The following is a 72,089-nucleotide window of genomic DNA, read 5'->3' as shown; positions in this document are numbered from 1 at the left end:
GGAAATAAAATATGCGAAGAAAAAAATCTAAACCCGTGATCTACACTAATTTTATTACTAATTTCACTCAGAAAAGTATCACTGTACAAATGAACGAATCATAGGTTATAGCTCAAGCAGCTTAATAAAGAAGGGGAACTGGCTTCGGAAAGCAAGTCACCACAAACAGCATGTACCGAAGCCACATATTAATAGCACTAATCCAGTGGCTACTCACTCACATAGGCACATTATAACCAATGGTTGGACCACCAGCTCCACAGATAATTGATGAGGTGAATCACCTCATGCTCCCCGTGGGTCGTGACACACTGTGCAGCAGCCTAAGCACACTGCAGAGGCCTCTGAGGTGGTCTCTGCAGCAACATGGTTTGGCACAGCTCCTGCCAAGCGCACTTGGCAACAGCCACCTTCTCCCTGTGTGAGGATGGCAATCTGTTGCATGCCAACCCTTTGGGAGACACCTGGTATACTTCATCTGCATGCCAGGTGTCTATATAGAAAGAGCTTAGAGTGGCGTTCCACTTTCTTAATCCCTGCCAAAAGGCATGAAGTAATTTCAATTTGATATGAATTATGTTGGGTTGAGGGTAAAAGGAAAAGGACAAAATTACAAACTCAGTGGTAACAAAAAGAATGCTTCTGAATTTGTAAGAATTTCATTTAATTGTTTGGGGGGGGGGAAGCAAAAACTTCTAAACAAAATATTTCACTTCAAAATTTTTTAAATGAAAAAGTTGTATTCAAGTTGTCATTTCATCTCAAGAGCACCTTCAATTTTATCTTCAAGGAAAATTGCTTGAAATGAAAGCTAATAAATTTTGTTTCACATGAGATCACTTGGTGGGGCTTTTGAGAAATCTATTTCAAGGTGTTATTTTCCCAATTAAAAATTATAAAATATTCAAGGTCTAACCAAGATGATTTTCTCAGCAAATTTTTCAGGACCCTTATTGAACCTCACCTTGTATTTCTAGTTCCCTTTCCCAGTTTTCCTGTTGCTAATTATAATATTAAAAACAAATAGACCTTCCCTGAGAAAAAGTTTCATGGAGCAGTTGGTCAGAAAGTACACAAGAACAGAAACAATTCTTCACTTGTTCCTGAGCCATAACCTGGTTCAAATTGTTCCTACAAGAACATTAACACCCATAGCAGCGCGGCCTGTACAAGCAGAACATCCATTACAGTAGTGCTTTAATTACAGGGTATGAAAATGTTAAGAGAAAATTAAAGTCAGAAGGTAGAATAGAAATTCTTGTATATGATTTTAAGACTACAGGAATATTGAAATACATCATGCCAATGGGACAGAAAATGCACATCTATTAAAAAAGACTTAAGGGAGACCAAACAGATTGGAATGGCTAACGAGTTGCAAGGATATTAGAAATATAGACTTTCTATGAGAAGATAAAGGTGGGTACAAAGCAAGAAAACTAAAGCAAGACAAAGGTAAAAGTATATTAATGCAGGTCTAAAAGACTTTAAAGAACAAAGTATTACTGGCATAACGACTAAAATCACTCCTTCTTCAAATGCAACAAGAGCAGAAAGCCTGCAGGAGACCAAACTGTGATGAAAGTGTGAAAGTCTTACTGAAAGAGCTTTACAACATGGTAGAAAGACTAAATGAATTCTTATAACAGCATTCACGGTACAAAGGATGTTAGTGTGATACAACCTTCCTTATATCATGAAGGATATACCTACTTGCTAGTATAAGTTTCAGAATGAATCAATAAAACAATAGAATAGTGGAAAGCATGAGACAAGTATGAGCTCTAACCAAAGTCAAGTGGAAGCTGCAATGGTTAACTTACAAGAATTGGAAGCTGGTAAAGATGTTACCCAGGTTAAGGGATTCTGGAGGGCAAAGGAAGATTCAAACTGCAAACCTGTAAACCAAACATGGATACCATCAGAAATAATACTAAAGAATACTAAAGAATGGAACTAGGAGACATGTGGGCAATGAGAAGTAGAGAAAAAGATTTCCCCTCTGACAAAGGATTATATCTCCAAAATCTGTTTTCAGAAGTCAGTAAACACAGATGTAAGCAATCCTACTCAGATACCCTACTTGCATCTCCAAAGAGCTCATGACGACTTTTTCTCTCCCTGAGCTTTAAGTTAGTGAGGGATAAAAAAGCAGTAGGTCAAGAAATAGTAGCTCTGCACGTTCATAAATAACTTCTTAAAAAACAGAGGAGGAGTCCTTTTCCACAGGAAACTCTGGAGTTCCACAAGAACCTGCACTGGAGCTTGTGGTGTCTAATATATGTGTGACATAGAAAAGCAAGTAGAAAGTGAAAAGAAGTTTCCTAATGATATGTGTTTCAGTATAGTAAAAACTAAAGGCAGCCATAGAGAATTACATGACAATATTATAATCTGTCATGAAATGGCATATGAAGTTCAAGGTTTTGTCAGTGTGCTGTGGTGGACAGAGTAAAAATAGTCCTAATTTCATACACGCAATGATGGACTCTAGCTATTATATGCAATAGACTTATGTCTCTAAAAATGTCTCTGGGGTGGAAGTGGCCCAAAGGTTGGGTGTAACACTGCACCTTCATCTCTAGAGTACAGCCTAACCAGTCTTCTCCCAGGAACATACTAAAACTTGGAGGGGTGAAGACACTCTGAAATGTGGTGACATCTACCTAAGTCTGGCACATACCATCACAACCAGCTCCAGTCATAGCTCTGCATGCCTTGGCCCAATGGAAGAAACATTCATGCTGTCCCTTCACAAAGTGCTGTGTAGGGCTGTGGACTTCCTGCAAGGCGGTGAACTTAGTCACTGCTCTTCCTCTGCTTGCAACACCCTCTGTCTTGTAAATCATCTGTCAGCAAAAGCATCCTGTATGAATGTGAGGGACAAGGGAATATCTAAGGGTCATGGTCTACACAGACTGTAATCTTCCGCTGGCTTAGGAGGAAGAAAAGGACTCCTCCTCACACAGCTTGGGCCTTTTCCAGATCCATGTCTCAGAGCAAACCATAAACTCACATTAGCTTTTCTGAAAGGGTAAGCAGCCTCAGATGGAAAAGATAGTGAGCAGAGCACTACAGGCAACATTTTCACTGATGTCAACCATTTCCTCTCCTCCACACATGCCAAACTGATACATTCAGTCTAAATAGACAGGGCCAGCAAACATCTGGTTGACACGAGAATCAGAAGGTCCCAGCCCGCAGTGTTTTGTGCTTTTACTTCTGTTACATGCTTTTAAGTACACCAAAGATAGTGCAACAAATGATCTTAATCCATTGCCCCTAACCTTGTTTCTCTCCATCAAAATAATTCATTATATAGATACAGAAGGTGCTGAATTTATCAGATGTGTGACTGCATACTCTGTCCTGGTATCCTGTGAGGTGATTTCAACTTCATATTTTATTAGCCATTTCTAGCACTCAAAGAGGACAGAAGAGCCAGCATCTTCAAGGTCCTTTGGAGTTTGGTTATTAGCTGCATGTCAAAGGAGCATAAAAACTCCACGTACTTAAATGAGCCAGTTGATACTTACTGACAGAATGCCTCCACTGAAGCAGTGATACAAATTTAATGCTCCTTTAATATTGTTGAATATTCACACCTAAAATAGCAGCAAGAAGCGAGTGAATTCTGAGAAACTAAGTAAAATTGCAGGCTACATTTTTTCCTAATAATTACTTTTAATTTAAAATTGTATTTACTAAAAGTAAGGACAAAATTTAGTGCATCCTTCATGTTGTTTATTTCTTATGCATCTTGCTTCAAATGTGATGCTTGAAGTGCAGAATAGTTACTCTCTTGAAGCACAAAATTTCAAATCTGAGCATTTGCTCTATCACCTTTTATATTTTACACTTTCACAATCTTTTTATATTCAACAATGTAATCTAGTGCCTTTGAAACAGTGTGTGTGGATTTGCATGTATCAGCCCTGAACCTGTTTATTTCTGTATTGCCCATTTATCTAGCTTAGTTTTGTGTGTTAGAGATGGTTCTGTTGTATTTCCTGATTTGACATGTTTTATCATGCAGCCAACCTCCAAATGTCATTTTTGACTAAAACGTAACTTAATGAATACAGATTTAGTGACTACTTGTGTTACCATGTATACAGAACCAAATTACCTTCCAGATTAAGTCAAGGACACTACTGTTAACTATGTACACATTTTCAGGAAGAAGTAGAATAAGTGTGGATAATTATTCTTATAATTACTGATGCATATTCATTTTACTGACAGAGTGCTAAACCAGAAATTCATGTCAATTTAGGGATTCCAGGAAGTTAATCCAAAATCTACACTATTAACTATATACTTAAGATACCTTAAGTTCTGTATGAAGTTTTCCTGAACACCCTTCTGAAGTCACCAATCTTCCAAGAATTATCATAGCTGTATTTGTTATAATACTGTAATCCCATCATCACCCTATGTTGCTTAATTTATGTATTATGCATAAATTCATAGTCATGCCCATGAACCAGTTTTGGCTGGTATACAACAACAAACTACAGCAAATATGTTGCATAGCATGCTGATTTGTAGTGGAACTAATTGAGTATTCTAATGGAGTTCTTTGAGTACAATTAGGTTAATGTCACAATTCACAGCTTTCCCTCCCTTTCCCCCAAGACTTTTGCATTTGTAGCGATTTAAACTCAAATACAGGTATTTTTAATGGAATATATTTTATCTTGTGTTCATTCTGTAAAATAGATCAAAAAAAACATATTAGCATCTACGATACCCTTTTTCACTGACAGATCATGAAGTACCTGACACCCAGTGTAGTCCAGGTAACCCTGCTATGTAAAGAATTTGATTTCCTATAGAAGCATAAAGCAATGTCAACACAATTTAGTGGGAAAAAACTGTGTATCAATCTTTGGGGAGTCTTAGTTTTAGGAATTATGAGTCTAAGTGAAACCTATGCTGAAAGTATCTCATCTGTAAATTGCAAGCAATTATTTCCTTTCTCTTGAGTGGTTACTCAATGCCTCGTTTAATGTCCATGAAGCTAATAGTCCATTTGAGGTAGATTATAGGCAGTTAGAAATAAGAACATGGTACAGGACCTTCTGATCCTCAACCATACACCTGTTAATGACTCAGACGCTGAAGGAAAAAAAGCATCATTCAGCTTCCCAGATAATCCCCTCTCTGCACTCAAGAGAGTGGACTGATTATTCTGGCATGAGTATGGATGACACCCTCCCAGTACTCTTATGATTCTGTGTTAATTACCTCACAAAGCATAAACTGCGTATAAAGTGTGCTTTGTATAGTGACTGTCACAATCTGCAACTGCCAAACCAACCTTGTTCTCAAAAGCCAACAGCAGAGACTTACTGTTGAGGTTTTTTGGTTGATTTAAATAGATGTGAGAGGTAGGAGGAGGAAAAGGTTTCTCTCCCTTTAAGATCTCATTTGAGTCCAGGTGGTTGGACTGAAGTCTCTAGCACAGCTGTACTCCCAAAGCGAGATGGATTTTCTGTGTTCCAGAGTGACCTGAATCTCTAGTTTCAGGCAAATGCTGAGTTTTTTTCTTGCATCACTCCAGTGAGATGAAAGCAGCACACTGATAATGCTCTTGTCTGTTTGGATGTAGGACTGACAATATGAAATACTTTCAATTCTACTTTGTAGGAATAGTGAATATTGCACTTTTTAAAACATGGTGTCTATGGGGGAAAGCAGTTGTGATAAAAGAAGAAAGCAATACATCTGTGCAGGGACTGGAGCAGGAGGAGACCTGGAGAGTTTAGTTTTAAATACAGATGTGCAATGCAGTCTCCTGCGCAGAGCTGGAGGCTAACAGAGACAGTACTAGAGCTCAGAACTAGGTTCCTTCCTCCACTCTTATTTATTGTCAAATACCAAGAACTGCCAAAAGGCTTCCTCGATTCTTTCCTTTCAGAGAATTTCTGAGATGAGAACTTCTTTCAAGGCAATGACTCTATTAGAGATACCCTGAATGACTTTCTGTCATTTTTTTTAACCTCCATTTCCTGTACAGTATGCAATTACTAGAAGGGTGGAAACTTCTGAACTCCCTCGGAGAGTTTGCTATGTCTCTCATTTCAGCTTAATAAAACATAATCTGAACTGCAGCATCTGTAAGACAGAGTTGTTCCCTGTCCAGCTGTTCTAACTCAGGTTATCCGCAAGATGAGGAAGAAGAGGGATTTGCAAGAGGGATGCTGAATTTATTTGATAAGAATAGTATTGCTAGGTTTTCAGTATTTTAGGATGTTTCCCCTTGTCAAAGTAGTTGGATTAGAAGGAAACGCCACTATTGTGCTGACTCAATGTACCTTTTTTAGATCATCTGCATTTCTATGTGCATTATGGCTTTCCACTGATACATTCTCTGTGTTCATTCTCTCTCCAGGCTACCTCAGGACTTCCATGGCAGTAAATTAATCTCTTGATTTGAACAGCAGCTCCACCAGAATTCACATGATGTGGGTGTTCCTCTGGCCTTTGCACATGAACCTGAGGCAGAGGGAGTTCACCAGAGGTGCTACACTCATTGTTGGCCATGCTGAGGACACAGGCAGGTACAACAGAAGCGATGAACAGAGCAGTGGACCGGACAGGATGACCTGTGTCTGTCAATGAAGGGTGTGGAACAGTGCAAATTCAACATAATCAATTTGGATTGGGCATTAAGTTGTGTCTTATTTTTGCCAAAATTTGGTACTTTTAAAACATTTATCTCAGTTCCTGGAAAAAAGGGCAGCTCTCTGGAACATAAGTGCTACCTGTCAGGGGGTTATGAGAGTTTATTACCAGGCAGCAAAGTGGAAGGTATACTCTTACTCTTGCTTACACTGAACTCTCATTTACCTCTTAAAGAGAGAAGTTTCATAGCGTCAGCAGAAAAATAGTGAAAACAGTTCAGCCAATTAACAGGTTCATTTCACTAGACCCTTCAATGTGCAAGAAAGGTCAAATCCAGGGACATAAAAGTGGGAAAAAATAGAAAAAGTGTGAGCAAAGTGTTTGCTGGGCCCAGCACTTTACTTTTGCTTGTTAAGGGAAGGCTATGTGAAGACCTCATAGCAGCCTTCTGGTGTCTGAAGGGGCACTACAAGGATGCTGGAGAGGGACTCTTCATCAGGGACTGTAGTGATATGACAAGGGGTGATGGGTTTAAACTTAAAACAGGGGAGATTTAGCGAAGCTGCGAATGCTCCATCCCTGGCAGTGTTCAAGGTCAAGTTGGACAGGGCATGGAGCAACCTCGTCTAGTGGAAGGTGTCCCTGCCTATGGTAGGGGGTTAGAACTGGATGAGCTTTAAGGTCCTTTCCAACCCAAACCAGTCTGTGATTCTCCCCTAAATTATTTGCTGTTGATTACTGACATCAAAAAAGCTGATCTAGCCCTGGATAGAGACACTCCAAGATTAGTCCATTGTGAAGAACTGAGATTCAGCTGGAGGATTTTTTTAACGATAAATTACAGCTCCCTATTGGACAGTTTAAACCAGGGTTAAATAGACACTTTTTTCAAAGAATGGAACACTAGAAGTGTCTTCATTTTGGCTAAGAGCTCCAGGGACAGGGAAGTGAAACTTGGTTAATTTCCTCTGCACAGAGAGGCACACAGTCAAATTTCTCTGTTGACTCTCACCCATAAAACAAGACTCCACTAAAAATCCTTAAAAAAACCCAAACTAAGGAACCCAATTGGATTTCCACAAGGATATGTTTGACAGTGTGAGATTTCCATGAGAATTATTCTAATAAATGCATAACCAAGCTTTGAGTAATCAGGAGTACAAATGAGTAATCAAGATTTGCTTCAGCAAAAAGTTCCTTTGGGTCAACATTTGCTTTTTAAGTGCTCATTGGTAAACCCTATAGATTTACATTGCTTACAATAAATAAAACAGAGGTTCATCTGGCACACAATAGGAAAAAATACATGATGGGATAGGAAGGAGTTATGTATTTGTATGTCTGGAATGACATTAAAATCAGTTACTGTGAAATAGCTTCTTCATTGGTGATTGTTCCACTGCTGTCTAATGCAGAATTAAGACTGTAATACACTTATGAAATACATTGGATTTCTATATTTTATGTGTATTTACGTACTTACATTTTTAGCCTTCGCAACTCCCTGAATTTCACTGCTATAAATACAAAGTGTACATTAACTATGCTCTTACAACATGCCACAGTGAGGTCTATTTTCCTGCTATTACGAAATGACACAAGCGCATTAGTCCCAGAGCTGCATTTGCGCTCAAGAAATGTCTCTCAACCACGCAGGGTAAAAGCAAGGTCTTCAGGCAACGCAGAAATGGCTGTGGATTATGAGACAAGGACTCCTTTCTTTTTTTCCTGCTGTACACTTCCTAAAGGTATTTGCTGACAAGGAATTTGCAAATCTTGTCTTGTTACCAACTGTAAAGCTCCTTGGTATTACTCAGATACAATCATCTGTGTACCTGTCCAAATAGAGCTCAGCAACCGCCAGCCCGTGGGGCTGAGAGTTTCCCTTTCCCCCTTGTCACCAGCGATCAAATAACAGAGTTTGCCTGCAGTAACCTTCTCCCCAGTATCCTTGCAGATGTTGGCCACCCCCTCCTCCCAAAGGTTGTCCTGGAGAGAACATCTAGTTCCAGGGTGACTCATACCCACACACTATCCCTTACTCATTCACATAGTTTCATTAAAGGCACTGGACCACAACAGATAATCCTATTTCACTGCAAGCCTGCTTCAGTATGAACACCCTAGGGAAGAGAATAAAGACCAGGAGAGGGGACCTCCATGGATGAAGGACAGAACTCAGCTGGGATACTCCCAAGAGCCTATTTGATCACAGCACCCCCTATTCAAGCATTTACAAGTATTCATTCATTTCCACATTACAGAACTAGGGCAAATATCTACAGCCTCCTCCTCCCCAGCAATGCTCACATGTGCTATTTGGCTTATTTACCGCCTGAATTCTTTAGGAAATAAAATGAAACTGCACATACCTCTCCCAATTCACTCCTTTGGGAAAGAAGCTAAGTGCACAGAGCACTGGGAGCTCTCGAGCAGACTGTATGCAGCCCACAAAGCATAGAAGAGATTTATCACCAAAATGATGCCCTATATTTTAACACACTTTTAGATTATTTTGAAATTAGAGGCTTTACTTTTCTGGTTTTTTTCTGTTACCTGAGAAGTGCAACTCGGAGGATAAACTTCAAAACCAGAGAATGTAAAGGGTATAAAAACAGTTGAGGAAATAGTCAGCAACTCCTGAATCTCCTGTGGACCAAAAGCTGGTTAAGAAATCTTACAGAAGAGAGAAATGACAGGAGCAAAGGAAAAAGAAGAGAACCAGATAGTATGTTGGCAAGCCTGGTAAAACAGAGATCAAGTTGACTACTCAAAAGCTGTTCTGGGCAGAGAACAGCACCATCATGCTGGCAAGAGAGGTACAGTGTCTGAAATGCAATGGATAAAGCTCACAAAGCTAACAGTGAGCTTTCTCAGTGCTGGAACTGTGAAACAGCCCGTTTGAAGCCAACACATCAAGCAGATTCATGTGTGGGTTTGTTTCTTTTTTGTTAGTTCTCTGCAAAAATGAGTTAGAAAAATGCAAGTGCACATTTTAAAAATACACCTGAATTTCCGAGGAGGATCTCTGCATCAGGGATCCTGTAAGAGTCCCAGTGATCTAGTCAGGAGAGGGAAGTACAGATGCCCAGCCCTGCAAGCAGGCAGTTCTTACAATGATAATCTTACCCAAGTCATGAAAGAACAGTTAATATTTGCGGAAGTTATCAGATAACCCCAAACCAAAGCAGAGAAATTAATACATAATGTGATTTGCTGAGAATTTCACTCTTGCCAACATCCAGGGTGCTGCAAAATCCACGGCTACCCACAACAAGTCAGACGTAAAGCTATTCCTTTCTCAAAATAAACCTGCCTTACTGCTGCTGACGCTGCAGGCTCCTGTCCCCCACCTTCGCACTTACAGCCCGAGCTGCAAGGGCTTGTTTTGCTGTTGGTTGCTTTTGAGACAGCAGGACACAGTGTTTGAAGTAATCTCAAAACTAAAATAGCACGGCAATTCTTTCCTAACCCTAGAAGTGTTAATTTCCTAATAAGCCTCTTTGATTAACTAAGAAAACCCAGAGGACATTGCTGGCTTTGTTTCCCTTCCCCCAATTGCATTTTTACAGAACTCCTGTAGAGCCTTAACCAAAACAATGTGCTGATAGGAGAAGCTGTCTGCATTCCTCTTTGCAATTCACCTTACACTCTACACGTTACTTGAAGATAAGCAATTCTAGATGCCAAAAAACTCCAGCAAGAGGTGAAGGCTTCTTTGCAACAGGCAGAGCGCTGCACAGTTTTGTCCAGTTATTCATCACATTCTTGTTTGTGGATCCCCACCCTCAGTGTAATCCCTGCAGTCACTCCTCTTCCAAGTGGCCCCAGCAATACTCAGGGGTGGGAATAACCCTTTTCAAACCTGACTATTAGATAATCAACATTAGGTACTGATTTAACTTCCTTGTTTTCACACTTTATGGAAAGCAGCAGCCCATCAATTTGACACCTGGGACAGGCTGGCTCCTTTCGCCCTACAGGAGGCAATATCCAGGAGGGCTTCATTTATTCCTAAAGATGTACCCTCACTCTGGAATCTTTTGAGTGAGAAAGGGAGCAGGGAGGAAGAACACGTCTGTTTGCACTATTTCAGTGTTGCTCTAGAGATGTGCCCTCCATAAACAACAGATAAGAACATTGTAAGAACAGTAGAACAAAAGCGCTTTCTCCTGCGCTTATTTATATGCACTCATACACAACAAACAGAGTAAAAACTGCAAAAGCAGCACAGATGCACTGAAATTTGCAGCACCAAATAGGTGCTGAGAAGCCACAAATGCTGTAGAAACCTAAGGTATATATAGAGGAGCTGACAACAAAGGAAGTGGTGTTTTCTGACACATTTCAACCTTCCCTGTTAGCAAACACATTTTATGCTTTTTCTCCACAGAGGGTAGGTTCCCATCATCCCGCTGTCTCACAGCTAATGATGCAGCAAAACAGAATTCAGCTTCCAGAAATGGCATCAGCTAGAATCCTTAAACCTGGGACTAGCAAGATAGAAGTAGTCTCGGAAGAAAATCTGAAAAAGCATTAGGAGAAGGAATCACATTTACTCCTAAAGCAACTCTTTGGTAGTTCTAAAAGAACGCTCCTGGAGCCTGTGTGAAAGCAGAAAATACAATATTACTTGGGCCTTTTTGAAATTCCCAGCTCAGGCACTAGTGTAAGCTTTTTCAGGGAAAGGATGACAACATGTACATATAGTGACTGGGACAGTAGGATCCTGAGCCTACTGTGGAACTTATTGCAATGTTATTAATAAATATCACTAGTGGAATTGACTGTTCATTTCTCAAGCGCTCCTCTGACCTGACAAACAGAGGTCTCTGGCTTTATAGGTGGAAATAGCAATTAGCAGAAAAACCAGCTTTGCAGGACATAAAGATGAGGTGAAAGCCTCAGTGGATGAACACATAGTAAAGAATTATATGGATAATCCATATAATATGCAATTCCTATTATATGGCTTATACATACATATTCCGTATGTGGAATCCAAGTCCTTTAAATGTTAATATAGAGTAAAATTCCAATGTTTCTATGTTTTTTCAATGCATGCACATAACTGACAGGTCACACAGATCACACCACTTCCAGAGGAGCCATCTGATTCTGAATAACAAGAAGTGTAGTAGGTTATCTGATAAAGATCAGTCATTAACAAATACTTCAGTTGTACAGTTCTTCAGACACGTAGAAATACAAAAGATTTCCTGGAACTCAATTCAATGAAGTGTTCGTGCTCTAAGCCTGTAATAGTATTTCTTCTACCCACTTTAACCAACATTACTTCATAGGATCAGGGGCATGTAAAGGCTGGAAAGAGCCTTGTCACCAAAACACAACCACTTCTGCAGAAAAATCCACAAGCTGCCAAGGAAACAAAGCAACACCACAAACCATCTTTTTTAAACAATGCTAGTTTTTCAGCTGCCTTTAGTCTGATTATTAAGTAGTTTTCTCTAGGAAAAGATTAACATTTCTCCAAACCACATTAAGATTGGGAAACAACTATAGACAAGTAATTTCTTCTGGGCCAGTCCAAGGGCTGCTTCCGGAGAGCTGGGTGGCAGAGTCTGAAGCTGAATTTGCTCATTTCCTCCTTTATTAACTCATGGAGTCAGCTTAAAAGTATTATAAGTTCTGGATAAGCAGAGTTTAATCTTCTCCCTCCTTTTCGCATGTGTGCAATGTTCTGTAAGTGTATGGAGCTTCTCCTTAATAAATATTTTAAAATATATAGTATAAAAATATATTAAAAACATATATATTGCACAAAATAAGTCTATTTATATTTCTTAAAGTTGTGTTGGATGAGCTAACTTTTCCCCCTGTATTACTTGGGAACATAGAGCTGTTGAAAATACCATAATCAAAGTCACAAGGATAAAAAAGAGCAAACATTTATAAGATAAAGAGACTGAATGTCACACTTTTTTAATGCAAGAAGCAACGTGACATTGCCTATTTAATCTGGACTCTGCTAATTGGTCTATTGCACAAGGAAAAAAATCTTTGGGAGTCCTTGTGGGAATGTCTCACATCATTCCCTATCAGCTGTTGACATACAAATACTCTGGTAATGAAAATATTTTCATTCCTTCATAACAGCATTCCCTGTCCTGTTTAATCTTATTTTCTCTCTTTCTAAAAACAAGCTTCTGTGTGGGGTTTCTGAACTAACGGACCTGATGCCATATATCAAAAATGTCCCGTGCTCCTGTCAAACTTGCTAGGAGTCCACCCAGAAGAGAGCAAAAGGGAAAAAACCCAAGGATTTATAGCAATAACATGGGAATTTAAGCACCATTTGAAATGTATCTCTGGCCTGCATTATTTTAAAGGACTGTGAATGCAACTGGACTACAACTGCGTCGCCTTGCAATCACCATCACCAGCAACAGAGCATCTGGCCCAGGATCCAGCTACGTGTCGGGAAGTGGCAGGTTTGCAAATCGTCACAAACATTGCAAAGCAGGATGTTTTAGCCCATTTTTACAACTCTATCACTGCAATAAAAAAGAACACTGAGGAACAAACAGCTGGAAAGCCAAGGTGCCCTCCTGGCCTCAACCACGCTCTTCTAAAGAGTGGGTTCAGGCTCACCATCCATGAGGACATCAGGGATGTACTGCTGGAGGTGAATAAAGTGGCCTCTCTATGAGCACCCCCATGGCAGACCCCTCTGCAGTCTGCTCTACCCTCTGGTCTAACAGCAAAACCTACTTGGGACAGATTTTATTTGCAACATGCTACTTCTAACCCTTTAGAGCCCCACTTTGGGCTCAGGCAATTAGCTCGGGAGATAAGATCACCTTCTGCTGTACATGAAATCCATACAGCAGAGTCATTAGTCTCAGAGCAATTGCTTTTGGAAATTGAATTATTTCAGAAGTTGCTGCATTCACATCCTGCTGGTAAATACCTCTCTTCCCCCTCCATACCTAAACACTGCTCTTAAGTTGTTTGTGGTTTTCATACGTGTCTTCAATACCACCATTCTTCCAAATTCAAGGTCTGAACCATGATGCACACTCCTGCTCCTCTCTCCACCCCCCTCCCTTGGGCCGTGTTCCTCCACCCCCATCCTGCTGCCCAGGTTGTAAATTCCTTTCTGCACCCTATCACTGTCACACTCCCTCCTGGAAGCAGGTGCAAGAAGATTAAAAACCCCACTCATTCAGCTGGGATTTTCATCTGTTTGCACCTCCCTCTTTGCCACTCCTATATGTCAACAGCCCTTGAGCAGCAGGCGGAGGGAAGGCGCGCTCTGCCAGTTCATGTGGTTTGCTGTTTCCAAGGGGGAAGCAGGAGCTCTCTGAGGTACAGCTTTATCAGGAGCTAGGAGAACACTCAAGATACAAAGGCTTTACTTACATTTGGGTGGATTTCTTTTATCCTTAGAAAGCACATATGTGTTTTATTAAAACTAAGGTTTAATTTGAAATGGCGGCGTTAACAGGTCCCGAGAGGGTTATTTTAATGAACTTATGAAAAATACATGAATTTTATTATATGCTTTTTAATTCCTAGATTGTTTGTGATATGAGGATTGAAATACTGTACCATCTTTCAGTTTAGTCATTAAGTCACTTTATGTCATTGCAACACAAACAGAAGACTCTGGCCTGGAAGAGTGGTAACTGCATTTAACATTGTAAAGTCAAAGCTAGCATAGTGACCAAACCCACCTTCCACAGCAGTGCTGTACCACTGCAACTGGTCTTGGGAAATGCATTTGAAAAACCCCAAAACACTCCTGCAGGCATTCCCCCCCCACCCCCCACCCTGCTTCCTTTTTTGTGCTGGATCAAAGCAGCCTTTATCCCATCATCCTTCTTGAATTGACAAAGTCTCCCACAAAGTCTCTGATTTTGTCGTGATTACTCCAGCACCTGCACTCTTTGGACCTGTGGTCTGTGTAACAGAAGCATCCACCTTTATAGGAACTCTGTTTTCTATACAGAAGGAGCACTCTGGAATTCCCTGACAAGGACAGGCCTCGCAGAATAATGACTTGTCTGTACGAGGATGTTTCCTGGAATGGATGTTCCCCACCATTCCAGAAGATTCCCTGCTGTACTCTATGCAATTAACACCCACAGAAGGACTCCTAGAAAAAGGGCCATTCTGCAACAAGTTTCTAAAAGGGCAGGCAGACCTTTAGATTTGAATTTGTTTAATGCCAAGGTCACATCCCAAAACCAGTGAAAGAGCTTGTGAAAACTGATGGTTTCACTCTCTTTCCTAGCAAAGTGCAGGCTGGAACTGAAGCCTCAGCTTCAGCACCAGCAAAAACCATGGATCTGGGGCATTTTCTCACCTCTGAAACCAGATATCTCTGGCAACAACAGAGAAACGCATCCTGGAGCTGGGACACTTCACCTTTCAGTGTCTGCCACAGGGGGAGTGTGGCACAGAGACAGGCAGGAAACAGAATCTCCAGGGTGAAATGGGTATATGCACTCTTGTATCACATTAGAGGGTTTGTTGGAGGGGGAAGGACTGTGAGCAAGAACACCCACAGACACTGGTCCTCATTTTTCAAAGATAACCTCATTTTTTTTCTAAGGAGGAGCTAATTTCAGATGTGATGCTTTGGCTAAAAACGCAGAGGTGAGCACACAACTGAAAACTGAGTGCAGCCAAATATGCTTTCTAGAGCTTTTTGGTCACACACTCACAAAGGTTTATAATCATTCACACCTCCTTCTTTCAGTGTATTTCTCATGCATTCACAGGGTTCCTATGTGCAGAAAACGCAAATGGCTAATGAGAGACTCACCAACACAAAAGCAAGCAGGATGGATCTGTCCCCAGAACATACCCAGCAGTACCCAAAGCCGGGTTCAATGTCCTATGCTATGTGGTTTCTGGGTAGTCTTAACTAAGATTTTTCCGTGATATGAGGCAAGGAGGGCAGAAGGGGGCATCAGTGAAACAGTTAGTGATGGAAGGAGAGAGGCAGGAGATGACTGCAGCAGAGCAAGAGGGTGAGACATCTCTGTGGGAGCTTGTGCTTTCGCTGGGCCTTCCCAAGGAACTTACAACGTGAAAGCACTAAGAAAATGCCAAACGCAGATATGGCAGTTCCTCTTCGGAACAGGAAAAGGACCTTTACAGTGAGAAAAAACTCCTGACATGCAGCAAAAGAAAACAATATACTTACAATGTTTAGGAAGATTTTGCGTGGCTGTCTGAATGTAGTTCAGGGTTAGGGAAAAAGCAGGGGTTATTTCCCCTGTCTAATCTCATATGCCACAAAAAAAAGAAATTTAAAATTCTATTTAAAAGGAAATCATTATTTAAAGATGTAGCCTTTCAAAAGTAAGCCAAGAAATTTGGCAAGTGTAAAGTATTGTTCCTCACAGACATCAATTCACAAGAGGTTCTGGTTTTGTTACATAGGAAAGAGTGAGTGCCTGGTTTCTAATTGCATGTGCATCTACTAAAATAGCACCATTATAAACAATCCAGTTGTGCTTTCCAATAGATTCCTACAAAGTCTCCAAAGCCATTCGTAACATTTCTTTAAAATAGCAGGGAAGACATTAAGTCAAGGAAAACCTGCAGTACTGCTGCATTCCCAGCTCTTGGTATGGACCATGGTAGTAAGCAAACACTTTAAAATAGATGTGCTTGCAAACATTTGCTCCCATCCTTGCCTCAGGTACTGCTGAGCACCATGACCTGGCCATTAGATGCTGAGTGTGTTTTCCTTGCTCATGCTCTTCCGAGTCGCTTGCAGAATTTCTGCCTTGAAATTTCAGATTCTACCAGATCAGGGCCTAAGGAAATCATCTGCTTTATCACTTGCCCTCTCCTCACCCACACACTTCAGGTGCTTGCTTCAAAATCCCTTTGGCTTCAACGAGAAAATCACGCAAAGCAGCTCTGAGCGGAGCAGCACCAAATTACACGCAGCCTCCTGCTGCCTCCTGGCTGGGTGGCAATGATGCCTCCGAGTGCTGCTCGTACTGGGATGGGAGCAAACCACAGAGCTGTAGCTTAGCTCACTATTGTAGCTGCTTCCTGCTTATATCCCCACCTTCTCTTCAACTTTCACCTCCTATCTCCTAATTTGGCTCCTGCTTTATGGTCTCCCACATTGAAAAGCCATACCATAGCCACAGCCGGACAGTGGGTCTTCCCTGGAGGCACATATTCCCTGGTCTAAACAAGTTTTCCACCTGCAGCCTCCCGTTGCATCTCCTCACCTTTCCCAGCCCTAACACAAGCAAAATAAACCCCTCAGCCCATCCCAGGAGCCAGCACAGGGTGTGTATCTCACAAAGGCAGGGAAGAAAGAGAAGAAGAAGAGATTCTTCTTTTTCCTACAGCCCCACTCATTCACAGGACACTCCGATATTTAATCTATATTTTAACTTGGTGTTACAGAAAAGCTATGTGTGTCCTCAAAGGGGAAGCTTGCAAGAAGTTGGGTAGTTTTTCAGGATATATAATCACACTCATTTTACTAAGAGGTGTGTGTCATTCAGGCTTCCACAGTCTGAAAATCTACTCATGCTTGAAAAGTCACATTTTCCCTTTAAAGGAAAGAGGAAAAAAATGTGTTTGTCCTTCAGAATCCTTAGATGTTTTTACTGATCTTTGGTTGACCATTTTGTGAACTCCGAAGTCTGATGTCAGTTACTCTATAGAAAGGATACAGGCTGTTCTACCACAACTGGAATTATTTTTAAACACTTCCCCCTCACGGACTAAATCCTTGGAGGCTAAGGGGGAAGACAGACCAAGTGGGTTTATATTGAGAGCAGAACAACTTACAAGAACTTAGTTCAGGAAAAAATAAGGAAAAATGTGGTGAAAAAACATGGGTTACACATATTCATGGTGGATGTATTTTGACAGTGTCATGGGAGACAATCAGCAACTTATTTCTGGATACAAAAGCTCAGGTCAGACATTTCAATCAATGTGCACACATATATATTTCTGTCCCAGCCCAATCACTGGCAGATTGATACATCCTCCTGCTTATTAATCATTATGTCTTTGCTGGGATTATCACAGCTATTCGAAATATCCACTCAAGCCCTTGCCATCAGAAGTTTCTCCCCTTTACACACACACAGGATTTTTCCTTTGCTTTGAAATTCCAGCCAGAGCATCTCAGGAAGAAAACAAAATGAAGCCAAGCAAACAAGCCTTCCCCTGCTTGAGTAGCTCAGCCACAACAAATCACAGGGGAGAAAGTTTACTGGAATGACCTGGGACAAATCACAAAGGACACACAATCTGTAACTTCTGAACAGAATATTCATGGCAGTATATAAAAGCAAACTAACAAACAGGCTTGGCAAGATTTAATTTTCATTGAAAACCATGGAGTTTTCAGCTGCTTTTCCCCTCAACTTGCAGATTTTAAATTCAGACTGATTTCAGCCTCTTTGAGAGGTGATTATAGGCCTATCTAGGGGAGTTACAGGGAGAAGCAGGTGAAGCTAAGCACAACTTATGATCAGTGACAAAAATACCAGAAACAACAACAGAATAATGCTTTCCTTCAACTCACTTCCAAAACAATCGTAAGGAAAACGTAATACCAAACAAACCTGCCCAGCATTTGTAACCAGCTGTATTCTCAGTATGAAGTTTAGATATTAGTTTTTACAAAAGATATTCTCTCACTTGTCTCTCCTGCAGTTCTCCTGAGGACAGTCAGAACAGTGAAACTGGACTTGGTTTTTAATGTTCTGATCACAAAGTAGCCTTCCTGTCCTCTGTGGCACACATCTGTACCCTATGTCCTCTTTTCAAACTGAACACCCCTACGGCCAAGCTTAACAACACTGCAAGGATTGCCTGATAGTTCCAGCCTTGCTAAAGAATACCACTTTGAACACTAATAAACTCAATTTTAATTTGTTTTTGCCACTTCTAGTACTTTTGAGAAAGCCTCAGCTCTTGCAGACATAGAAGACTTAAATAGGTATATAAGACTACAACAATAAATACACTTATATTAATTCATAGCTAGATAGGCTGAGCCTGTGTTGATGGCACCTATCTTGGAAATCAGAGCAAGAACATCATTTACAGATACATGCTACATCTCTGACCAATGCAATTGCTTTTTCAGAGTTTGAAGAAAACAGATTTGTAATCCTTCAGCACTAACCAGTGTCAATTAACCAAATTGAAACAGAACTAAAGTCTGTGCTGCCCACTGCAGCACAGGAAAGCTAGCTCCCAGCAAGGACAAAGCTGCATTCACAGTTTTCATCAAGTCACCTGAAATTTGCTACAAACCTCAATAAGAATGAACTTGTCACTGTACCTGACAGGGTCCCTGGGTCACTGGAAGCAGGCCACCTACCAGATGTCACATCTTGCAGAACCTTGTCATATCCTTCCTCAGGACCTTTCCAAAACGCTGTGCTTTCTGAGAGGTTTGGCAGCTGAGGATGTCTGCTCAAGAAACAAACACACACTTCTTTCAGAAAACAAATGTTATATCTTTAGTAAATATAGTAAACACCTGAATTATCTTCAGGTATAGGATAATACGATTAGTACTTGCAAGTATGGCAGAGTTCACATTTCTTCTATTAATTGCACAGATTTAGTCAGTACCACTTTTAACATTTATCCAGAAAGTATTCCTTACTGAAACCGACAGCATTTATCAGGCATGTTACAGAACTGCTGTAGTTTTCAACTTTACGGTTTCTTGTTTGTTTCTTTAATTCACCACTGCTTCTGTGCAAGGCTTAAGTAGGATTGTTAAAGTATTAAATCTCTAAATTTACCCTGGGCTTTTGACAAAATTGATGTTTACCATTCACACACGCAAGTGAATAGACTAATATTTTTACACAACTTAAACAAGTGCACATTCTTTAGTGAATGCATGCGAATATTTCAAGTATACTGAGAATAAAACAAGAAAAATTGAGGAGATAAACACATCAAAAGCATTCGTAGGATCTATGTAACTGCCTTATGCATTTTAGCCATTTGATAGGGTTAGATCTTTAGAGCTGGATCTGGACTATCTGCTCTTGCTCCCACTACCCTAGGGTGTCAATGCAGAAGGTTTGCTGCAGAAAGTGTGGAGCTGGTGTGTGAAGAGTGGCTGCCCAGCTGCCATGCAGTGAGCAGAAAAGGTTAAGTAGGTTTTCATGGCCTTAAACTGACGTTGGGCATGCACTGATCAGTCACTGGCAGGCACACACGCAGTGACCTTCTTTGCATTCATCTAGGTGTTTTGAGAATGAAAAGTAATAAATTCCATTTGCTCACAGACCAAAGTAGTCAAAGTTAAGTATTAATACTTTTGGTGTAAAACAAAGATGTATCGATCTCAGTTACACTTTTTATATGTTTTGAATTATAGGCTTCACTTGAACTTAAGCCAGTGCATCATTAAATGCTTGTGAGGTTCCAGTGAGGTCACAGTTCAATCCATCCACACAGAGTTAATCCTACAGTCATGGCCTTGAAAGCACTGCCATTATATTAACACACAACTTAAAGAAAACACTGAACTTAGGCATTCTTTAAAATGCATTTAGAGTTTTTAGGGGTCCCACTGAGATAAAGGCAAAATCCCTGGGGACGTGATCAGCTTGGTTAGACCTTCACTGTCAGAGGAGCACACGTAAGGACACTGGAGCTGGTTACACAGAGAGTGACTAGAACAGGAAGCTTCTCCCCCTGCCCCCAAGCTTATTAAGTGATTTCCTGTCAGTCCTTAGAAAAAGCAACTCATTGCTCAAAGCCTTAAGAAGAACAAGTTGTGAGTGGCTCACGCCAAGGCTGGGAACAACAGGAAGGGAAGGACAAGCAGAGCTAATTGGCCTTTTTACACTTTGCTGGGTAGCCAGCACGTCATAGATAAGCTTTCTTTAGTAGCGATACCCTGTCAGCTCCTTCCTCTCTTTCATTCTGCTTTGCCTTTAAACATGACCATGTCAGATGTGATCCTGGCCAACACCTACGGTGACTTAGTGACCTCCTCTGCATACCAGCACTCAGGGAAGCTACGTTTAAATCTGGTCACTCACCATTTCCCAGGCACAATACAAATCAGCCACTTTTCCAGTGTCCTCATTCACATAATTAGAAAAACAATCCAGCACTCCTAAGATCACCTAATACGCGGCTACTTGGCTCAGCCAAGAAGTGACACATACTTCATTGATGGAATTTATAGTCATTATTTTCCAAAAGATGCACTTTCCAAAGTGATCTTTCTAAAACTATATCAAATGTTGTTTGTAGTTTTTTCCTGAAACAAGTACCTTTCCAATAGCAGCCTGGTAAGACAATCCCACAGGCAGTTTGGCATCTAGACAACCAACTAGTAGGCCACGTGTACATTAGGTTCTAGTAGTCCCAGTCACAGTACAGAATCATACTATGTCCATACAGCCACCACATGCAGGCACATTTTTTCTGTTATAGGCCCTAAACGATCCTTCAAAGAACTAAGTATTCACACTCCTTTAACCGCAACTGCATAGCAGCTATTCCTTTCTATTTTCATGGTCTGCTGCCAACAAGCAAGCATAAAAAAGAGCATAAATTATATTAACACATACCTGATCTACTAACAAATATGCATGTTTAAAATGCTAGACAAAGCCCATTTAAAAACCCATAATCTTGCTTTTATCAAATTCTAGGAATTATTTGTAGCAAGTCAGTAGCGTTAGCACAGCGACAGGCTCTGAGCGACATTTCCAGACCTCAGAACATCCCAAGTGCTCAATATTGAATTGCCCGCATTGATACTCGTCCATTCTGAAACATGGAGACCAGAATAGGACACACCATACTCAATGCTTTCCAAAACTACTTGAATAAAGTGGTTATTTCACAGATCTTATCAATAACAACCCAATACTCCAGTGTAGAATAGGCCTTTCTTCTCAACAGTGTAATAGTGTCAAGGCACACTCCATGTGACATAAGGATGAAGGAGTTGCAGTACCTAATAACTAGATTAGTCACTGACCATTGCTTGCTTATGCAATACATTACTGCTGTCCAGGGGGGATTCTCACACTCACCCTTATTGACTAGAACCATGTCATCTGCAAATTTAATCCATATTCTCTAATCTTTCAACCATGTTTTTGATGGATGTGTCATACCAGGATCTGCGTGAAATCCCACCCAATACACCTGATTTCTTTGACCGGCCAAGAAAATTGGGTCTGTTCAGCCTGGAGAAGAGAAGCTGCATGGAGACCTCAGAGCACCTTCCAGTATTTGAAGGGGGCCTACAAGGATGCTGGAGAGGGGCTCTTCATCAGGGGCTGTAGTGACAGGACAAGGGGTGATGGATTCAAACTTAAACAGGGGAGATTTAGATTAGACATTAGAAAGAAATTCTTCACTATGAGGGTGATGAAGCCCTGGCACAGGGTGCCCAGAGAAGCTGTGGCTGCCCCAGCCCTGGCAGTGTTCAAGGCCAGGTTGGACACAGGGGCTTGGAGCAACCTGCTCTAGTGGAAGATGTCTCTGCCCATGGCAAGGGGTTGGATGAGCTTTAAGGTCCTTTCCAACTTTAACCATTCTATGATCCTTCCATTTGCCAATGGATCACTGATAACTGCTTGAATACAGTTTTCCACTATGCTTCTCACACACATGCTGTAGTAGTTCCATAAACATCTTAATTTTCCAGCCTTTCTAGCTTACAAAAACATCATTAAAACATTAAAAACTAATTTCTTTTCTCTCAACTAGGCTTATTACTTTTCCTTGGGGAAGAAACAAGGCCAGCTTGGGCAGAAGAATTTGAGATCAAGGTGCAACTTCTACTTGGGTTCAGATATTTGATTTGCGGCATTTATACAGCTCAGAACAGGAACTATTTAGAGCATAAACTGATGACACATCCTGGAAACATGTACTTGTGGAGACAACAAAGTCACCATCATTTATGGCAAATAAACAGATCTCAGTAGAATTCAAAAACCCCTACCATTATTCTAGAGGCAAAGTGTCAAAATAAAGGTGAACACAGCGATTATTTTTTTGCCTTTGACACATCACATTCCTGTCTCTTGTTATTTTAAATCCACACTTGTTGTGAACTATTACAGTCTGGCCATCCTGAAGAAACAGTTTGTGCAATGCATACAAACTGGAAGGAGGGGGGGAAACAAAAAGCACATCACAGAAAATCCACATTTCTCTCCTGATAATCCAACGTTTCAAGGCAAATGTTCCAATGGTTATACTTCATCTAACAGTTAAAGATGTTTCATTCCACACTGAAGACAGGCACTTTTTTTTTTGTCTCCTAAATATGTTTCTAATTTAAGTTTGAAAAAATATTTCCATTGTGCCATATATGTGGTAACTCAAAACCAAAATGAAAGGATTAAAATCAGGGCTGCACAGAATGGTTTAAATTAAATTCAGGTAGTGGGGAAGACTGCTGTATCTGGCAAGCTCCCACTTACTGAGCTTTCTGGCCAAGAGGCAAGATGAAGCATAACAATCCTTACCTGCCAAGTCTAGAGCAATTTTGAGGCTTTTATTCATCTCTTAAAAGAAAATGTTAATGCTCTTGGAAGCTTGCCTACCCATACAGTAGATCTCACCTGTCTTTTCTTTATCCTCACACTAATGTACTATCGTACGCTTCAGTAATGACTGAAAATGTTTTCAATCTTTTTCTTCGTCTCTAAATACCTGGTATTTAAACTTATCGCCCATTACACCTCAATGCAAGACGTGACTAAATCCGACAGGTATTTTGAAAATCTCAGCTAATAGGTTACAAATTGTTGCTAGCAGCATAGTGGATGAAGAGCTGAAATTTGGACTGTGGTGCCCTTTTCCTATCTGTCAGTCTTCTCACACCCATAAAACCTCTGCTGTCCCCTCATAGTCTTCCTAATCAAATCTACCTCCCTCCTCCCCTAAGTGGTTCCTTTTATGGTAGTGCAAATTGATTTATTTATGTTTTATGTTATTATTATTATTATTATTACAGCAGACACAAAATCAGCCCCAAGGCTTCCCCAAAGACATAGTTATGTCCTTGAATGGATTGCGCCTGGCTAAGGAAAGAAAGGATAAGCAGAGCTCTGCCTTTCAGAAAAGGCATTGGTGTTGTAGAATTCAAGTTTCCATGAGCTTCTTAGGACATTGCTCAATATGGTAATATTAAATTATTTTCACAACCATTTGGGAAGAAATGAAATATGTAAATATGCAGATCTCTTTGGAGCTTTACTCTAGCCTTGTATGAAGTTTAAAGATTTTCAGATGGCCCCAGTAACAAAACAATTTAGTAACAGCCTGGCCTAATAAGGCCACGCTTAATCTGTATAGACCATCTACCTTCAGGGATTTCTTTATTCCAAGCCAGGGAGTTCCCAAACCTTTTCTGCCACATGTGCAACCATCAGCAACAGCAAATTCCTTCATTGGCAGCACCAGCTCCCGTTTGTTTGCCAGGCTGAATGCCATTTTGAAGTGGTTTGTGCCCCTCCCAGTAGCACATTCATCGTATTATCTAAGCTATTGCATTCTACAGCCATCTAAAAATCATTATTTGCTGTAAAACATGAACATTTGCAGCAATAGCACACCAAGGCATAGGCACAGCTGATTTGAGAAGCTGCTACCAAGTCCAGTTTTAATGCTGTCTTCCATCTCCCTTGGAGATGTCTTTTTAGGATACATTGACTAGGAAATTTTGACAAGTCTGTTAAAAAAGCAAGTTTCACATCTTTCTGGTTGGGACTAAAGGGGCACTCTAACAGGTCAATTCCAGAAGATTCTTCTCTTTTGTTTTATTATATATAAAGATCATGCCTGGAGGAATGACATGAGTTCTGAGCACTTTGGGGTGGGCTGACAGCAAGTAATGGAACTACTCCTGGTACGATGCATTCTGCAAAAGCATAGCTTAAGAAAAAGTTATAGTATCATTTAGGTTGGAAAAAACCTTTCAGATCATAAAGTCAGTTAGCTTTGCTCTTTACAATCTGTAGGGAAAAAAATCAAAGGAGTTACTAAGCAAGCTTGTAGTAAAGGCTGCTTTTGTTACTAAGCTTTTTTCTTGGACCACATTTCATGAAATGGGATAGTCATTCTTGGAAATTAATGCTCACTACTTGCCACTGAAAAGGAAAGCAAGCAAGAATGCCTCGAGGCAAAGAGGAGATCCACTTGCCCTTCTGCAGGCTGCTCTCAGATTGACCTGTACTCCACAATGTGCAAAGCTCCATGCTGAAGGTTCTGCAAAGACATATCTGCCTGATGTATGTTCTGCAGAGCTGAGGAGTTAATATGAAACTTGGCAACTCTGACCAGGGCTGAGAGACCAGGGAAAGAAAACTGCACTGTCAAACAGGAGGTAGGTTTTCAGTTTTGCTTAAACTCATGTCCCAAGTGACTTATTGCATGATGATTTCAACTGCCACATCAGTGACCTTTGTGTTCAGAATGTGTTTCCAGTACTGGCACATGCAGAAAGCTTTCTTCTTAAATTACAGAGAGTTCAAATAAGTATAATCCTAAATGGGATCTTAGCTTCAGAACAGAATCAGAGTCACTCGTGCCATTATCAGATCATCTTCTCAGACAACCCGAGGTCAGGCCAACCTAGGCAATTATTTATAGTCATTTGTGTGGAACTCGTGGCATTTGAAAGCCTTGTGAAAGCTCATCAGACTGCTCAGAACTCCAGAGGTCATTTCTGTTCCCTCTCATTATACCAGTTCTTAACAGTGAGGAGATTAGAAACACTCCTTCAATTCTAGGTGGTGATATTTGGCTTATTAAGGAAAACTGATGCACTGCAGCCCACAGCGAGGAGAGGATTGAGTCTAATGTGTGGATTCAACAGCAAGGCTGTGCCACGACACATTTCAGCAAGAACAACCACTACATGACCGCAGGAAAAGTCACGGAATCACTCTTCACAGATCCAGGCTATGGCTGAAAACATGGTCACATTGGTGGGGAGTGTACAGGAAAACAGAGGTTTGGGGCTTGCTCACATTGATTCCTTTTGGAGGCTTTAAAAGTCAGGTGGATTTCAAATTTCATTAGTACAACAGACAGGGTGCTGTTAGGACATCACCCCCCAGAACCTGGTTCCTGCATTTGCCTTCGTCCTGTGGTTCAAGGTGGGCAGACCTGCCTGAGTATCACACTGTAAGGTCTGATGAAAAGCTAAGACTTTTCACTACTGTTCTCATCTCATGTTCCCAGACCTCACCCTGGTTTATAAGGAAACCCACAGAAATCAGATAAGGCAATCATAGTACATTTGGAAAGTATATACACCCCACCTCCCATTTACCAGAATACCACTAATTATTCTGATACAAAGATACTAAAAGGCAGCTATGGAAACAGAAGATATCCTTCACATTAGAGGCAAAAGTACTGCTGAACTCATGAAAATACGAGATTTAGGGAATTTAAGCAATCTCTTCCTTTGGTAAGTACCATGAACTGGAGGCAGTGGTCCTTCTCTGCTGGCAAGGAAAAAAGCAATAATACAGCTGGGTTTGGTTTGTTATCTGCCAGACAGCAGGCACCCAGAGCCTCACCAAGCAGACACAGGCCTTTTACCTCAAAGCATGTTCTGAACATTTTCAGTGCAAATCCTGGAACTCAATGGAGCCTCATGGACAGGCAGTGGAGATGATCACTCTAAAGCACAACATAGCAGGAAAGCAGCATTTGCAGTACACAGTGAAAACTTTACAGGAGTACGAGGAGCCGATCTTGTGCCCCATGTCCAACTTCCACATTTCAGTTCAGCTGTCACAGGATATAAGTTCCACACTTTCTGCACCTACTTTTATTTATATATTCACATAAAAAACATAATGAGGAGTTTAACTCCATTAGGTAGCCACCTTTCTACTCCCCCTCTGTAGTTGCTGGGAGCCAAGCTCCATTGCTGAATAGACTTTATCCTTCACTTTTTATTTTGCCTTTTATTACTCACTTGCCTGAAAATCAATCCCTTATTCATGTGCATGTGTTCTTTCACTCAGGCTACTGCTCTTAATTATTACAGTGGTGCCGTGTAAAAGAAACAAAATAGATCAGTGTGATCTCTCCACTCTCCTCCCCCACAGAACTCAGAGATGATCTAACATTAACGTCTGTTTAGACAACTAAGGCTCTGACAGCAGAGTGGCTGCTGTATCATTTTCATTTCGAAGATCTCTAACAACAGTTGTTGCATTCCCTGCACTAATATTGTTTTACTTGAGCATTTATCAATATGACAAAGGAAAAATGTGAAATACAGCAGTAAGCATAGCTAAGACATGCAACATGGCAGGTTTACATTATTATGTAAAGAAAGAATAAGTAACAAAAAAAAAGTGAGTTGATTTAGCATTGTAGTACCTTGAGTGTGTGCTGTTTTGACAAATACGATGTATAAAACTGTTCTTGTTAAAGAACATAGGAGCCTGAAGACAGCACGAGCTGGAAGCAATCTCCTGGCATTGTACCACCTAAGCTGACATACCTCCCAACTGCTAGTGCAGGCTTAGGGTATGTAAACATGAAAAACACCCAATAGGTTCTAGATATATATATAAAGCTTAGATAAACTGAAGCGTCCCCAGGATGTATGGTGTAGGAAGGGATCTATTTGCCTGAAGTAAACAGTGCAGCATACTCACCTACTTCTTAGAAATCTACAAGATGATTCTCAAGTATTCCCACAAATCTGTTTGCCTGTCCGTCTGTCTATCATATCCAAATATTTTAATGGACCTGGAGAAATCTATTCATTTCCAGGGAGTGTCTTCTATCTAATATCACCAATCCGCTGTTTCAGCAGCATAATTCTCCCAATGGCAGAGCATGCAATCTGCAGCCCTCACTTGGATCTTCACCACCATACTAACAGGTTCCCTTAATGCCTTTTGGGTTGTTTTATTAGTGTTTAGACAGAAGACTCATTTGGCCTGCTATAACAAAAGGGGCTTTTTGGGGTGGGCTGACTGATCTGTTTCTGGGGCAGTGAATAGCTGGGGTTTTGCGTGCTCAAGAACAAGGTGTATTTGGGTTGCCACCACCTCCACAAGTGGTTCATTGGAAGATACAGGTCTATGACCCTATACAATCCCCAATCCAAAATTACACCCATGATGCACAGTACCACAAAGGCATTGCTTCATGTTGTATGCTTCTTCACCTGTCTTTCCAACACAAAAAATAGAACTCCCTCTTGCTAGTGGCAATATATGCACTCAGATCCCTTTCCACTTACGCAGTGATAGCTATCAGTGTGGGTTGACAGCTCATATCAGTTTTTGAAAGTACAACGTTTTAGTCTCCTACAAGGTGTAATCAACATGTCAGCAGGTGAGTATTGGCAGCAGAAAACAGACATGAATCTTCCAAAAGTCTATTCAGGGTTGTTGCATATAGATACTAATAAAGATCGTCACCCTATGAGGCGACACATAAACAGCTGGTGAGAAATCATATTCCACATGCAGGAAAGGAATTGACCTATGAACTGATGGTCTGACCATTGAATAAATCTGCCTGTGGTTTACTTCTCCACAGCCAGAGCACACCAGCAGATGAAGTGGTATATCACATGGTTTTTTTGGATCATGCATTGGGAAGTCAGGATGACAACCCATGAGCCAACATTAAACTCCCTCAACATGATGGAGATAGCCCAGAAGCTGTCTTTTTGAATAATTTTTTCTGAGGGGGAATTAACCCCAAAATAATGGTCACAGCTTCCCGTCTCTCTGTCCAGGACTATCGACTGTGAAGCTGAACAAACTGAGTAGTAGGAAACTGAACTCACAAATTTCACTATGATCCCTAAGTCAGTCTCAAGAAAGAATATACTTGCTGGGCTATGTTCCCCACCATAAGAAACAGAGGAAGTGAATATATCTGCTGTGAGGTGGAAAACTGACTCCTACACACACAGAATGGGTTTTGGTGCCAGCTGGAGAGGTCACAGCCACATGGAAATGACCCATTTATAAATAAACAAACAAACATGCATCAAAGAATGGTCTTCTCAGGGCTGGAGCCTGGGGATAATAAAAGATCTGTGAGGGGGCTTGAGGTAAGGGATAATTAGAACTCTGTGATGCAGTTTAACTTAACACAGAAGCAGACGTCTGGCTCTGGCTCAGCCAAGAAGTTGAGGGAACTTGGGAGCAAGACGCACACACTGCCCCTTTGCTGCCACACACAGAACATGCGGGGACTGCACAGCTCTGCAGAGCTGCTGGTGCATCCCTTTGCTCAGTTCTCTGGGTCAGGCACGAGTTCAGAGCTAGCCCTTGCAGGAGAAACCTACCTTTGAAAATGTTAAGGCCATTGGGTATATGCCTTTAAAAGCAGCTGTCTGCTATTAGGATTTCATTACTGCACGCTGCTCATGATTTTGGCAAGACCGTGTGACAATTAACATGAATTCTTCTGGAAAGGATGCAGCGCATGACATCATGTAGTAAATCTTCTGGTATTGGAACCTTTCACTCGTGCCCTACTGTACTTGTTAGGGTAACAAACTCAAAATGAAAAATGTAATTACCCCACAGAGCTTTCAGTTGTATCATATATTAACTTCTAATACTCTAACTATTCATTCTCAAATCTGAATCTGGCCCAAAACCCGCTGGAAGATGAAACTTGACAGATCTAATCAGGCACTAATCTGATTCTTTGACAGACACTGATTTAAGAGCATTTTATGATGGGAAATCTCAGGTAAGATAATAGCAGCAGCTGATGAACGATTACCCTTGTCTGACTTAGTGCTGGACTCTGAAAACTCACATGCTAACAAACGCTAAGCAAAATGTAAGACCAAATAAAGCTCTGGGAACAAGCAGCATTTTCCTGGAAACAGCTTTCTGAAAATACTGATAGTATTGGGAACCAGTGGTTTACAAACCTTTATTTTGTTCAGAAGCCCCCTCAATGATTTTATTCTAATTTTACAGTAGTTAAGACAAAGATTTGTTAAGACAAATGTTCTGTGGGAATAGTCACCAATCAGATATAAAAAAGTGCAGGATATGACATAGCCTGTAACTTCATCAATGAAACAGAAGTGAACACATCTAAGGTTTAGTCAGATCATAAGGACAACTCCACCTTAATCTTCTCTCTGCTCTATTAGTGTAGTGAATTACTTGACAGGAAAAAGGAACTGTTCCTCTGTACTGTTTTTAGGCTAAGTTACCAGGTTTTAGGACTTCATGTACTTGTATGAGAAGACTCTCAAAAGCAGAAGATATAAAGAAATAACCATAGGCCAGGCATCCCCACCAGTTCCAATCACACTGGTATTAACCACCCCTTTTAGAGTGAACTTCAACTTTTGGTTAACTGAGTAAACAGGACTCTCATGTCCCCTTTTTATTCTGTATTTAGTCTTCATACTAATTCCTACAGCTAGAACAGGTCACAGTGGCAGACTCTCCTGCATTTGAGTTCACTAACACAAGCAAACTACAGCATTGATTTTGAAAGCTCTGATGCTATCCCATTACAAATATTAGCTTCCTTCTTTTGAGATGCACTTTCCAAAAGATACCATGCAAGAATATAAGTCAGCAGCATTCCAAAGCTTTACTTTTCTTAGTAATTACAGGGTAATACTTAAAACTTGAAAAGAAAAGCTGAGGAACTACTAGGATAAATTGCCCAAGCTTCATCACTTTCAATAGCATGAAGACAGCATACATCCTCAGAGAACCTAGCACAGATCTCTTCCTGGAATCCTGATGCACCACTCTCTTCTTTCTTAAGCAAAGATACAGACTTACAAAACAAATTTGAGACCTATAATCTCTAATGTTACAGACATTTTCAAACATTTCACGGAAAATTTATTCTATAATTCATATACAATATCCTAGAACTAGCAGCAATGATAAAGATTGAAAGCATACTTACTCTTTCTTTGTTTATGAATTCAACAGAAGGCAAAGCTGTTTCAAAGACCTTCAGCCCTGTGTGTTGATGCTTGAACTATTCCACCACTAGTTTGCAGCAAAAGCAGAAAGTAATTGGAATTTCCATAAAGATTGAGAGCACACCTTGTTTTAACTTATGTCTTCTGCCAATATTACCTCTACCATCACAGGAGGATAAAAGCCAAAAAGACCCAAAACCTCACCGTAATATATTGAAGGTAAAGCAGTAAAATAGATCAAGGTGTGATGACTCCAAGGGATCTCAACCACAAAAGTGAAAATTCAGCATATGGTGTAGAATTATAATGAAGGAGGCTTCAAAACGCTCAGAGCATTGTATTTGTGGTGTTACACTAGAACCACAAGATTTGGCTATGTGATTTTCCACACCTCTTTAATTTTCCCTAACAACCTCATGTTTTACCTTCCACTCTTCTGCTTTTGTTTGTTTACTTTCCTTAGAGCACATGCATCTTCCAGCTCCAAACCAAGTATAAATGAGATCTATGTCAGTGCTTGTCTCCAGTTATCTTTTGATACTTGCCTCAAAACACTCTCCTCTTAAATCTAAGGAGATGGCCGATTGCCTGTGATAACTTCTCACAAATGAAAACAGTAAACAGCAATTCCAGTCCATAACTTGATCCACCTCTCCTGCATATCTTTCAATAGAACTTTTTGTGACTAGTAGTCTACACCTTTTTAAAAAGACACCTTTGTTTGCATCTGCTCTTCTTTAAGAAACAGCAGTTAGTGGAGCTGCCTGTAAATATCTAATATTCTAAACACTGAGTTTGACTTTTCTAAGCTTTTCAAAAGAATTCTGCTTCCCATCATTTTAGCTTATAATCACAATCAGCCTTAGCTGGAGTCCTTCCCTCTGCAACATTGAAATATCCTTTAGTTACTGCCATCAACATAGCCTGAAGTACACCATAAACTCAATATTCCTCAGATTTAGAGGTAGCATTAAATCCTTTGGTATTGTACAGAGTTTAAATCAGCATAGAAGTGTAAGGGGCAGCACGCTCCAATGAACAGGGAAAGGACCTGGATCACATTCCCAGCTCTGTCCTTGATCTGCTGTGGGACCCCTTTGCCATTTTGTGCTTGTGTCTCCCTTCTCAGCTTTGCCTGTGATGTTTCTCAGGCTACAAGCCTCTTTCTTCCCAGGAGACAGGTTACAAAAGCAGATGTAGATGCACATAATACTAATACTAAAAAGCACTCCGATTTTGTGGACAGACTTAAGAGTTCCTGAAAATAGTAACAATGAAGTCCCACTGTCCCACTCCTTGAATTAGGATAAGCTTGTGCAGCATTTTGCACCAGTTTGCCGGCACGAGTTCTTCTGCATTAATGGCTCACATCCTTAAAGATGCCTTACTGAAAACACTGCTTTGTATGTCAACTGCTATCAGCATTAAGTTTACATTTAATTCACCGACATAAAGGGTGTAGAGTTGTACGTGCAAAAGCCGGCATAACTCATACACACCAGAAGCTAAACTAGCCAACTTGTAACACCGATGCACCCATCAAGAGGAAGAAAAGGAGTTTCAGCCTAGAAATACGAAATCTTTAAGTTTGGGCTTGTTGATTTTTATTTTTGCATTTTTCTTTTATTTAACCAAGTATGGTTTTGGCAGCCCTCTCCATAAAACACCAACCTGCATGCTGAAGTTTGTCACTTAACACAGAAAAAGGTCATAGCAGCGACTTCAAAAGAGGGACAAAAACCCTCCCTGAAGTGTTGCACCCAATTTGTGTTCTTGCAGCAGTTACACAGTAGCAAGAAACAATGTTCATGACCATTTGCTATATGCATAATGTTATGCACTTGTTAACTGTCTAGGGGAAAATGTTCATTTGCTTGGCTAATACTGTCCCTTCTCCTTTGGGCATAAACAATCTTTTCAGGTAATGTAGATGCTGAGGGTAAACAGCAGCTGTTTGCTGCTAAATGTGGGAGCTAAATCCACAAGAAAGAGGAAGAAACAGCTAGCTGTGTGGATAAGGCACTAGTGGTGTGTTCACTTGGCATGGTGCAAGGCTGTGCAGGTACACTAGTTGGGACTGTAGTGTAGCACAGCCCTGCTGAGAATGTGGGTAAGTGGCATAGGTCAAGAACTGCAATTATACAACTGTATTTCCTTCATTTCTGAGTTAGCTCAAATATTTCTGAACAGCACTGGTGTGAATCTGAAAACATACGTGAAAACAGATCTCACAACATCCAAGTTAAAGTTAGTTCAGTCCTATAAAATCTTGGGTAAGTTGCTTCCATTTCTACCTCTCAGTTTTCTATTCAAAAGATGGCAATGACATTTCATTTCTTCCCACTTTTCAACCATTGACATCTTTGGATGGTCATATCCAGTTCCTGATAATGGATTGCATTTTGTATCAGCTTCTGCAGTGGAAACAAACTGGAGTCTTCATATTCTAAATGCAGAAAATCCCTTGACAATGACTATCTCTAAATTGATGGGAGAAAAAAGGCAGGGTTATTTTATAGGATTTTTACAGTCCAAGTTTCCAGTTCTGGAATTTTCCCCCTGCTTGTTTTCTCCCTCCAGGTAGAAACTGAAGTCAAGTCTCTGACATTAGCTTCCATCCACTCTTCTTCAACAACTTGGACGACTTTCCTACCAAGTATTATCCACAAGCAGGAGGCCCATAAAAGCTGAGTTTAAGTAAAAATAAAGTTTCCATTATAATATTACAGAATTAGCAGCTGCATCCATTAATTTCCTCCCTCTAGCTACAGAAAGGTAGCAGAGAATTTCCAGAACAGGCTACTGCAAGCTTAGGCTTCTTCCACATGCTAGAAGAGCTGCTTCTATAGCAAACCAGCAGATTAAAATCTTCATTTAAATCTCTGAGACAGCTGTTGACGAAGATGTCAGGTATGGAAAAAACCCCTGCTTTTGAGGAGTAAACTCTCCACCGCTTGGTCTGGTATGCAGGAAAAATCAAGAAACCACTGTGCTGCCCTTATGTGATCTGAGTTCATTCTAGTGCCTTGGAAAATAATTCTCTACCTATCAACACCAGCCCTCTCAGCCCTCCAGACTTAAGAATCAGATCCCTCTCTGTCCAGTACCATCTGCCACATGAAAACAACAAGCAATTCTCTTAGGGGCCCTTCTAGCTTATGCTTTAAACCAAAAAGGTTAAACTATCTATCATAGTATCCAACCTCTGGAGTTCCAAGTGTAAGTGTGACTAGTTAAACGCTCTCAGCCGATGTACAGGGAACAGTTCACTTGGTGCTTCTGGTCATCTGAGCAAGCTTTTAATGCAGTCTTTCAGTGGTAGAAGTACACAAGTGGGTCACAACAGAGGGAGAGTTAAGTCAGATCCGACACAGCACCATGCAGAGACACTCCAGCTCAGGTGGAAACTGGAAAAATGCCATGCTCAGACTCAGCACCCTCCAAATGCAACTAGACTACTTCTGCAGTCTTGCACCCCTGTGCAGTGCAGCATTGAGATGCTCAGTGGAAGTTTGCTGTGGGCTGCCTTACTCATAGCCTTAGCACTGCTCAATGCAGATGTGAGAATCCAAGTAGCAATTGGCTTGGCATAGCCCACACTGCTCTGAGTTTGGCTGGGTACTTTGGCACTTCCCACTGGCTTACACTGGTAACACCAGATTGTTCCTCACCATTAGTAAAGCAAGAAGTTATAGGAAAACATATTCTTTGGCAATAAACTTAGGAGTTTTAAAGATGTCCTGAAATAGATAATGAAGTTACTGTCTCCTCCCCATGAAAAAGTCAACAAAATGCACTGAATGAGGCAAGAAGTCCTGCAGACCAACTCAATGTGCAATCGTGAGGGAGATGCTATTCAGCGTTTGTAAAGATGCCAGGATATGACTTAGCATTAGGACTACTTCCTTAAATTACACTCCTGGGGTAGAAACTGAACTGCAATACTTGATTGAGAAAGTCAATGGGATGGCTCCAGGATGAGTTTTAAGGCATGGAAGTAGCAGGCATATATCTATTACAGGCACTTATTTACATTAAAGAATGGTTTTGTTTGCTTTTTCAAACAGACGTTTTAAGTTTGATGATTTTATTTCAAACAAAATGAATGCAGCCGTGTGGCTTCTGAAATCTTTATTTTAAAAGCAATTCACCTAAGATGAGGTTCAGTTTCTGTATCTTCTCATGATGGTGACTATCTGGGATTATAGTACTATGAACCAATTGTTATTTATGTTACCAGTGGATACAAGGATTTTGTTAGTGGAATTTAGCTTCCAGATTCATTTCATAATCCCTATGCCTATTACTTAGAAGAAAAAAAAGCACAAATCAAGATGACATTTTGAAAAAAAGGAGCCTAGGCTGGTCTTGTAGGAACATCTAAATCCTTTCCCATATTAAATACCTTATCTCAACAGCAGTGCACCAGCCATTTAGGAAAATTAAAGAGGGAGATAGCAAAAAGAGAGAGCAGATGATAAAGTGTGGTACTTTCTAGTCACGTAGATAATGAAAGGACTCAGCACATGGCCTTTTCAGTTTATCCCTGCTTCAGCTTATCCTTCATCTACTTAAATTCAAATGGATCAGCCATTATTAAAATGATTTTGAAATTAGCTACTCCAGTTTCATGTGACTTTTTTGTGTATCCTAGAAAACTTGGTAAGTCTTTAGAAAGACAGGTGCTGTATATGCTTTTGCCATTTTAATTCAGTTTGGGACTTGATTTCTAAGCAGCAACTGGCAGACAAGGCTTAAATAAGATTGATTTTTACTCAATACACATATTCATTTGTGGGCCTTTTATCCCTTCCAGTGAGTTGTCACCTAAACACCACATAGGCTTCCTTGCTGGAAAATACTGAATATCTTGTGCAAGATATTGTGGGCTTACAATTCTAAAGGATACTGGATACTGAAAGTATATTCTAGACAAGATTCCTTCAGCTTTAGATAAATATTCTTCTGTCATACTTGGAACATTTTACTTACTGATTGTGAAAAACATGGTATGAGTAAGAGCATGGGTGAATCAATGGTTAGCCACTCTCTAACTGAACTTGAAATGAGTGCTCTGGTTTATGCAGTTCTTACACAGACGCTGATCAGCCTTATGTTAGTACCTACTAGTACTGCATCAAGCAATGTGTACAGCATATTCACAATATTCATCATGTTTGCCTCCCCAGGTATATAAGCACATGTTATGGACAATTTTGCTTTGACTGAGCCTTATTTGATGTTAAGTGTATTTGGCTACTCGTATCAGAAGATACCTTAGAGAATCACACTTTTTATTTGGAGCAGGAGGTAGAGAAGGAGGAGGTTATTGGAAAAGGATACATCTGCTCCTTCTTTTTGAAGGATTAATACTAAAACATGAGAGCATTCCCATCAATTTCTCTATAAGTGAACAAGAACTTTAATAGCAACCACTGCTTCCTAAATAGTATATACAGAATAACTCTTCACATTATTTACCCAAGTGATTTATTTTTATGCTTAAGATTGGCAAAAATCTCCTAAGTGGTCCCCACTGCAAGATTTTAAATCACATAGGAGGAAGATGTATGATTAAGGGGAATTTGGCTATGATTAAGTGGGAATTTTCAGTAGCCAAATTCCCCTTAATCAACATCTTCCTCCTACTCTATTTAAAATCTTGCAATGGGGACCACTTCGGAGATTTCTGCCAAACTTAAAGCTCTTGAAGAAACCAGTGATGGTTCTTACCTTTGCCTTTGGCAACACAGTCCTGCTGTACTACTTTGATGCCACCTCAAATGTTAATAATAGTCACATCCAGCTTGAACACACCATACTGAAGCAGCTGACTGCTCCCAGCTCCTATCAGAAGATGGCTTATGACTTCACTGGCTTTTGGCTGTCATTAGTTCCCTAATGAGCAATACAGCTCCCAAATGAACTGTTCTGCAGCATGCTTCACTGCCACCAGCTTTCCTTGGCACCACTTCTGTGCCCTACTGACACAATCCACAAAGTGTTTGCTTCTCCTCTAGTGAAGAAACTGGGGAAGTGCAATAATCAAGGTTCTTGAACAATATTAAGTCTTGAAACTCCTGCCATTGAAGTCAATGACAAAGAGCTCTGCATCATTAATTTTTAAAATGAAACTGTCTTAGTCAACAAAGTTAAAAACGTTTAGAGACTACAGAATGTGTATATAGTCAAGGACAGTAAAAGTCTTAAAATCCTTGACTTTGGTTTTAAATACAAACGAATTAACACATCTTCACCATGTAGACTGTAGAAATATTTGCAAAAGTTAGCTTTCTAGCTGAGTTAATTCAAGTGCCGTTTTGCCTTTCATCAGCCAGACTGCCTCCTTGTTATTCTTTGCACCAAGATGAAATGGATAGCTTAAACATCAAAACAACACAGCCTTACATTCTGCTTACATGCCTCTAACAATACTTCTTCCCACCTGTAGGTCACTAGTTCAGAGGTGAACAGGTCATTTCTGTCAGTTCTTCAAATCTAAGACAAGGAATCCACAGTGCTTAAAGGTTTTTTAGATGAGCTTCTTTGAGTCCAAGTTCCTCACCGCAGGTGCGTGCCTCTATTGTCACTAATTGCTATAAAGACTGCTGATTCTTTCTTCGAGTGACAGTCTTTTGAAGTTGGCTTGTGCACTTCTCTGCTACCTTCCTGCAAGTATACGCTGCGGATTAAACAGTGACAACAGTGCTCCTATGAGCCATCTGTATCAATTGATCTGGGAGACTGAAATAAAGCAGCAGAAGTTATGGTGAATAATTGCTGCCTAAAGCACTCGGTGATATCAGGAATTGTCTGTTCATGAAGGGAAAAACAAGCATGAAGGAGATGATCCCACTGTTAATTAGAAACGTGCACTTCAGAGAGCTCTTGAGATTTTTACATATTCACAGGCTGAACAAAATTCTTGTAAGGCAGTTGATTAAAACAGGAGGAGTTACCTTAATGAAGATTGTGAAGGTTCAAAGCTACAGCTCTTCTGCTGTAGGGTGAGACTGAGCATTTTTGGCTCAGCCTTGTGTAAGAGGTGGTACACAGGAGCCCCCAGGGAGCTTTAGGAGAGAGCTGCAACTCGGGTAAGGCCTACCTTGTTTCCAAGGGAAGGAAGATGAAGATGGAGCAGCCATTTACTACAAATCACTATGTACTGATGTAACAGGACACTGATAACATCAAGCTTTGTCACAAGGACCTCAAATGGGGATTGCCCAAGAGTGGCTGCTACAAATTACTGATTTAAATAGGATAGTACTTTGCTATTTTTTCTTACTATTTTCTCTCCCATTAAGTTGTCAGTGAGTACAGTAAATACATTTCAACTGCGTGAAGAGGTAAGAACCAATGTTTACACTTCTGTCTGTCAGCTGATTCAGCCCTAATCACCAGCTAAAAAGCATTGTCTCCAGATTTCCCAGTGACCTGTCTGGACCTGACAGATCTCGAGACATATTTAGTAACACCAACATCTCACTCCTTCCTGCACTCCTTTCTGTCTCCTCTTCCACCCGCTTCACTAGGAAGCTTAGTGCCCTCAACTTAGAACAAATGACTTCATATGCATCATTTAAGATGAATGAAACTGTATTATATTACATTCTACACAGTATGATTACAGATAGAGATATCAAAATTGAATATTACCTTTTGAACTGCATTTTGAAGTTTGTAAGCACAGACCAGATTCTGCCACCTTGCAGTTATCTGTTTCTCTAGGAGGTTGCAAGTAATTTAAAAGGATACTCTCAGGAGTACAGTGTTTATAGAAGTAAGTCATTATTTAACAACTGCACCTTCAATTTTGAATCATGAGGGAGCTTTAACACACAGCTAGACATACCTAGTAGGCACCAGCTCTGATAAGTTTTAAACAGCTCTTCCCAACAGGTTCTGGCATTGCCTTGTGCAGCAAGTTGAACACTGGCAACACCAGTGATGTTGGCTTGTATCAGTAGAGGATGTGTTCCTATCTCTTTAAATCATATACGCATATGAATGTTATTCTCCCTCTGACACTGTAGTTGGAGATGCTACAAGCTCACTGCAATTAACTCATTAAGATGCATACTAACATGGGCAGAATCCTGATCTACCCTCTGGACATAGGCTACACTTGTTTACACTGGCAGAGAAGCAGCTTGTTCAGTTAGTATTGACTTTCCCATTGCAAATGACAAGTTTCTTGTGCTTAATCCTCAACCTTCATACACAACATCACAGAAGGAAGTTTTTACTCTCAGAGCTACATGTTTAAAGTGGCTAAAGTAATTAAGCATGGTATATTATTTTATATCCAGAGGATCTCTTCATAGTATGGCAGGCAGCCATAATATTTTAAGGCAAAATTTACTCAATATTTGAACAAAATAATGTTTGTGCACTGGTTTTTAGAATTCCCAACATATCACAACGCTACCAACATGCCTGCTAGATCAGGCAAGCTCTTACCCTTATGTATGGAGAGAAATAGGTTAAAAACACGCCTGCTTTTTAAAAGCAATACCATCAGAATTTATACCTCAGTTCAGCTAGGATGTTATCTCCTCTCTTATCCTCACTTCACGGTAAGTAAGGAATCTGTGTACCAGTTGCGCAGTCTTCTCCAAAATCAATTAGACCAAGAACCCGTAGGAAGTTTTGCAACTGATTTTTTTTGTTCAATATAAAAAAGCTAATTCATCCAAACCAGTATGAAACATTAAGGCACATTTCTCAAAAGATGGAAGGACTGGATGGAGAGAGAATAACAATGAGCATTCATCTGCTTAGGTGAAAGGGACCTGCTATAGACTGCTTGTTCTGAGTGGTCATTTGGGACATGGAAGTCCCAAGATTTGGGGCAAAGAGAGAATAAAAAAGACTCTCAAAGTAACCTATTGTCTCTTGCTGCTTATTGCACTTCCATAATGGAGAACTAAGGCTGCAGTTCCACCACGCTTACATTAGTGGAGGTCAGGACTGTCAGGGTGCCTCTCATTAGTCCAAAGCCTTTGTGTCTGTGATGGCATCTTGGCTACACAAAGCCAATACCAACAAACCTACTGACTCAAATAATTTAAGATATCACTTTTACTGACTTCATTAGAAGTGACTTTTCTTATAAATACTATCTCAAGACAAACTCTCCATCGATCCTGTTGTTTCATAGTTATTCAGTTCAATGGATACATGCTCTGAAATACAAAAAAAAGACTCAATGCTTTTAATAAACACTGTCTCAAAGATTCAACACTTCAACCTGCCTGTGTTCGAAGCAAGGTAAAGATCTCAGTACTAGTATTAAGAGCTCTGCATATGTAAGTCATGCTGTTACTGTCTTCACTATTTCTTGAACTTCTACACCACCCAAAAAGTGATGACTGGGTTTCCAACCAACCAAAACCTTTTCAATTTCAAATAAAAAAAAAATTCCTAAGAAACTGGGAATAAATTCTGAAAGATTCTTTTTCCTTCTTTGTAATCTAATTAGGGAATAACTTGACTTCATGATGCTCAAATCATAATCAACATGTCTAACACCTGTACAGAAAAAAGGGAAATACCTTTCCAATGATAAAGCCCCTTAATCAGCATATGTAAGAGGGAAATGAGAGAATAAACGATGGCTCCTGCTGTGCAAAACCTGAGTGAATAAAATATCAGTTATTTGTAATACAAGCATTCAGCTTCCGGTTGAGAAATCAAAATGAATAAAAATTCCTGAAAAGCCAAAGTATGTATTGCAGCAAACAGACACACTTGGATGTAAATCTGTACTGCATTCAAACTACGTCACAAAAGAATTCCTCATTCTACATCCTGTAGTGACTCAGCCCAACACTGACACTTTTTAGGCAATGTGAAACCATTAATTGCCTTATCTGATGAACTAGAGTCCTGCTAATGGCTTATCAATTATCACAAGGCTTATCTTTCAGTTTCTTATTAACCAAAGATGTTCTGGAGCAGACTATCCATGGAATTGCTTAACATACGGAGACCAGACTAGTGTGGAAGAAACAAACCGCTTTCTGTTCAAGCACACCCAAGCCCCACAGCATCAACATTCCAGGAAAAAGAAAAAACAAGGTCAAAATGGATATTTTTTAGTCACAGCAGAGCCACTTTTTTACTTAATTCTCCATCCCTCCTTCGCTTTTGAGACAACTGCCAATGAGTTTTTATTATGAGTTCTATGTATTAAAAAAGACCAGATTGACAGAAATAGATGAAGTCATAGTAGCTCAACCGATGTCACTGGAACAAACTGACAGGTTCTGTAAAATGCAGACTCTTCAGAGAAAGCTTCAAACTAAAATTTGTACTCCCTTGTGGAGCAGGGCAATGGTAAGTGCTTTGAAACACCCCAAATTCATCATTAGGGGATTAGTAACTCACACCGAGGAAGGCAAGAGCATTGGATTATTGGTTTCATTTACAAGCAAGTACAGAGATAAACCATCAGATGACTCAACAGGCAATTCATCCATTTACTGCGTAACAGTAATGTTTCCTAAAGCAAGCTTGGTAGGATTGTAAAGTTAAAGGTTTATTTAAACTTACTAAAGCTTATTAAAACTTAACCAAAATATTTGGTATGAACATTTAACCAAAAAGTATGGTAAAGTCATTAAACTCAGAGTCAAAGACGACATGGATGAAAATATGAGCCTTGAAAATAGACCAGCCTGCATTTTCTTGGGAGGAAAAAGGTAGACCTTAGTAACAGTGAAATCAGCTCAGCATGAAGACTGTCTAATTACCTTATGTCAGGACTCTGCCAAGAGAGTTGGTAACCAATCCAACTTACATTGGCTAGTATTTTACCCAATATATTACAGGTTCAGCATAGTCCAGGCTAACAGTCCATCCTGATAAGATTAGTTTCTAATACGCGTTTTTATTCAGATGTTTAAGTAAAATAAATGGGGAAAGAGTTGGCACTACTGGTACAGTTTTCTTTTGTTTCTACACTTTAATGAACATTCACTTGAGTATTTCTGGCATTTTGCTTGCTGTAACACTGCACATGTGGGAAGCCAGGCAGTCCACCTGCAGGCTTTGCCTGTCTGATGTGTTACAATGGGCTTTTCAAATTCCGTTTCAAGAACTATTGTAGAATTTAACTACTTGTGCCATGCTAACAAAATCATTGCTTATTTTGTCAAGCAGTGTCTGATACTGTTCTATGGGATGCTTTACAAGGATAAATTCATAACTATTAACCTTTGTCATTTAAGATAAGAAAAAGCAACCAAAACTGGCTATGTACAAATTTGGTAGTGGCTAACACAGATTCTGATTAAGTCTATAATAGCTTTTTAACTTGTGAATAGAGGTTGTTTTTTCTAAACAGTACTTTTAAAACTTGAGTACTGCAGTTCAATATATGAGGTTTTCAGCTGCTGGATACACAATTAAAGCTTCTTTGAGGAAGAGTAAGGTAACACACATATATTAAAAAAAAACTCTAGAAGCAGCTCTGGTATTAAATCCTTGGTCTATCATGCCAAACACTGGTAAATTAGACACCAAAAAAGGTACATGCCCTCTAAGGATAATTATTTGGCTGTTAGAGCACAGGAATGGCAAATAAGGCATCTGAAGTCCATGCCTTCAGACACTGCTAAGGCAGGCAGTATGACAATTACATTGGTACGAACTTTACCTCTTCACGTTGCTGTTTGCACCATGAGGACTCTACACTAGTAGGTACACAGGCAAGATTAACAATAAAATTGTAAGGCCTCATTAGTCTCTTGGAAGCTGAGCTATTCCTAAGTTAGTCCCTAATTATGTGAGCTATCAAGCACATAGTTAAACATCTTGCTTATTTGGACCTTCTGATCATCAGAAGGTGTTTCAAAACACTCAGAAGATCCTTCACCTGTTCTGGGCGGTCCATATCAACTCCCATTTGCCACAAATCCTTTCTCTTTGCTATAAAAAAACCACCAAACCCAGAACCCCAACCAAAACCCCCATCCCTTGAAATTCCAGACCATTGTTGATTTGGTCCACAGTTACGGTCTGTCAGCTCACAGTTGATAGCGACATTAAAAAAATCAGCAATTCTCTGTAAAAGCTCTTCTTGCACCATTGTAAGCCACTAATCATGTGACATTTAATCTAAACCAAAGGCAAACTGTTAGCTATGAATATTTTTCTTAGCCAGTGCTTCAAATGCAATAATGGTTTTCAGAATGTGTGGGTCTGGCTCACTTCAAGCGGTTTTGCTTCTTCCTTGACTCCAGCTGCAAACTACTAAACACATACTTTTTTAGGTCATTATGGCCTAATGTCTGTGGCATTACATTATTTCAGTGACATATCTTTGAACATACCGTAATTCCAAAAACTGCAGGTCATCTTTTAGGCTAACTGGAGAGCAGGATTTTATATTAACTCTCTCCTTTGCCTCCCTTTTTAAACAAGGAAAACAAGAAAATTGCACTGAAACTTCCTTTCTCGTTATTCCCTTCTTGGTTATGAGTCTCAGACTCACCCTATTAGGAAAAACCATTGCTAGTGGCAAAAAGCGCACCACCACTGAGAACATCCTCCATCCTGCTAAATCCTGGCACGGGACCAGGCACAGAGCATAGCTAAAGCACAACATTCATAATCAGAGATTCTTCGACAAGGAAACCTTGCCAAAGACGACTTCTACTCCTCCCCTTCAAAAACAAACTAAAAACCACACATGCACCCAGGCCAATAAAGGATGACAGCTGTCTTCAGAATGATGCTTTTTATGGTCCTTTTCAAAAGGAATCAAGAAACTAGTTCTTCATTTGATTTGCTCAGGTTAATCCATGAGTTAGATATATATTTACCTACTTATACTCTAATTAGCTACCAAATAAAATTCATTTGGGTGGTTTCTGTTTAAAAAAGGAATGCTTTGAAGAGCAAAACTTCTATAAATCAGGTACAGATTCCATCAGTACAGTGACAGAACTCCATGAATTGTCAGACTCGTATCAGCTCCAAGTGACAGATTCAGTAAGACCACACGCTCAAAACCAATTTCAGCCACCATCTGGGTGATATGGTATATCAGTTGCTCCATTGGGTCAGTTTTATCCCAATGAAAATGGGAATTCAGATGGTTTGTCAACAGAACATAGTGTGAGCCATGCTATCTCATGACTTCTTTTTCCAAGAGAAAGCAAGCAAGCATAACATGGGCATTTTTGTCTCTATATCAGTTTTTCATACCTTCTGGCTTTCACCGTGCCCAACCATAGTCAGACTCTCCTGGATGCACAACTGCAGCTTCCTAATTTTAGTAAGGAAAGGACATCAGTGGTTCTCAGGTTCTGAGGTACCCAGGAGGGAGAACCAACTGAGCCATGAAGATTAGGGGAGACCCTCATCTGGACAGCATTGGAAAGCAAAGAAAATTCCAGATTTCATTCCTCACCATCTCCCCGCGATGTCCCCCATGCACACACATACCCCTGAAAGGAAACTGTGGAGAAAGACACCTGTAAAGATTTTCATACATTACTACAAACTGATTATAGAATGGTTTGGGTTGGAGGGACCTTAAAGCTCATCTAGTTCCAACCCCCTGCCACAGGCAGGGACACCTTCCACTGGAGCAGGTTGCTCCAAGCCTCTGTGTCCAACCTGGCCTTGAACACTGTCAGGGATGGGGCAGCCACAGCTTCTCCGGGCACCCTGTTCCAGTGCCTCACCACTCTCCCAGTAAAGAACTTCTTCCTTATATCCAACCTAAATCTCCCCCGTTTAAGTTTGAACCCATCACCCCTTGTCCTATTGCTACATTGCCTGATGAAGAGTCTCTCTCCAGCATCCTTGTAGGCCCCCTTCAGTCACTGGAAGCTGCTCTGAGGTCTCCATGCAGCTTCTCTTCTCCAGGCTGAGCAGTCCCAGTTTTCTCAGCCTGTCTTTGCATGGGAGGTGCTCCAGACCCCTTATCATGAAAGTTTCAGGGTTGCCACCAATGTCCCCAGGAACCTCAGGGCACAAGAGAGCCATGCCTGCAGCAGAAATGGAGGACAATGTCTCAGAGGTGGACAATGTCCTCATACAGCCCTCCTACAGGAAAGCAGGAGGTTGTGCACCAAACTGTCTTTACAAAACACTTTGGAAAGCTGAACTGTTTTTTGAAGACACATGTTCAAAAAAACCTCTGTCTCTGCCCACCAATTCTTCATTCCTCTTGCCAACAGCCTGCTTGTCAGGCACTTTTGGCTCTCTGGCACTGGAAAAGCCTAGCAAGATTGCTCATTTCTCAACAAACCCTTGCTGCAGACTGAAGAGCTTCAGCTAAGCATGCAGATTTTGTATGTGTATCCAAACCAAACCCAAACATCTTGAGATTCTTCCTTCACTAACTCCAAACATATTTGACATGCTTAAACACGCATTGTGTTCTGTCAGAGACAAAATGGCTATTTGCTGTTCCAAATAATCAGATCTATTTTGCTGGATGATTAACAGGACTATTGCTCACCCAAAGCAATCAAAGTTTCATTTCCATGTTTAAGAGCCTGACCTACAGTCCCTGAAGTCTCTCGGACTATTTCCAGTCACTTTGACAGACCTTGGGTCTAGCTTTAAGCCATTTTTCCCCCCTGGATGTATTCACCCATTGAAGACTGAGCTCAGTACTGATGGTTTCACACTGTAGCTAGAAGAGTGAATATATTTAAAGCTTCTTGTAAGGCTGGATATCACTAGGTAAATTGAATACAGAGGCTTCTTTTCCTTACATTTGGTTTTGATGTTCTGTTCACTGTGCTTATGACTGCAAAGGTTATAGATGATGCAATTTATTTTCTTTCTGCTTTTTACCAGTAGAATACTGCTCCTCTTCCTAGATTAAACACAGGCTTTATTGCACATTTATCTCAAAATACACTTCTTTGAAAGGTCCAAAATCTAACAGCATGTTTCACATTTGCTAGTAGTCTCTCATTTTTATCCTCCTTTTGTAAGGAGTCTGCTTCCAAAGCAGTTTTGCCCTCCTAATGTCCATTGTAGGTTTGGCCAGACTTTAACAGAAAGAAATACTGTTCTTGAAATCTTTGGAAGCACCCTGTTCCTACAGCATGCACTGCAGAAGTGTATATTATCACCATTCCAAATACAAAGTTAAAGATAATAAAGTAACTTTTCATTTACTTTTCATTTTCCTTTGTTCCTATTCAAACTGAAGTTAGGGACAGTGGTAACTTTCCATGTTTATTTTACAACTACCTATAGGCATGAACCTGGTTATTTTCCACTGAACACTGAAAGCTGCTGAATTAAGTGCAGAATGCTGATCACATTATTATGTGTTATGCATGATTACATAGGTATTATCTTAAAAGTACAGTCATATTTCTCTGTAAGTACGTTGGACAACATTCAGCCATGCTCAGTCTGCACATCTTCATACCACACAGGGCTTTTTGTTCCTTTGTTTTCTATAAATACAAAACTGAAATCAAGCTCATGCCAAGAATAACTGTGTAACTAAGAGTTTGCACTGGTTTTGTAAACCAGACTTTTTTCTTTTTGCATTCACCAAATAGCCTGTCTTTAAAAAAAGAGACTATTATTCCTCATTTGATTTTTCCCAGGAAACAGGTAAGTTTATATAAATTTTACAAGGAGCTAGGTAGGATCTGCATTAGGAAATCTAGTTTACGCTCTTTTTAGCTCAGAAGTAAGCTTTCCAGCCACATTGTTAGACCTCAGTTTGTGCCTAAGAGGGAAGGTAGACCTACTCATTCATAGGTGTCACGTTGCAAGTCTGGTTTACAGTATTCCTCTGACACTAGCCAATTACATGAACTAATTGAGAGCCAAACATTCCTACACTGCTCATGTGTTAGCCAACATTTCAATAGCTTCCAGAGGTCCACTCAGGGTACATGTCTGTATGGTACCCTTCACCTTTAATCAAATTATCTTCCTTTTTAATTGCTCACAGATATATGCTAAGCAACCAATTTGATGTCAAATTTTAACCTGTATCTTCATCAGATATCTATTACATTTTTCACATTTCTTACGGAGGGAATGAAGTTAACTGTAAGCAATACAATGATCTGAAGTAAGATGTAAAGTTTCAAATAATTAGCTCATACCTGCAAGCAACCCTGATGCTTTTGTTCTAAGTACTCTTAACACAAGGTACAGGACAGCCACAGCTAGAAGAGTTCAGAAAAGGTAAAAATACAGATGGTGGCAGTGCTCTTCATTTTTAATTACTCTTCCTATTTTACAAAAGCAGCACTGAAAATAGTTACTGTTGTCATGTCCCCCCCCAACTTGCTAAACATATTACTAAAAGAAATATTACCCCGTTATCACTACCAACACTTTGTGCTTTAACTATTTTCACAGCTACTGCAAAGCAAAGCTTGTTTACGGATTCACTATTCCAATGTAAGAAAGAAACAAAGACTCAGATGATCGAATTTCAGAGAGATCAGGATTGAGATCAAGCTTTTCACAAGTGCTTGATGCACAGCTCTTCTACCTCAACGCCTATTAGGCATATCCAGTCCACGATTTTGGCTAGACACCCAATCAGGATTTTCTTTCTCAGTTCAGTTCCATACATGAGCAAGATTTGGGAGTCCTTCAAGATCAGAGAAAGTAAAAACACAGAATATGGGCTTGATTCGATTGCTAAAGAAAGGAGTGGGAAGGCTCTGCTGAATGTAATGGTGCCTAATGAGTTCCAAAACTTTTCAAGCCGAAAGTCAAAATGACAAACATTTATCAAGCACTGTACAGAAACATTTACATGCCTAGAAATAGGTGGAATAATGAAGATTCAGTGAAACATTGAAATAATGTACATTTTTAGACCACTGAAAATTTCAAAAGAGAAATTACTAAACATAAATCTATGATTTGTATTTATCAAGGAAGAAAAATAATGGAAGCATTAAACTCAAGAAACTGTTTAGAGGTTCTTTTGAAGCTAGATAGAGTTAGTGATAACAGTATCTGGTACTACACAAGATATGCAATATATCAACCGCTTCTCCTTCTGCTGAGCAAGAGTGAGCCAGTGTTTCAAAACTGTTTTCAGGAGCAGAAAGGGACCCGAGTTCTGTTGAATCACTTAATAAGCATTAAAAGACACAGTAGAATCCCTAAAGCTTGTGAAAATCCAGATCTCAAAGATGCTTTTCATAGAGCGTTGATAAATACACGCATTCTAGTTTTACTTCCAATACTTTTGCAACTGATTTATTTTAAATAGAAGTCAACATAAAACAGAAAATTACTAGCAGCAAACTTTGAAGGCATAACTGCAATATGTAAATAGTATGCACTTAAGCTCAATACAGCCCTCAGTGAAGTTGCACTAAGACGATATCAAGTAAACATGATCATCTGCTTTCCACTGCAGCTAATTAGCAAAGGATCTACTCATTACAATCAGAGTAAAAGATCTCACTTGTTCTCTGGGATGAGCTGAAGAAAGAAAGTTTGTAAGGGAAAGAAAACAAGCTGCAGCCTCCCTGCTCTCCCCAAGCCCATCGCCCTCCCCTGCTGGCAAGAGACGAATTCCAGAGTAACCAAAACATTTTGTTGCTTTCTCTCTCCACTGCTCTCTTAGTTAGTAAATATTATCCTAAGTACCTCACTAACAAACACTGTTGTAAATAGACACCTGCTCTTCGGAATGACACTGAAAATGCCAAGTACCAGCTAAACTTCTTCGCTTAGGTTTACAGTGTCTTTAAGCCAGTGAAATAGGCTTGACCTGATTTGCTTCAGCAAATGGATTCACTGTCCACAAAGACCCAAATAAAATTTACATCCTAATCACCATTAAACGTGGACATAGATTTCACTAATGTTAAGGCTTTTAAGAAAGGCAGCTGAAAGTTACTATAAGCCTAGAGGTCTGTGTTCTGTAAGGAAACATTACAGGTTTAAGTTTTACATATACATTGTATGACAAAGAGCACAAGGTGCCTTCTGTCTCCACAATTCATCTCAATTAAGTAGAAACAACAAGATACGGACTCGCATTGTACAAAACCAAGCAAACGCATTTAACAAGCTGTGATAAATGTGCCTTGAAGTTGTTACGAACACCAGACTAACAAGTCCATATAGCCAGTAACTATATATATGATATGAATATCGTTTCCTGAAAAGGAAAATATATCATTTTAGAGGAAGATTCTCAGAGAAAACCCAGCAAGCAGCGCTTTCTAGCAGAGTAGCTCACTTACAAGTACCTCACAGAGCAATGGGAACGGTGCAATGTATTCAAACACTCCCAAGATACTGCTTGACAAAAGAGACTACTGCTTTTCACAGCAGCCTCCACTGAATCCCCAGAGCAGCCATTACCAAAGGAACATCCAGGTGTTGCTGAGCTTGAACAGGAGAAGGGGCTGGGAATGAGAGGAATTCTGCCTCCCTGCCCACCCCAGCTGCCACTGCCTTTTGTTTCTCTATTTTTCTCTCAACTACAGCCACATCCCATTTCGGAACAAGTGACAGACAGCTCCCAAAACTTGACCACCTGGCCTTTATCAATAGGCATAACCATAAAGCCCCCAGGACCTGGGCCAGATGGAAAGTAGAATTCAGCAACATTTGTGAACAAAAGCACTTACACACTGCAAACTTGTTGTTTCTCAGGGAAGTTTAGCATGTTTACTGACAGGTCAGCACTGAGAGTAAATCATCTCCTCTAGGAATTGGTGTTAACGCTTCTCTGGCTGCTGCTAATTGTTACTCTATACGTATGTCACTTACAGACATCACCACAGTAAAATGCAGTTTGTAAATTACTCCACCTTCCTGCAGCAAACCAGCACCTGAAGTAAACCACAGTTTTTTCAGGGGGCATTTCAGCACTGCACAAAACACGCTGCTCACAATCACCTCTGAAAACACTCACGTGACAACCGCATTTATTTGACGATCGAGTGAAAACAAAGTGCGGGGTTTTTTGTTTGTTTGGTTTTTACATCTGAGCCATGGTAATTGCTAAGTCTTTGATAGGAAACAGATTCAGAAACACCGAAATGTTTCACTGGAATTTTGTCACTTTTCATTTGCTGATCTCCCAAGTTGCAGACTTCTTTTTTTTTCCCCCCAAATGCTACTTACACCTTTCTAGTTACATTAGAAAAGCACTTCAGTACTACTTGCAAACACAAAGTGTGAATAAATACTTTGTTCTGCTGAAAGGTGACTTGCAAAGCAACTTTCAGAGCATCTAAAGGGAGCATAACTACACTGCCGAGGATGGGAGCAGAGCACTGCAGTAGATGTCAGCGACCACAGCAGCAGCCCAGCGAGAGCCCTTTGTGTTGGAGAAATAAATGCCTGGTTAACCTGGAGCTTGCACACAGCCTCACCCACTACATGCAAGAAACCGCACAAGCTTTAAGGATGGGTAGGTTCTATCATCTGTGAGAGGCACTGCCTGATCCCACAGAAATATGAAAACATTGTTCTTTAAAAGCTTTAAAATATCAGTGGGGAATTCTTTATTTTCATCAAGCTGCAGAAATCTAGGTTCTGAGCCAGCACTCACTCTTGTCCCTAGTTTTTTATTAATTAAATCGAGCACGACCTCAGGAAGAGTATTTTGCTGTTAAAACTAACCTGATGTGTAACTGTTTGTAAACTTTACCCCTAAATATTAGCATAGGATCAATTACAAAAGAGCAGTCATATAAACCTTACAAATAAATCTTTGCAGAATGCATAAACTAATTCTTACAATTGTTGCACTTTCAGTACTCAAACCAGCAACAGAAAGCAGTCTTAAAAGGTGTGATGTTCACCAATCAGACATGAATTCTTTATTCTGCACACAATTTCAGATCAAAAAAACCTTTTTCTCAATACCAAAGGACCAATCTAAATATTATTCATGGGGTTTCAACAGGAATTTCTCAAGGCCAGACCATACCTACATAAAGAGATAAAAATGGACCATGTGGTTTCAGAAACACAAGCTTCTGAAATACTACTTCTGCATTGTTAATCTCCAGGACTGAAGAAACAAATCTAGCCTCAAAACCTTCACTCCCCTAAATTTTAAGATATTTAAATTCATCATTCATCATTAATCAGATGGCATTTTCCTGAAGTAAATAAAAATAAAGCTGTATGCAGGACTGACTTTTCTTATTTCTGAAGATGCAGTTTTCCACTGTTTCAAGTGCTTGTTTTTCATTGTGAAGGTTATTAGCACTAAGATTCTCTTAGTAATTCTATGTCAATATAGTGCTGGTAAGCTCCACTTGAAAGGAAAAAAAAAATTGCAGACTTAACCATGAGTTCAGCAGTTGATGCTACTGTAGTAGAGCCCCTTAAGCTGTTACAGAGGGGGAAAAGAAAGGAATGCTGGACCTAGCTGGCAGGATACCCAACCTCGACAACTGTTTTTCCTCCTTTATTCTAACTGCACTTCCTTTAGTAAGGAGACACAGACACCCAGAACCTTGAGACTCTGTTTCTGCTGCTACGGGAGATCACAAACTCTTCAGCAACTCTCCGTCCACATTTTGGCTTACATGTTGCTACCTATCCCTTTATAAAACACCTTCAGTGTCAGAAATTCAGCATTATAAAAGCAGCAAGAGATTTACACTCTGTGGAGAAACTGTTCGGGAGATTTAGTCTTGTGAGCACATACAGTTCCTAGAAGTGGAAGGTAGAACTCCGTGTCAGTAATACATTCTTTCAAATACATTCCTGCCTTAAAAAAATGGGTAAAAAGCATATATAAAAACAGATACGTATTTCATTAAGCTATTTCTCTTGAGACTTTGCGAATTGAGTTAATGTATTTTATGATGTGCTAGATTAAAAGTCATTCGCTTCAACATTTCCAAAGGACTTTTAGGTTCCTCCCTTGACTGGGCCTATGAGCAGTGGCTCCCTTTCTACTCCTGTGGCATGACTGAGAAAGAGTTGGAAGGAATAGTAACTATTTCAAGTTGCACTGTTAGAATTTAAATCTATTTGACTCTCATCACTGGTTTGAAAAGCTGCATTAACCTTTCAACTTTGTGTCGTAGCAGGAGCAGTGGCAATGGTATTAATTTCAAGCATAGCCTTCTTCACTAGAAATACTAGTGAAGAATACTAGTGAAGAATACTAGTGAAAAATAATCAGGTGAACTAAAACCAGGCACTCTATTTTTTTTTCCTCCTTTTTTTAAAACAACTTTTATGACCAAACAAAATCTTGCTCATGTACTAAAGGCATAAACATAGACAAAATAATAAAGTAACTTTGCACACCTGCAAAGAAATCCTGTACACTTTTTTCTGCCTTATGGAGGCACAGGGAAGAGACTACCTGGAATTTCTTCAGTTCAACAAAACATTAATACTCTGATAAACATGACTAACTGCAAAAATTAAAACTTCACCCTAGACCTTTAATAAATTCATTGTAAGCTAAACAGTGACTATTAACAGATTTTCTGTGCTTTTAACCAGCCAGACTAAGAACTTGAAGCCATTTTTTAGGCAAGACACACATATATTAGCCATAGTCAGGACCATGACTACACTAACTGCCCTTAGCAGCCTCACCTGGTCCCCAGTCCTGCTACTCAAGAAACTCCCTTTAAACTCAGGCCCAGTTTCACTCTTGTTCTAATCTATGTAGCAGCTGTACCCAGTTCAAACTTGTTTCTGCTCTTAACTCCTGTGTAGCTCTTGGATCTATATTGTAGCCTTGTCTCTTGGAAGGACTTTGGACCTAAGCTGTAGCTGGATTCACATGTTTTCTCTGGCCCTGTTCCCTGCTGCTCCTGACAGGACGTTGGACCTGATTCACCACCTCACCCTGCCTAGGGCTGTCAATGGATTCTTTTATTAGCACCCTGCTCGTGTGCCATGGAGCTGCAGGGTAGCCAGTGAGGCACTGCCTGTCCTGTGGTCACCCATGACTCTAGCCTGGCTTGTCCCCACTCATGGAGTAGCCCTGTTGTTGCTGCTCCCTGCTACTCTTCAGAAAACTGCAGGAGTATCTGTTTTTGAGCTAAAGGAAATGCTTTTGCTATCTGTGTGCAAAAAAAACCCGGCAAGATTTCTTTAGTGAGCAGGTTTGAGCACCAAAAATATTATAAATATCAAAGAAATTTGGGAGACTGCTATGGTGCAACTGTACAACTGCTATTGAGGGACTGGAGAACACTATGGGTCTCAGCAGAAAATTGGAGTTTAGCTGTCAAGTAAGAGACTTGCTCTCTCCTGCCAGCCACTGGTGCTGGTAAAGATCTTTATTGGGTTCTGCTGTCTCCAGCTGTGTAAAAGATCTGGATATGAACTCCAGGCTTTGCCCCAGTGCACTTTAACAAAAATATTTTCTCCTCCATGATGTCTAATGCTGAAGGTGCCACTGCCTCTCTTCTGCTCCTCTGTTCCTGAGAGATATAGTATAGCTCCATATATTTTTACTTCAGTTCACAAGTGCTATTTCTATTTTTCTTTTTACTCCTGTGTCAAGTTAAATATGTTCCACATTGAAAGACACTGATAACAGTGACAGAGTGTGTTCTGCTATTCTGCCCAGCAAAAGTTTTGTCTTGAAATTAACCTTTTCCCTCAGCAGACAAAAGTGAAGGGGGCTAATTGCAAATGAAAACATGTAGTTCTGTTTATTGGGGCTGTTGGTTTGAATGCCAAGTTCTCAGTACAGCATTAAGTGCGTTTTGTATGCAGCTGGAATGTGTCATAGATACATTTAAGTCTTTGAATTTTAACATTCCCAGGTGATTTTTTTTTTTTTTTTGTATTAGCCTTTAGTGCAGAAAAATCTGGATACCTTTTAAGTTCTGCAATTACGAAAAAATACTGCAATATTATTTAAAATAACATTTCTTTTTAAATTGAATTATTATGAAGCAATGGCAGCAAAATGAATGGTACAACGTTCAGATTTTATATACCTTCTTTGAATGGAAGCATTTTATCTTTACTATCACTTCAGATATCTACCCCCAATATAATATTTGATTTTGTATCTATTTAAAGCAGTGAAGTTTTCTACTGATTTTTCTCTGAGGAAGTGGGCATATGTGAATATAATGGGTACCAAACTTCACCACTGATTTAAAGCTTTACAAACTGTCTGAACAAAGAGGCAGCATCTTCCACATGCTTTTGAAACAGTATATTAATTCCATGCAAAGCAAGCAAGGGATTCTGCCTACTGTAAATAACTGATCTGTTTTATAAAATATGCTGCTCATTTCTGCTCTCATGTAAATCCTAATGAATCATAAAAATATCCCCATTGATTTCCGGGGACTCTGGATATTTTCCTTAGGCAAAATTGTTTCTTACAATGTTGTTAAACTAGCTATTTAGGAATGGTGATGTCCTGCATGTTAACATCCAGGGTTCTTTAATACTTATTCTGATTAAGTTGGTTTCAGCTTTGATTAATAAATAATGTGAGTAATGGTTATATAGGAATTCATTTTGAGTGGTGGCATCAAGAGACATTATACTGAAAATTTTTACAGGAACACAAACTAAAAAGAACTGAAGAAATGAATTGGAGGTTTCATATATGTAAACAATTTCTGTGACCATCCTCCTGCCACCACTCAAATCCAGCAGTTTTATCAGCTACGTTTTCATGAGAGTTTAAGGAATTTGGGTAGTAGATGAAGATACTTATTAGCATTTGAACATTACTTTTTGGCACTCTGAGAACTCATATATTCAAAGAAACACCCTGCATACTCTATTTCTCTATATGCATCCCTGCGTTAGGATTTTTAGGCAGGAATGGTGGCTTGTTATGCTCTTTCTCAGTGTGTAGCTGGTCAAAAAATGGAGGTCTGTCTGCCAACAAGGACCTGACCAGAGTTACTTATGTCTTTGACACTTCCATGCTGTTTTACTGCTCTGGCCTGTATTTGAAGTTAGCCTTGAAGACCACCCAGAAGTACCAGCTGGTGCAGAACTCTGCTACTCACATTCTCAGTAGAAAGGAGCTGCTATCACCATAAAACAAACTGTGCTCAGTGTTTTGCTCTGCCTATCTTTTGCTTGGTGCTACAACAGCGTGCAAGTTGTACTCAGGAAGGCCGGATAGCCTGGCAACCGATGACTTGAAGCTGCCTCTCCCTACTACTCCATCATGGCTTGCTTCTCTCAAATTCTTTGATAAAGCCTTTAGGACCAGAAGCAAACCACATTGAGGAAAAGATCAAACTCTTCCCCTCTGGCAGTTTGTCAGCACAAGAACTTGGTAGGGCATAGTGCACATTTGTTATGGCAGGTTTTTAATTACATCTTTGATACAGCAGTGATAGGATTCCATATGTGAGAGTAATTCAGCCTATGCACTGGTACAGCAGAGTTGAAACAAAATTTAGGTCAGATCCTTACCTGATGTAAATTAACTGTTTCACTGGCTCCAAGGCAACCCTGTGTATTTCTCACAGCTGAGAATTTGATCCCTCATAGGACTTTACTGAACATTACAACAACAATAGGTATTTTACACAAATGTGCTTCTCTCTTTCTCCTAACCCTGCAGCTCACGATGTTACTAAACTGCTGGTGAACTTTTAGGAGAAGCAGACCATGTGTTGACCTGTGTGAAACACATGAAACCTTGAAAATATTAGAAGGTTGCGGACTTTGGAACTGTGAACCTCAGCTGGAACTTCCTGCCGACTGCTTTCCTGCTTAGAAGGCATCAGGTCGAGTTTTGTGCTTCATAGCATACAGCATGTCTGATCACAACTGACAGACTGCTTTGAAAGCAGGCAGTAAGGATGAACGTTCAATCTGCTGCATAATGTGACTGTGGAAAGGTTTCTAACTATGGGAAGCTAATCAAATAAAGCACATAGGAGTAAAATGATTGGTTTATAATATAATGTGCATAATTTAATATCCATAAATGACAATAAATGTGTGTGTGTCTGTAAATTTTGGGAGACTGGTCAGTTCAATTTCACTACACTAAGATCCTCCATCAAAATAACATAAGTAGCATTCTGTACCAATTTTTAATGCTAGAAATGATGTGCTATTCATACTATGCACTTCTTTATATTCAGTAAGTACCAATTTCATTTCATCTTGATGAAATATCTGTAATAAGGCCATCCTAGTGCAGTTTGCTTATTGCAAAGCTTGGCATCATACCACAGCTACACACTGAGATCATGCAAGTCAGCCTAGCTGCGCACATGGCTGCCATCAGTTTCTAAAGACCCATTGCTGATGCTCACCAGTTTAGGATCTCATTGCTATTTTTATGCTACAGCATGACTTCAGAGAAGGAGATCTTCACTTTGAATCCATTAATAGACATCCTTTGTAGCTCTCCTCTCCCCTCTTTCCACCCCACTTCCTTCCAATTGCCTAAAGGTCAAATATCGAGGCTCTTTTCTAGTCATGCTGAACAAGGTGGTATTTTACTAATTGTCCCCAGAAGACAATAGCACCATTGTCAGTGAAAGATACTAATCTGTGCTGATGGAAGTGGTAGAAACCAGTGTAAGAGCTCAACGTACTTTTCCCATTGACTTTGGTAGGCCCCAAATCGGACTATCTGGCCAGCCTGTTGACCATGAAGTGTACCTCAAAATATCACTAGAACTGTGTGTTCTATGAAAAATTGATTGTTAATTAGGATCTCGTGAGAAGAATAGAATAATAGGTAAGAGTTTCAGCTACTACATTACAGAAACAAAACTGCTGATACAGGTCTGGGCCTTTCTTCACCTCATGCTCCTGTAGGAGCAGGGGACTTAACCTTATCGTAGAAGGGAGCAGGAGGCCACAGTACTGCGCCACATGAAGCATAGAGGATGGTGACACAACACTGCCTTGCTCTGACCTACCCTTTGTATTTGAAGCCCTGGCTCCTTCTCACAGTGTGTTCTGCAGCCAAAGATCCACAGGGGATAAAATGCCTTTAGTAATTGACATAGTTTTTCATCTTTCTTCTCCAAATCGGGATAGGGCCATTGCCATAAGTTCTGAACAAGTATGAAGAGGAGGGAGTGTAGTGGGATGGAGGGATGAGGACAATCTGTGTTTGACCGTTTTTGCTTCCAAGACATTATCAAATATGGGAATTAGGGTTGATATCTGAACCTCAACAGTTGTTGAGGGAATAACTTCAGTATCCCTCAAAAGAAAGAAAGAAAGGAAGCAAAGCGCCTGATCTTTTGCTGGAAGGACCAGCATACCAAAGTGCAGGACACACCTGTGTAACGAGACAGGTAGACAAAGAAAACAGAATGACCGCACTATCAGGCTCATCCTCTCATTCTTCATATGTGAGGTCAAGCTATGATTTGAATGCCTGAGAATATGCTGAGATTTTAGCCCAAGGGAAGAAAATGACAAGGCAATGACCCAAAATGGAAATGTTCAAATCTTACAAATGCTCTAGTTCTGTTTATCTAACAGAATCCTCAGATTTTCCAAACAGAGTATTTTCATTTCATGCTTCCATTTTTGATACCACATGCACAGAGAAAACAACTGTAAATGTTCTAGAAGGATCAACAGTACATTGCACTAGAAAAACAATTCACTTTTCTTGCTGACATTTGCACCAGTGTCTGTCAGGTTTGCATTGATAGCCAGTATATGAGGCCTCTTGATGCTGTTACCATGAGCATGAGAAATCAGCGACAGGAGTCAGGTGTCTTTTTGATGTAATGTTCTTTATTAAAGAAATAATAATGTTCTTGGCTCTCTTCATATATAAGAAATGAACAAACCTTCCTTTTAAAGAAATCTTCACCCCTGTCACTCCTATAAGCTTTATGTCCTAGGGCACCAAACCAAGGCAATGGATAGAGGGATCAGAAAGAAAAACGTACCGTTCAGATATTGTTTAGGTAAAATGGATCATATGTGTTTGGGTGGAACAAGGATTTGGGACAAGAGAAATGTTATTGCAGGGATTTGCGGTTAATCAAAGCTATCGTGATATGATATACAGGAAACCACCACAGATTTACAGCTGCATTCACAGAACTAATTTTACTGACCTCTTTGTAAGATTATCTGGCTCTATGCAGGCATCTTGAAAATCTTAGGTGCTGATCTTGCAAAAACTTTTGCATGTACTTAACTTGGCACTTCCTATAACCAGTTCTGCTGAACTCCAACTAGTTGCATGACCAGCGTTAAGCAGCTATCTAAGGATTGGTAAGCCTACAATTTCTGTCCAAAAAGATGATCTTCTACATTCTGTTTTAGACAACACAATATGAATGTGTAACAACAACCAGTTCTCTGTTAGTCTTATGAAATGTAACAAGAAAACATCCACTTTAAAGCATTCTATAGTGCTAAGAATTTACACTAACCCTGCAACAGAATTCCAAGAGGCAATTAAAAGACAATATGCTGTGGGAAAATACCAACTCTATTATATTTTATAAATACTTGGCATAACTTCTGTAGGTATCTATCAATTTTTATAGTTTAGTCTATTATAGATTCTATGGCATTTTGTCTTCCAGTGATGAACACCAGGCTTTCCTCACTCCTCTGTGGGATTTTGCAAGGATGTTCTTCTACACTTCTGCTATATTCTCCTTTTATTCCTTATCAACAGGCCATGATTTTACACTTACCACTCTTTTTCTGTGATACAACCCACACTGTAAGTTTCAATGAGCTTTCAAATATACATGAACAAAAAGATAAATATGTTTTTTCCTCAATATTTCATTATATATGGATCATACATTCATTAAATATGGATCTTGCCAACTAGACAGATCCTTCAAGGCAACAAAAAATAGTGACTTTCAGAATAAAGATTTAGTTCTTAAATTGTTTCACAAGAACAATATTTTAGGGAAGTGTGATTAATGAATGAAAATGCCAAGAAGAAGTTTTCTCCACCAACTCCCCATGAATAATGTTGCTCCTTAGCTACACTGCATTATTTTTCTACTGGATTTTCTCAGGTAATTTTGCTCTGCCTGACTAATGTCTTCCCCCCACAGATTTGCCACAGTAGGCTCTAGAAGGTAGAAGAAAATAGTTGGGAAGAAAGTAACTGAATAACAAGCTAGGGAGAGTAAGCACTGTGCAATTTTAGTAAGCAATGGAACCTTTGGAATCTTCTAACAAGCAGGTGAATCTGAGCAGAAGCAGCTGCTCAAACAACAACAGATTTACTCAGTTTTCACTCTATAAATTGGGGCTGAGAAGGAAGGGAAGCATATTTCATAGAACAACAACTAAAGAGAAACAATACTGCTGCTTTTAGCACTTATGAATCTGGGAGCTGCATGAGACCTGAACTCCATGACCAAACTCTCATAAACAGTGACACAAAGAAACATCTGTTCCCATAAATGAAGACAGTCAGAGTAACCTACAGCCATTGCCTCCGCCCCCCCACAAAAAATCAGGAATATGTAGAAATAATTCCAGCCCTGGAGCCATCTAATACATATACGTGTGATGATGCACGTGTAAATGGTACTTGCTTGGTCTTATCCAGGTATTAAGAACAACTGTCCACTTCTTCAACTCCTTAGTTTCTAACCTATTCACTTGTTCAAAACATCTCTTTATAAAGCATTAATCATCCATTTCCTCCAAAAGACAACCTTGATCCAACTGAAATCAGTGGCAAATGTCCCACTGAATGGGAGTGGATTTAAGTTCTCAATGTGTCTGAGCAGTTCCATAAGAAGGCAGGAGAGACGGTAAAATACATTTATCCACCACATCTGTGTGTTTTACTAAGTTTACAGGTAAACTTACAGAGCACAAATACATAAAATACTAAATAATTTCAGAGTTCTAGTTTGACATGTAATAATTCACATGGACACTAATACATATAAATAAACTTCATATAAAATCACTTTTTTAAATGGAAAAGAGACATTACAAGCAACATGAGAGGAAAAATATTATTCTTCTAATCAATGGCCCAATGCCCAGTGAGCACACAGGAGAGAAAGGGATATCCATCTACATCAAATTAGTGGTTTCTTCTATCTCTGTCCTTATTTAATTACAGACTATCAACCTAATATTTGGCTAATAAACAGGATGATAATGATTATTCATCAGATTATAAAGCCTCTCACATTGATATCCTGCTGTTAGAGAATGGGTCCTATTTCACAGCTGCTTAATACAATATATATGACCAATAAAGGCTTAGCCCAGCATCCTCTGAAGTCTTAAGTATTTTTTCCCCCACTATTTACAATAACATTGACTTTTTGGTGGAAGAATTCTCTAGTGACTTACACCTTGAAATTCACACCAAATGAATAATATTATTATCAATCGTAGTAATATTAGAAATAATAGAATACTAAACTAATACATAAATAACTAGATACATGCATATTTGTGTGAAATTTGATCCTGTATATCTAAAGACTCATAATGAAACATCCTTTCATTTAAAATTGAATGTGCTGTAAGATTGCTGTCACACTGAATATAAAGGGTATTGCTGAAGTAATGCTAATTTGTTGGCTTAAATGTATGCTTACTTATCCGCAGCAAGCATGATGGTATACAAGCAGAAACACTGCATAATAAACGGACTAATTCATCTGTGGTGTAAAAGTGAAAGAAGAGGGTATAAAGGATTTAATAAGGAAAAAACTGTTACCTGCAAGCAGCAACACTAGTCATTATAGAAGAGATGAGGGCAACAAACTGGATGTGTATTTGCCTCCAGATTAAAGGCTGTCTACTTTGAAAGGGTCTCCTTTTGGTCTGTAGGAAGGAAATAGGAGAAGGAGTCAGTGTTCATCTTAAATATTATCTCAGACAGGAAACTTAGCTTTTACAGAAGAGTTAAGAAGCCTCTCATCAAAGCTTAGCTGAGAACATAAAATAAATAAATAAGTCATTCCTTTGCTAGGAACTCTGTGAAAGGGCACTGAGCTCTTGCAGCAAGGCTTCTGCTTTCTTTGTTCTTGAAAGGGCTAAAACTGTCCTGGTCAGTCCCCAGGGACAGGGCTGTGCTGGATGCAGTCTCTTCAAGTTTTAAACTGTTAAAATGGCATTTTGTTCCTACAAGCAGACCCCAGACTGCTAAACGTGTTTCTGCTGTGCTTCCATCTCCTCATTAGAAGAGCTGTGCTGCCTGAGTGGGGGTCATGCTCATCCTCCTCTGGTTCAGACACAAAAGTTCTTGCCCTTAAGGTCAGAGGAAAAAGAAGAGGGTCCAGCCCCTTCCTTGCCTTGCCTTGCCTTGCCTTGCGTTGCATGATGCTGGCCCACATAGAGCAGTGAGAGCTCAAAACAAAAGTACATTTGCACCTTTAAGGGAGATGCAACTTCCACCATAATAAAACCCTTCACTGATATAACTTTTCCAATGCTGTGAATATAAAAACCTATCCCAACAAACCTCTTCATCTTCTTCTCAGCACTGCTTTGTTGAGGAGTGGTAGGATGTTTTGCTAGGATTATGCACTCAAATGAAAGCTCACCTCATAACAGAGCCCTAGCACTCTCCCATCAAGCATGTTTTCTTGTGATGGATTAAGCATCAAGTATATACTAAGGTATCAGGAAATGTCATCTTAAATCACATGCCCTCCAGCCAGAATCAGGTTTTGTACAATCATAATGGAACAGCTGTCTGGGAAAGGATCAACTTCTAGAAGCAGAAGCAACTCCCAAGAATTACCTCTGAATTACCCCAACTCTCAGCAAATAACTAGTATGCACATTCTGAAGATCAGCAATTACCATTGTAAAAGAACCTTAGTTGCTTATATTTTGTGGTAATGAATAAATAGCTCAAATGACAAATTTTAGATGATATTCCCTCAACACAGATTTCTCAGGTAATTATTTAACTAGACATTTACTAAGCATTTACTAAGCTAATCCTTCAGTTCTCAGTAACATCCTTATATTAAACATCCCTAGTACGTAAAACATACCTAAAGAGCTCAAGAAATTTTTACTTCAGTTCATATTTTCTCCCTAATATACACTGACCAGGTGAAAACATATTAGAGAAGACAATTCTCTGGATTAAATATTTTAAAATAAGTAACCAAGATGTTTTAAAGAATCATTGGTAAGAGAAGAACAGAACAATGCAAATGTTTGTAGTATCCCAATGGTAAAGTTAAATATAGAAATCCTGAGCAAAATAAATTGAAATCAAAGTTCCCATGAGATCATAACCTTTGTCTCTATGATTTATCAAAATAATAAGTCTTTAATGGAATTATCACAGAAGACATTAATCTGCCCCACAAGGAGAACCACAACATTCAACACAGCAATTACACTGGCAAGCCCCCAGCCTGTGTAGTCTGCTCCCAAACAGCAGCAGTGATGAATCGCTGCATACTCAGAGCCAGCTTATGCCTCATACCACAATATACTTAAGAAAATTGACCACAGGTTCTTGAGAGCAAGTTGGTCTTTTTATTCCTAATAGTGGAAGGTGTCCCTGCCTGTGGCAGGAGGCTGGAACTAGATGAGCTTTAAGGTACCTCCCAACCCAAACCAGTCTGTGAACTCTTCACAGAGTTCACCTTAATGCTATGGCTGTCCATATTCCAGGTCAAATTTTCTCTAAAGAATTACAGTTAAATAATAGATATCATTGAGAAGTTTTCTAACTTTTCTTTGCTAGTCCTTACAGGGATAATATTAGCACAGCCACCATGGTAAGCTTGAGATCTCCTCCTGCCTCTGTCAAGTGCATCCTCAGAGGGTAGCTTCTGTGGCCTTTACCAAATAGCTCATTTATTCTGCAGTGGAGGCTCTCTGTACCTGCACAGCTTACACACACAGGTGTAAACTGTGCAGGGACTCTGGGATTGGAAACCTGTATATAGTTTTCCAACATAGAGAAATAACTTTTTCCCTATTTATACAGCTTATTTATTCACTCAAATACACACAGCAACGCTTTAAAACACAAGTGTGCTTGCGGAATGTGCTAAACCAGACCTTAATCTTTCTTTGCATTCTTTGATAAGCTGCGGTGACTATGCTGAAGCTTCTGTGAAGATTTAGACTATTTTACTGTAGTATGCTCCTGGCATTCCTTTGGGATGTTCTTCAGTTCTTTTCTTTCCTAGGACAGTATCTTCCATGTTTTTGCATTTTCTGTGCTCACAGACTCCAGTTTAAGCATCACAAGCCTTGCTAGCTTGGTTAGACACAGTTTCCAAGCATCGAAACATACTTTATGTTGTAATCTTTTAGTTTCTATGCTTTATTTTCTCCTTTCCAGCCTTTCCCAATTTATAAAACTGAACAGGATAACATCACCTAGGTAAAGTGAGGTGTGTATGATATTTACTAAAAGAAATGCAAACCCCCAAGCCTTCAGACATTTTCATTTCCTCACTAATAAATGCAATTTAAAAGGTCTCTAGCTGAAAACAGGTTTTCTTAAAGACTCAAGGTAAAATGACAAGTCCCTACATAATTTCTGTGTCCGCACAACTTAATTTTTATTTAGCTATGAAAGGATATATAAAAAGAAACCAAGAGGGTTCAGAAAAGCAATCCTCCTTTGAAGAAGACGCTGAAGGAGGAACAACTTTTTAGGAATAAGCAGAAAGAATCATTTCCCAGATACAAAAGAAGTGATGTTATCTCTTCCACCCTTTAAAGAACAGAGGGAGAAAAAGAAGCGTTCAGTATTCCTGGGAGGTCTGGCAGATTTACATTTCTGGCTTAGATGAGATTTTAACTTCCCAGTAACACACTGATACTGGATAGACTACAACCGCACAGAGCTGTTTTGCTTCCTGCAATATTAAAAGGCATGTGAGAATGGAAAGTAATCATGATGGCAGAAGTTAGTTGTCTAAAACATTCACACCAGATGACCACATTTAAATGTACTCCAGCTTGTTTCTTTTCATGTTTGGAGGGAATATGTATTGCACAAGATAGAAACACTGCGTAATTAAATACAAATATATTTTAGTTTCTAAAATAGATATTCCTTTCATTTCTCATCATCCTCTACATTGCTTTTCAGTCATGTGTCTGATTCTAAACATACTGCCTGGTAACTATAAAACTCTGTGATGTTGTAGGCATATTTCTGTAATAATAAGAAAACCAGCTTTCACAAATAGGATATGCTGAATTTGGTCTGTATGGGAAGAACAATGAAATACAGCAGAATTAAAACATACATATTTCACAACATCTGAAGATGTTCAGAAAGCAAATATAGATGTTGTTTTGGTCTGGATAAACTAGGTACATCAGTTTAATAACCTGAAATTGCTTAGCAGAATTTATCCAAGGAGTTGAAGATAGTTTCAAGTGATTACTACTGTAAATACAGCTCTTGCAGCAGGTGTGTAGTCCAGCTACATGTTACCTATGGAATAATAACCTGTAGGATGTGTGAAGAAGGCACTTTACAGTCACATTGGTAGATCAAATTCATGTCTGTGTTTTGCCTCACAAACATAAAGTGATGCCACAAAGCTTTATTTCCCGATTTGCATCCAGCCAGATGCTATCTTGAAAGTTCTAGTTAGATACTCAAAACCAACCACAGTTAGGGGATATGCATGTTTATAGCGTTGCAGATATGTTTTTAAAATATTTTTTTCCAGTCACAGTGCACAAAGCACTCTAATATTCTTCTGCAACCAAAATAACCTGTTTAAACTTAATAGATGGCAAAGATAAAGCTAATTTAATTGTGTCTATGTTAGAACTCTTTTTAAACATCCTTAGGGAGAGTAAACAAAATCTTGTAGAATACGTATATTCTGATTTATTTCTATTTCTATTACAATTCCTCATTACATCAATATATGCCTGAGCTAGTATTATTTGAAACCAACAGAAAAACTTCTACTATGTAAATGGCTTTGTCTGCTGGTTCTTCCCAAGTCACTGCTTGATATTATTAACACAGAAGAAGTACACATTTTCTTCATAGCTTTCACCAAACTCTGAACTGGAAGGAATAAGTAGATATACATACTGAAAGAGAATGTTTATCTTCTCTTTAAGTGCTCATGTCCATACTTAGTCACCTAAAGAAATGGTAGACTTCAACAAGCTCCCAAAGACTTCTTGTAAGCTCAGAGTAACTTCAAATTTGACTTGGCAGTGTGTCAGAGCACAGGAGAATCAGTACAACCACAAAAGTGGTTTCCATTTATTTTCTCCTTTTTTTCCAAAACAGCTTCCACAGTGATAGACCTTTTCCTACTGAGTCCTTGCATCTCTATTAAGAATTATGGGACCAGATAAGACCATTGATTTTGTTTGACTGTATCATAAGACTTCTGTATTCAATTTATTTTGATGATTTTGACAAGACACAAGATACCACATGAGTAGAGTCATGGAACCGTAACGTAACTCCTGGAGATTATCACTGTAAATAATGTACATGAATTTTAAATGCTCTTCAATACTACTGCCAATGGAATGAGATTGGACCTTTTTAGTATTTAGATAAGCTCTCACTATTTTATGCACAAGTGATGAATTCCATCAGTGACCCAGGGACATATACTACAGCTTGAACAAAATCTGCTCAGATCAGGGGGAAGAGGTTGAATCAGCTGCATTCCCCTCAAGATCCTATGCCTTTGGCTCAAAGAGTATCTTGCAGAAGGTTCAGAGAGAAACAAAGATACACAAGATTAACATATGCTTGCTGTGTTCTCATCATTTTCCCTGGGATTTCTGTAGTATTTAAGGCAAAAAAGTGGGTTAACCGGACTTCTGATCCCACTCCATACAGTTGATCTTGTATTTCACATGGGAGGTGGCACAAGCAGTCAGCACAAGTTAAAACAACACAGGGACACTTTTCACAGGTTTTCTATGATAAGAGTCCTGATAAATGGGTCTTGTGGTATTGCCGCCTTCCTGTTTGAGTTAAATAACTCCTTTTCACCTACACCTCCAGAAGCTTAGACATGAATGAGGACAAAGCCTCTTCCTTTTTGTGAACTTGGGCCTCCCTGATATTCTGAGTAAACAGCCTATGTGGATTCTCAGCACTACATCTACTCTTCCCTGTCTTCAACACATTGGGGAAAAGATCACTTAATATATTAGACTAATGAGCAAGCCACCCAACTTAGAAGAGTACCAGGTTAGCTTCCTTTCACCTTATTGAGATCCTCTATACTAATTGTTGATATAGGGGACAAGGTGTGACTAACCTATGTAAGGAACCACAGTATGTCTTAGGAACTTTGTAATTAATGCAGATGAGTATTTCCTTGTCTGGAGCATCAGCCAATAAATTGGAAGACTTGGGTTCCACATCTGGGTCTGACATTGGCTTCCAGGGTGAACTTGGAAGGGTCATTCAGAGTCTCGATGCTTTTTGTTAAATGGGGGCTATGTTCATTTCTTCAGGATTGAAGGATGCGTACAACAAAGCCTCAGCTATCATATACGTATCTAAGATGAAAGAGAGTTTCTTAGCCTAAGACTATTAATATCCAGCACAGAATCTTGCAAGAAACACCCCCAAATCCACCAATAAGGTCTGAAAAGACATGTTTCATTTGAGACCCAAACCACTCTATTTGTGTGCATGTGTGAATAAGGTAGAGCTGTACAAGCAGTTTCAAGTTTCCAGGGCTTGGAACATATTTTAGTTTTCCATAGTTTGAAAATAGTTTTAGGGTTGTTTATGCAATCACAAAAATGACCTGGGTTGAACTTTATCTTTAAATACTGATCTCTGTAAAAAGCAATTTTTGGCTTGGTTCAATTTATTTTATAGTCTGCCGATGACCCTTGTGGGCGTTAATATGGTGAAATATAGTAACAGTTCTAGGTTTTCTACCATCTGATTTCTTTTACCTCTGCATCATTCACTACTCATCCTCCAGTCGATGCAACAAAGAGAGCCTGGAGAAACACTGGTTCTGACTCATCAGCTTGAGTCATCCCACACAGTTCCAGACTTTCCACTGAAAAATGTAAGAGTCCTACGGGGAAAAGAGTATGAAATCAGGTAATTTAAACCAGTATAAGAATGTGTATGTAGAGAGGGATAATTGAAAGTCATAAAGGCAAGTTTAATCCTGACATTTTCTAACTTTTGAATGCTCAAATGACCGAAAAACTATTCTTCTAACAGCTTTTTGGGGTTTAGTAAGGACATTCAATTCCTTCCTAGCAGGTGATGGAGAATGCAACTGAAGATAGACAGCTTTTGAACAGCTGCAAAGGCTGAATGTCAGGTCCTTGTCAGCTTTGTCTTTCAATTCTGGTGTGATCTGAGTCTAGACAACCTGAAGTTAGCTGGTTTAACTCTCTGATGAAATGACTATCATCATATTTACCTGGTGTGGAGAGATCTGACATTCTCTCTGGAATCAGTTTCAGGGCTACTTAACTATTGATTGGAAAACAGCTAAAACTCTCCATGTATAGTGCTATTTAAGAACAAATGGCTACTGGGGCCATGAAAGGTCACATTGGGTAGGATGCTTGTTTGTCTTTCATGCTTTGCCATTCTTTCCCTGTCGTTCCTCAGCAGTGAGGCTTTTTCTGACGAAGGCAAATCCACAATACACTAGAGTGGCCAGAGACACTCAGTAACTATGCAGTATGTAAGAAGAAAAAAAGAACTCTTTGAATAATAGAATCAAATGAAATATCGACTTTGCCTGGCAGGGTAAGGAAAACAGGAGAAGCAAAGAAATGACAGCTTGGATATGTGTGGGATAAAGAGGGGAATTCCAGATATACTCGAATTTTAGATTTCTCATGCTGGTGTATGCACAAGCCACTGTGGTTATTAATTGGTGGTTTTTTATAGGACTGGTTGACTTGTATAAAGTCTGTGCCTTAGTTTCTACATCCGTGAAACATTTTGCTTTCTGTTGGACTAAATTCAAAAAGGTTTATTAAGTACCGATTATCTTCTGGAGGTGATGCTTATCTTTCCCAGCTACAACTTCACTTTACAAGGCTCAGTTCCAGCTCTGCAACCTTGGTAAGTCACATGTAGGAGTGATATGCAACTTGGAAGTCTTCATTGAATTGGGGGAGCTGACTATGATTCCATATTGTCTGGACAATGCAAGTTTCTTTGGTCACCTATTGTGTTTAGGCTCTGTGGCTCTGTATCCACACAGTGCCTCCAGCTGTCTGCCCAACTAAACTGTTTCTCACAAGAAGAAAGACTTCTTACGAATACAGTCGGGATTATAGTAATGCTACACTTAAGCTGTTATAATAATACTGCATGCTGGTTTAAGACATAAAGTTCTATATCCATTACTCAGTCCTTACTTACTTTTATGTTGCAAGATTTCTATTTGGAGATTCTGTGTAGCAAGAAATAAAACTGCTTTCTACCTGAACCTTGAAGGAAGCTGTCTATACCTAACAGCTTCTCAGTCTGAGCTGAACAAATCCTGAAGTCTTTTGCAGCCTATATTAAGTTCAGGAGATGTCTTTGTGCTAAGTGAGGAAGTGATTTGCTCCAGAAAAGGTTGATTATTGATAAAAATGGTAGCTGTATCCTAAAGCTAACTGCTGAAGGGTAAACTCTGATTCATGTGCGATATATGCATTGAGTGAAATGAAAAGAAAATTGCATAAATATTTATGTTAGTTAATTGTGTTTATGTTAAAAGTTACAGTGTTTGTTTAATGTCTCTGCAAAATCTGTAAACTTGGCTTCTGGGTGAAGGCCTTCCAATGCTGGTTAGAGTTACAGCCTTGAGTTCGTGTCACTCACTTGTAGTACTCCTGCAGAAAATCCCGGCCTGTTTTATACTCAGGTACCCAGCAAAGTTATAGTGGCTGTGCCTCAATAGCCACTGAAACATTCCACACACAGATACTGAACATAGAAACATGGGGGCAGCTTTCCTTCTCTGTGGCTGAGAGCAAGATTTTAGATTTTGAACCTGAGGGTCTTTTATTCTGCCTTTATTTCTGTAGCTCTTTCTATTTAGAAGAAACAGACCTTACACAGAAATGTTATTTTTCTCTAATTCATTATGTCTTTCCTTGGGCTCAAATCTGGCAAAAAAAGGCCAGTCTTAACACTTGCTGAAGCAAATTTTATGTTAGAGCTAGAGAGACTTGAGTCAATCTTTGCCAGTTTGTACCGTCAGAGAATCTGGCCTTCAGTGTGTGGCACAGGAACTATTCAGACACCCTTGTTCACTGTTAACTTTCCCTGAACACCTGGGTGCAATGAGAGCTGGCTCAGACACATTCCCTGCAATTGGAACCATAAGCAACAAACACAGCTTCTGCTTAGGCTTCTAGAAACATCTAGAGTATCTATCAGCAAAGCAAGGTGGGAAAGCTGGGCCAGCACTGGTCAGGCTTTGGCTTTAAGAGAAAAATCTCTATATAGTAACCTGGAACAAGAGTTCATTGTTTACTGAGTTCTACAGCAGAGCAGGTTTCTGCTCAGTATGTGACTGCAGCAGAGCACCTAAGCATGTATTTAGCACTAAGCACTCAGTTCACTGCTAAATTAAACATGCTCCTAAGAGTTCTGATGGACGTGGCCTTCCTCCATGTGTCCAAATCTTACTGTCATCAAGTAAATTGTGTGTGAAGAACTGCCACCAAGTACACACGCCAGTCTTGCAGCTGGTATCGAGAATTTGATCTGAATATGCAAGCTACATGCTTTCTGTGTTAGAAGTTCATATTATTTTTCTATCTATTTTTTCACGATTCTAAATGTGAGAACATGCTGACATTGTTGAGGCTTGCCCTTAACATGCAGATAAATTTCAAATTCATCCTATCAGTTGTTTTTAATAGGAAATGTAAACAAGTAGGATCATTTTGCAGTGTCCTCGAACAGGACCTTCTGTTAACAGTGATGGGGTGTCAAGGATTTACACTGTTGGTAAATCACGAGTATTTTCTCACTAGGCTTTGCCATTTTCAGTAAAACATATTATTGTTTACAAAAGCTGATTTAAATTGGAATTTAGTGCCACTGATATTTAATCTTATTTTTACCCATGACAGAATACCTAAAAAGTATTGAAAGGCTGAGATCTATTGGCACTTGAACTGACCAGACTGCATTAAGTTTTGAGCTACAAAGTTATTAATACCAAAACTGGTGCAAAGAACCAGGAAGGGGAGACTGTCTAGGTCAGTGCTAGAACACCAGGAATTGAAGTCCACACATTCTGCAGTGTTTTAGAAAGTCAATTAAGGTAACAGCTATAACAGTGCTTTAGTGCTTGAGGATGCTTTCAAGCTTGAGGTTTCTAGGCACAGACATAAACCCTAAGAAATTTTTAGAAGTGTTTCAATTTCTCCCATTAGTTTCCAAATACTTCTGAAAATACCTTTATAAATATGCTAAAGATTGATAACTGGTGATTTGGCTAAATAAATCCTACTTTCTTGGGAGTGAAGACCTGAGATATGATAATGAGAGATGCTGTAAAACATGGAATACATTTCCATCATCTTCTGCAAGCAGATGCAATATCATTCCTGATAGTGCTCTAGAAACCAGGTTGGTGTTTGTTCCTCAGTCTTGCTGAGAGGCAGAAATCATTGGTTCCAATCAAATGCCACACAAATACAGATACAGGATTCGTGTTCAGCCCACAGTACTGAGCTGGTTTGCTCACCTGCATGGGCATTTGAAGATGGTGTAAGCAAGACAAGAAGCACATTAAAAAACCTAACATACGTCACAGCATACACAAGACACGTGAAGCCATCTCTCCACAAAATACGTACATCTTTGCTAAAAGGTGGCAATCCCTGACTTCAGACTAGTTCTTTGAATTTAATCATCCAGGTCAGCTTTCTCCTCATTCAGTTCTCATGGAGAGGTGCTTTGTTACAGAAAGCTTCCTAGCAAGTCTTCAGTGCTTTTGAGCCCACAGCTTGCATACACTTAGGGGCAAATTTTACACATTATTCATGGTAGGCTCACTGCACACTCTCACACATAGTCTGCCTTCTCAAAGGTCTAGTTAGTTCCCAAATTCGTGCTCCCAGCAGGTAAAACCATGGCTGCCCAGAACACTCTGATGTTTTCATGGTAGATCATGAATTTAGAGAACTGACTGTATGCATGTGTTATAAATAGATAATGTAATTCCCAGTCTTTAAGGCTCACAGTCAGCATCATAACTAGAAATGGTTTCTTGGGAAGGTGAAGGTTATGCTTACCTTGGCTGATACAAAAAAAACCCCAGGAATGCTGATTCCAAAAGGCCTATATTGGATGGTTGTCTCTAACAGGATGCTTAATAAGGCAGATGGTTTTCATCCACTGCCGAGTTCATAGTAATACACACTCACTGTCCACATGTTCTCTGTAACAGTAATCATTTACATGCAGTCCTAAAAAGGGGTGCTACATCCTAAGTGAGTCAAATTCCATCTTGTTGACACAACCCACTTCAGCTGTTACTAAAGCAAAAATGTTACTACGCTATAATTGATCTGGCTCGAGACTTCAGAATGTCATTAAAGTAGGTTGCTGTCTCTTTTAAACATCGCATTAATTTATAGTAGAATGCAAAAAGCAGAGCAAAATTAAAATCCAATGCAGTGATAGCTTCCAAACGCGAGAAAGAGTCTTAGCAACATCAACAATGGAATATTAGGATATGATAAAGCTTAAACAATGTGTTAAGAGAAGAAAGTGGCTTTCTGCACTCTGCATAAAATACAGGGTGGCGCTAGGAAAAATACCCTATTGGCACAGTTAACTATGGACCATCAGAATTAAAAAATAAACTACTTCAAACTTAGAAGATAAAGGCTTAATGCCCGCATAAAACGAGATTGACTATCGGAGCCAAACGCTCATGCAGCACTTTTACCAAAACTCATTTGAATTGCTAAGACACTTTTCAAACAGCTTTTTGTCTATTTGATGTGAAAATAGGATGCAGTAACAACGCTTGCAAAATTCAGGGGTGTTGAAGTGTCTTGCACGTCAGGACTGAACTCATCTGCCTGTAAGAAAAGAGTTGCAACTGCCTTAGAAGAAAACTAATGTTTTGGTGCAAGTGAAAGGATTTGTGACTAAACAATAAAGTTAAAATTCTCATTTATGATGAATCATTTCTTTACTATAGAGGGGAAAAAGCAACAGAAACCAGCTCCCTTCTCTTCTCGAATTATCATCTTCTACTTGTTACCCTAAGGAAATATTCATGGAAGATATTTTCTTTTCTCCTCTTTTTCAGAGGCCCAAAGAATCAGAAGCATTAGTGGACTGCAAGAGGCAGTGCCTTGCTTTAATCTCCTCTGCTTCAGCGTATGCCATATGCACTGGACAAACTGCTCTGGCATAAAGGCAGAGGAAATCCTCAGCAAAATTACTTGAGGAAAATTTGGTCTTAGGGAAACCTCTGGTTGTCTTTAGCAAGTGGAATTAAAGAGACCTGGTTTTCAATAATGTTCAGAATTGGCAGCTAAGGCCTGGATCTTTGGGGGAATTCAACTCCATTTTTGCCATCAAAACACAGAGGCCGGATGTTCAGAACTGGTTGGCAGCATGTGGAATGCTGAGCTTTCTCCATCTGGCCAGATGAACCACTATTTGAGCATGGAGAAATAGAAGCTTTGG

This window comes from Strigops habroptila, chromosome 8 (assembly GCF_004027225.2).
Source record: "Strigops habroptila isolate Jane chromosome 8, bStrHab1.2.pri, whole genome shotgun sequence".
Taxonomy (NCBI): domain Eukaryota; kingdom Metazoa; phylum Chordata; class Aves; order Psittaciformes; family Psittacidae; genus Strigops; species Strigops habroptila.
This window is presented reverse-complemented; position numbering follows the sequence as displayed.